This window comes from Ambystoma mexicanum, chromosome 1p (assembly GCF_040938575.1).
Source record: "Ambystoma mexicanum isolate Mex_15411 chromosome 1p, UKY_AmexF1_1, whole genome shotgun sequence".
Classification (NCBI taxonomy): Eukaryota; Metazoa; Chordata; class Amphibia; order Caudata; family Ambystomatidae; genus Ambystoma; species Ambystoma mexicanum.
Genome location: NC_090921.1, coordinates 1393529347 through 1393601435, shown reverse-complemented (window position 1 = coordinate 1393601435; position 72089 = coordinate 1393529347).

Genomic DNA, 72089 nt, shown 5'->3' with positions numbered 1-72089 from the left:
TGCAATCACAAATGGGACGCCACGCCCGTCGGTGAAGTACGTTACTGTGCTGCATGAGGGTCGGCCATCGATCGAGCCCTACATACCACTGACTCTTCACAGGTATGTAAGCGGCTGCAATCATAGCATGTGTAACAATGGGAGCATAGCATGAAAATCAGTCAAAGTACATCACACTGCCATCGGGATTTGATACATGATTCCAATCCCAAGATGCCATGCGGACAAATGCAGCCTTACGTGCGGGACGTGCTCGGCCAGAAGGGATTGCATCTGCCACAGATTCATTCAATCAGCACAGGTGGAGGCCATACAGGCCGACAGCACATATATAGCAGACCCAAACCCCTCCCACTCCAAAATGCTACCGGCAGGACTAGCGATGTTGGGCCTGGGGGACCAGATAGCACTGCAAGTGCTACTACTACAAGAAGACGACGAACAACAACAGGTACAACAACCGGGCGCACAGGGGAGACGGAGGAGAAGGAGGAGGAGGAGGGCAAGGCAGGGTCAGCAAGGCCCACAAGCACTGCCACTACCAACACGCAGGCGGCCCGCAATCCCACGCCTCCGAGCTGATCCGTTCAACCTCACTGCTGAGCAGATCCACACCCTCTACCGTTTGGACCGGGACACCATAATCGCCATTGTGGACATGACACATGCTGACCTCGTGAGCATGATAGATAGCCCAACCGCCATCCCACCCCTACTGAAGGTGGTGTCTGTACTCCACTTCCTGGCCACAGGCACCTACCAGCACACAGTGGGACAGTTGCATGGCATTTCTCAGCCACTGTTCTCACGGACACTCTTCCAAGTGCACGATGCCCTCCTGAAGCACGCCGACGACCACATCACACTACCACGCACGTACCAGGAGATTACCAACGCAAAAGTGGGATTCCATGCACTTGGCGGCATCCCGGGTTGCATTGGTGCCATCGACTGCACCCATGTTGAATTGGTTGTCCCACATGCCATGGAGGTCCAGTACCGCAACCGGAAACAATTTCATTCAATCAATGTGCAAATGGTGTGTGACTCCAACAAGATCTTTACGCATTGTTGTGCCAGATTTCCAGGATCTACCCATGATTCTATGGTCCTGAGGAACACAAGAATACCACGCTACATGGAGCGACACGCAGGGCACAGATCCTGGCTACTCGGTGAGTCTCATTCCATGCATGACATCGTGGCCCATTTGATGCGTCAATGACCTTGCAGGAGGGGGGGGGGGCTACTTAGCACTATCATTCCACTGACACCCTTTATTCGTCTCATACAGGTGATGCCGGGTATCCACTGAAGAGATGGCTCCTTACACCAATCCGGAACCCACAGAACGAGCATGAGGAGGACTACAACCATGCCCACTCACGTACCCGTGTGGTCATTGAACAGGCATTCGGCCTACTGAAGGCTCGTTTCCGCAGCCTCAGCAGGTCTGGCGGGGCACTCATGTACAGCCATGAGAAGGTTTCTAAGATGGTCATGGCATGTGTCATGCTGCACAACATGTGCATACGTAGGAATGTGCCCATGCCCCCTGACGCTGTACTGCATGCACCTGAAGATGATGATGATGATGAGGGTGGGGATGTGGAGGCACCTCAAGGAGTCCATGAGGCACAGGATGCACGTGCAATCCGACAGAGCATCATAGATGCATGCTTCTAGCAACCACGCATGGTGCCTATTACACGGAAAGGGGACCTGTGGCACTGTGTGTGTGTAGTACAGGCACATTGTGGACTGTACGCCTATGAAGGCCTCGTACGCAAATATCAATGTCCACACATGTCATTGGATGATAATGAGGTGCTGTATTGTTAATGTGATTTGATTTATACACCCTATGGACCCGCCAACCAGTGAAGGCCAACACACCCCCTCCACCCTACTACCTCCCCCCCCAACACCAGTGTCCAAATATGCATGCTGTCCGTGGGTAGACGCTATTGCAAGCCCCCTCTACGGGTATCAGGGGCACCCCTGCCCGTGGAGCGCAGGTTCCTGCCAGATCTGCGTTGGGGGCTGCCCTGGACGGAACTTGCCACGGATGATGTCTCTGCCTGCTCGCGTCCATGCATGTCTCTGAGGGTTTGTGAGAGCTCCGAGAGCACACGGCGCACAGCAGCAAGTTCAGCACAAACGTCTTTGGACGTCGCATGCAGTTCCCCCCTCAGGCTCTCGGTGCTTTTCTCCATTTGTGCTCTCAGGCTCTCGGTGCTTTTCTCCATTTGTGCTCTCAGGCTCTCGGTGCTTTTCTCCATTTGTGCTCTCAGGCTCTCGGTGCTTCTCTCCATTTCTCCCCTGAGGCTCTCACTACTTTTCTCTATTTGTGCCCTGAGTGTCTCGGTGGATGTTTCCATGGCTGCCCTGGAACCCCCGCATTCATTTGCATGGTCCTTGAGTAGCGTGGACACTTCCTGCTGTTGCTCGATCAGCAGGTCGAGGGACTGTTGCCTCTGCTGGGCCATGGACATTTGCGGTGGTGTGACAGGGGGGCTGCTCAACACATGTTGCCTTGGCACAGGACTTGTGGGGGTTGGCCAGTCGTCGTCTTCAGGGTGCCCCTGCGTGGTTTCGTCATGGTGTAGGGGATGGAACATGCAGGGGGATTGGGAAAGGTCATGGATGGTACCTACGTCGCCAGCACTGTTTTCCGTGTCGGAGCATGCTGGCATGACAGCTGTGTCACCTATGGTGCTGCTACCACCAGAGGCAGTGCCATCAGATACGTTCTTTGGGGGGACCTGTGGTGCTGGGGTTGTGGACTTGCTGGCTGCTGGGGTACCTGTTGCAGTCCCCTCCAGTGTGCTGCCACTTGATTCCTGCTGCTGCCGTGTCTTGATCCTTGCACCTGAGGTGGAGGCTCTTGGGACGTTGGTCCTGGCCCTCTTTGCAGGCGTGCTGGTAGGGGTGTCCTGCAGCTCGTCGTTGGTATCGGACCCTGTGGTGGAGTAAAGAGGGGCGAGCGTTAGTTATGGGTCTGTCGGATTTGGAATGGCAACGTATCAAATGCATTGGGGTGGTACATGAGGCTGATTTGGGACTGGGCCTTGGAGGTGGTCTCATTTTCGTGTGGATTGAGGATGCATTCATTTGGCTGCCTGCAGTTAGGGGGTGCATGCTGCACATGTAGGGGTTGTTTATGGCATCTTGATTGATTTGTTTATTCATTCTGACTTTTAGAGGGCGCTGTCAGGGCAGAGTATGTATTGCACTATGGGGTCACATGGTACTGCACATGTTCGTGTTTTGTGGATTTCGCATTGTTTCTCTTGGCCAACCTACCTGATTCTCCGGATGTCGGCACTCCTTTCTCCATCCCTCCGACTCCCTCTATGCTCTCCATTCCTATGGTGGAGGCGCAGATATCCTCCCAGGGGGTCAACTTGATGGGCGACTCTGAACCCCCCCCGGTAGCTGTGGCGATGTTCCTGTTCGCAGAAAGTATGCTGCGTACGCGGATCCGCAGGTCGTCCCACCGCTTGCGACATTGCTGTGGCGTGCGGGGTGTTGTCCCCACCGCACTTACGCGCTGTGCCACCAGGGCCCATATGGCCTTCTTGTTGGCAAGGGCCGTCCTGGTCATTTGACTGGAGAAGACGACGGCGGCATTTTCCTGGAGGGTCTCGGTGAGCACGGTCAGTTCCTCTCGGGAGAAGTGTACCTGCCGCTTGCGATCACACGCTTTCTTGGCTACCTTTCCCATATTTATTTTTTTAACTGGGGTTGCTAACGGGTTGGGATGTGTGTCAGGGTCGGATTTTTAATGGTTGTGTTGGGATTCGGATTTTATAGTTGTGCGGCGTGCTGTTTCCCGTTCCGGCCACATGCTTTTACTTCCGTTTCCGTATATTTACGGTGCCCGTAATTTGCGGTGCCCGCTCGTTACGGTGACCGCTCATTACGGTGACCGCTAAGATGGGTGGCGGTATTGCACCTGGTGCAGCGTACGGCGGCGGTAAGGGCCGTTTTGGGGTCATTTCCGCCATCGCAGCCTTTCGGATTCCGCCATGGCGTAATGCTCGTGCCCGATGGGTCGTAATTAGCCGCACTTTGCTCCTTCGTGCAATGGCGGAAACGCTATTTACGCTGTTGCGGTCCGGTCAGTCACTTTCCGCCAGGGTCGTAATGAGGCCCACTGTTTTGTAACAGCAGCTGTACTTTTGCGAAGGTACGTTTTTTTCTTAAATTTGCCATATTGTTTTTACCTTAATAGAACTTAGCACCCTTGATCTAAATGTCTTAACTTTTCGCCTGTAGATCTAAACTGGTACTACTAAGCATGGATACACAGACTACCCTCCACTAAATGAAATCCCTGAATACCCATAGGGTAAGAATGACATAATCCTCTTTCCTCAATTAAGTTAGGGTGTTCTGAATATCTCATTCTTTGAATTGTTTGAATTGCTGTGTACTCAATATGGTTTAGTGGACCCCTTACCAAATAACAATCTGTAATATTAGGAGGACTCCCATAATATATATTTTTGGATGTTTTCTGTTGCATTAACAAATGTTAAATCAATGGGGAATGAAACAATGTGCCTTGTATTAAGCTATTGATGAATACTGAAATTGTACATTCTTGAAATTAATTACTTCTAATTACAAAACATGTTTTGACTGTTTTTCTAATTGGATTGAAAAGTCTGAAACCCAATTAGGCCCCTGAAGAAGATAGCATATGTCGAAACGCGTTGGGCAAACTACCCCTATTGTACAATAAAAATGTTGTGTTTGAAATCATACAATTTGTTCCTACTACTCATTGCTTTTCTCTAAATGTGAGTTATACAAACTATCTTCAAAAAAACCTTTTTGCGATGTTAAAAATTATGACCTAAAATGTTGGCTAGCCAAGCCTTTGATAGTGTGCAGGGGACGGGAGTTCCCAGATTGGGAACTTGTCTTCTTTCAATACATATCATAGTAACAACTGCAATCTCATATTGGTCTGAGAAATCTCCACATGGTCATCTTATGCTAGCTGGGGATCTCAACAGGAGATCTCCGGCCTACTTGAATCTAGCAGGGCTGGGAGCAACAGCTCCTGGTCAAAATTAATTGACTTTCACAACCTGGAATTCCTCAAAACTGCTCCAAAGAGCGACACTAAACCTCAATGCACTTGGTCCAATGGGTTGTGTCTTCATATATAGACTATGTCATAGCTGACGCAGAATTGAGCACTGAGTGTAGCCCAATTACAATAGTGCAAAACAATATGAGTGACCACAGTGCACTGGTCTACTAAGGTTAAAAACAAGAGAAAATCGGAAGTGAAATGCGCAAAAACAACAACAAACTTTGCTGGCAATAGAATTCAATGGGATAACAAGAATATGAAAAAACTCACTGGGTCCTTAAACCTGAACTTCCATGACTTAAAGCTTTTGTTAAGGGCAACTGATTGGGACTTGAATAAAATATGAAACGGCTGTATCCCTGTCTCCATAAACAACAAGAAAGGGCACAGAAACAATGCTCCAAACCCTGTGACTATGCTATTTTGGAAAAAAAGAAGCAATACCGTAAGGACAAGACAGCGATAAAAAAGAATCCTACGTCGTCTCCATGTACCAGACAGAAAAGTATAACAAACCTGGCAACAGGATATAGGAACTGGCAAAAAATGCACCAGTCCTCAATGTGATGCACTGCTTGCCATAACCTATTTGTAACCTATTCTTGTGGCAAAGCATGAACAATATATCCAGTTTCTGGTGCAACTTCAACACTTTTTGTAAATCTTTCTTCTTAATGGAAATTCATCTGTTTCAAAGGCGAGTTGGATACTACATATCCAACACCTTTACTCCTTCCCAGTAAATCTAATACCACAATGTGACAGCCCTGAGTGTGTGGAGGGTGTATTCGAGGAGAAGCCCTAGGTGGGTACCTTAGAGGCGGAGATAAACAAGGCTAATCTGGAGCGATTAATTGTGCAATCTAAAGCATCACGAGCTCCCGGGCCCGACTGTATCCCCAACCTGGTATTAAATTATAACCCTAATGTGTGGGCAAGGCTGCTAGAAATTTATTTTACCCATATAATCAATACTGGCAAAATTCCAAACAGCTGGCGCCAATCGATACTAGGCCCGATTTTGTAAAAGGGAGATAGATGAATACCGTTGAATTATCGTCTATTTGCGATGATGGATTCAACCCTGAAATTGTTCACTAATATTCTATTGGAATGCCTAAATACCTGGTTGAAAGGGAATAACATCCTAAGCACATTTCAAATAGGCTTTATAAAGAAATATAGCACCACAACTAACATCATGACAGTACAATTTTTAAGGGAGGTAAGATATAAGGGGGAAAATAGATTATACTGTTGTTTTGTTGATTTTTCCAAAGCCTTCGACCTTTTGTGCACAGTAAGACTTTGGAGGAAGCTGGAAAGCTGGGGCATTAATCCCGAATTCCTGTTTTACACTCATTCCTTTTACACGTATACATCTATGGCAGTACGTTTAAGCTCAGAAGGCTATCTTTCAGACTACACCCCCACCAGCCAGGGCTTAAAACAGGGATGTGTTCTGGGTCCAGTACTATATAACCTGTACACAGCAGATATGGAATCATCCTTCAAGCATATTACAAGTTTCCCCCAAATATAAACAGGGTCAAAATCACATGCATGACATACGCTGATGACATTATAATATTTGATCAGACAGAAATTGGTCTACTGCGCTCGTTGGATGCACTAACCATACATGCAAAATAAAACTTGATGGTTATAAATAAAATGAAAACAAAAACGATGTGTTTGGGGGGTTCACAGGTAGCATCCAGAAAACCTAAATGGTACATGGATAATACTGCTCTCAAAAACGTAAAGGAAGTGGCTTACCTGGGATTCTCTTTATGGGTAAAACCCTTGGCATCCCATTATGAGGCCTTTATATATACAAAAATTTGGAAAAGATGGTCAGCAATAAAAGCTTAGATTGATCATTGTAGTGCACGAAAACGTGGAAGGGTTCATCCATATCTATAAAGCCAGCATATTTCCCGCAATTCTCTACACATTAGAGGCTCTTCCATCTGCGCACATGAGATTGTTGGATAAGCTTGAGGGCAGGCTACTCTGCTACATTATTAATCTACCTCAGGGAGTCCCAGGGAGTCCCAGTGAAAGCCCTGAGATTAGAATACGGGTTGCAATCACTATCCTCAGTGTGGTTGGTAAAGAAGGTGCTGTTGCACTTTAAATTAGGTAAAACAAGCAGTATATATCATTTGATTGGTTATTTATAACACGCTTAATATCCAGAGGTTTCTTAGTGCAGACCCGGGGATCGAACCTGTGTTTCTCTGTGTCGTCTTGCTTCCAAAGTGAGCATGTTGCCCCAGAGCTATCCTCCCGAGACTAATAAACTAGTACAACTGCTTGGAAAGAACAGCAGACGATCCCCCTGAACCGCACTGTTAAGGACCTCCATCGTTCACTACATAATTTGACCAAATTGGGCCTCCAATGGGAAGTGATGGAAGGACGTCCCGATCTGGAAATAGTACTAAAGAGAAAGGCACATGAACTGGATCTGGTCACGTGTATCGACAAATGATTTGCCCTCAAGAGATATAGGGAATTTGCTTCTCAGGGTTTTAAGGATGGCCAACTGCGTGGTTACCTAAGTAAATGGTCTAATTCAGAGTTTTGGAAATTCATAATGCAGATGAGTATGAATATATTGCAAACTAAGGAAGTCACTAGCAGATCTAGGAATGCCAAAAAACAGGATATGATTTGCTGACATTGCTCAGCTGCAGTTGAGACAAGTAGGCATATAGTGACCTCCTGCATAATGTTGACAGAGCTCTATATAAGAGGGTATGGAGTCTTTGTTAGCCATCCTGACAACATAAGAGGCAACCAATTCTGTACTAGTTTAATGGGGGCAGAATCTGTTGTTATGAATACAGCGGCTTTCTATATGTGGAAGCGAGCCATGAGAGATGAAGCAGAGCCCTTTGCTTTCTAATAGATAGGTATTATGTCTTTGATAAGAAATGGATTTCAAGAGAAGTGACAAGCTAGGTTAATTGTTATTTTAATGATTTAGTTCACTTGGTATTATTTTGTTCTAATCATTGTATTGTTTTTATTGATTACATGATTTGTAATTTTATATACTCTAAAATGTGATGATTACTTTCTCTTGTTTCTTTTGTAAATGGGCAAAACAGTTTAAAATAAACTATGTGCACAATAAAATAATTTTAAAAAATCTAACTTCTAAATAACATCTTTTCCAGTTTCAGCTTAATGTAAATCTTATGTTTTTAATATAGCCCAATTATACATTAAAATCAGACTATAATTCTCTTAAGAAATAGTCTATATTTATTGTACTCTCAAATCGTGCTCTATCCACTGTCACAATGTGACCACAGAATCAGAAAAAGGACAGGCACAACTCTTTCTCTCATACAAACAATTCTTATTTAAGAATAGACACCTAATGTTAAGCCAAGCTTTAAAAAAATACCTCTGATTTACCTTGCAAAGCTTTTAACCCCACTTTCCTCTCCTTTCTTCCCCTCCTGGGTCTTTGCGAGTTAAGAGTGGCGGGTTCAGTGTCTCTAATAATCGAAAAAGGGATGCAACAAATCCTCCACTTATTTCTGAAGCCCGGGTCTCGCACCTCTACTCTAGTCTGATACACCAATGCTCTCGTAGAGACAACAAGATGACCACACATCAAATACAATGTCCATAAACTGGAAAAGTATGTCATATATTCCCCTCTGAGTATTCTCCCAGAGCCTCTTCCTGCAATCAATGTCTTGAATAAGTGGGCTCTCGCTGAACTTCTTCCTTTCTTGAAGTGGTGTTTTGGTAACTCAGGTACAGTGGGAGGATTTCCACAGTTGGTCTTTCATCCGAAGGAGTGGTCATCAGTTGGTCTGCCTCAAGGCATATATTTCAGGTCAACTTCTTACAAGTGTTTGCATAGCATGAAGCAGGAGGCAGGGTAACTACGATATTCCTGGGGCTCTACACTAGGCCTCTCACCACGTACCTTTCCAATGTCCTAGCACTAGTGCATGCCACTGACACTTCCCCTCTGCCCCTTCATGTCACGCCACATGATTGTACCTTGGCCACCGATGAATCTACAATGAGACTCCCCTCTACCTCAACAACATCGTTTCCCAGAATTACCTTGTGCACTCATTAAGATCCAGTAGCAGCATCTCATTGCGTACTCCACGCATTAAAAACAAGAGAGCAGGATATGTCCGTTTTTGTGTCACTACACAGTTCCGTGGAACTCACTGCCACCTCCATCAGACCCAAACACTCTTACGCTACCTTCAAAAAGCGTGTAGAATTGCTGCTCTTTGATAAGAGGTATGCCTGTTTCAAATGTCCCTTTAAACTCTTACTTTGTTCCAAACGCTGTGATACCCAAGGGTCTGGGCGTTACACAAATATAAATAAATAAATAAATAAATAAATAAGGCTTCCTTCTATCTCCTTATCCTGCTTTATCCTTGCTACAAGTTTCCCCTGTTCATCCTTGACTCTTCACCACAAGCTCAGTTCTCCAGTGGGCTTCAGCCGCATTATTGGAAAACCTGCCATTCACCTTTTGGCTTAGACAGGGCAGTTCATCACACCATGTTGTTCCATTGCATTCTGTGGCTGCATTTACCACTCCACAATAAAGGCCATTTCAATATCAAACCTTTTAATAAGGAAGGGGTTTCAAGTAAGATGTTTTTGGCGCATGATCACATTAATGATCCTATTGAATTCAGTACATTTGAACATCATTTTGGAGGGTGACAATCTCTTGCTGAGCAGGAATCCCATTGCAGGTGATGTGCGTCTGCTGATATTAACTTTCTGCAGCAACATCATGAGACAGTACTCAGAAACAGGCCTCCAGATAAGTGTCATACCAGGCTTTTGTTACAAATACAGCACTTTTTATCTTTGCATGCCTATCATTTACACCAGTCGAAAGCAGGTGGGACTGCAAAGGGCAAGTGACTTGACAGTAACCAGAACACAATTTGTTATTCTTATCTGCGTGGATGAAATAGCAGTCAATAAATGAGCAGTCTGAAAACAGACATTTCTAGTTCGGGCTATTAAGTGGCAGAGCCACCTATATGCCGAAACTATTGCATCAGAGTACAGCTATGGAGAAATGGCATAGGAGGATGGTCACAAAGCTTGTAGGTGTTGTTTGGTTATTTGCCCACCCATTGACTGCCCATGGCCATGCTAATCCCTATGGCCATTCACACCGATTCCTGCCCCTCCCGCCCAAAACACCTCCTCACTGGAACTCATTAAGCTCACTTTAATCAAGCCTTACCATCGAACTTTGCACTCAAAGTGCCTGCCCGTTCTTTTTAAAAGCAGTGTTCTGCGAGTAAATGACTTAATTGGACTTGTAAATACGCTACTGATGTAATAAACCACTCAATGTATAAGCACTATGCATGTCCTTCACTGAAGTATGATTAAAAACAAGCATTGGCAAATCCAACAGTTTTGGCTTCTGTATGAGTGTCAGGCATTTTCCAGGCACTGCGATTAGATGCCCAGGTACTCATGCAATTTTGCACACAATACCATCAATTAATACCACTACGGCAGAGACTGGCAAGTGCCTTTTCCAGGCCTACCCAAAGTGTTGCATTTGCCAATGCTTGTTCTTTGAGCTGTGTGCACTGAGCCCGACAAAAACAGCATGCAGTAAGAAAGGGAATGATTTTTGCCAGTAGATGCTCACGGAGAGAAGCAGCATGAATGCATAATTATTTTTCTAGCATTTTAGAATAGCATCAGTAATAAGATGGAAAATGTAGTTACGATTGGGAAGCATCCTTTTAAAAAACAAATTATGCTTTTTCAGTCATGTTTGCTGGTATTGTACAAACATATTTTTCAGAGTTCCTGTGCCTTGTGCAATTATCGTAAATATGCATCTGTGTGGTGGGTTCATGAACAATAATGTGTAGGAGAACATTTTCTACAAATACAATACATTGTTTGGAGCCAAACATCTCTGCTTAAGAGCTGTTTTGGTTCAAATGTGATCTATTCATTTTCAAGTCTAGTAATGTTTTAGTTGCCTGTTGCATACTTTGTGTAGAATACTCCCACCTCAAAACCTTATCTGCGGCACAGAGAGTATGTAATGTCTAGTTTTAACATTGCAGTCAATGTGGTAAATGGCAAGATAAATGGTCACTGCAGCAGCGTACTTGCTCAAGGGTGAGTGATTGTCAATACACCAATCACAAATGTCACAGACTTCAAGACTACATTTAAATAATTTAAAACCTGATTCTCTCCCCATTGCAATCATTGTTACAAAACAACAATTACATAGTTGAATTGGCAAATGAAATAGAAACTTAGCAAAACAGGCCCCTTTAGTGGTAATCAAGATAGGTATTTAAATGTCTTTTTATTTAGCGCTTCCTTCACGATTCCACCAACTTCTAAGCACTATGAATATTATGACCTCTGTCGATAATCAGTTTACTGACCTCTGAAATATGTAAGGCTTACTTGGGCCAGCCAACATTTGACTATGAGATTAGAAATAGATGTTAGTATTAAGAACTTCCCTTTCTGAACTAATGGTTCTTTAGTATCATGCATGAAATGGATGGGGTTTGCAGAATAATTCTGAGTCCAAATAATCGAACCAACCCAGGAAGATGGCAAAGGTTGCTGTTTTATTCAAAATTATTTAAAACAGGGAGGTTACAACAGACGTCAACAGACATTCGTTCAGTTCTTGACAAATTTCACATAAAAACATCCTTATATGCAGAAAATACATCAGCAGTGATGTCATACTACGTGGCAAAAAGAATAACCTACGAGGGATTTTGATACGTTCAAGGGGAACATCTAAGTATCCTTTCTATAAGGGCTGGGATTGTGAATGGCTATCTACTGTCAGGTGGCCAATTTATGCCTGCCTCTGAAACATGTCATCTTCAACACTGTATATCATTGGCTCTCAAACTATAAGGCACTTCATTATAAGGCATTCTACAATTAGTGGCATGCTTGTGCCATGTCTAGAACATTTGGTTCACTTAGCAGTACGTAAACTCATAACGAGGTGCCAGTAGGTGGACTTGGCTTTGCCTCCCCAACCAATTAGCCCAACATCTCTCATCACCCATGCCTTCTGCCCTGCAGATTGTCTTTAAACTTGGCCTTGCAATGTATCCTTGTCTGTTGGAATATATGGGAGTACAGGATTTCACTATCATTGTTCTAGGACTCCAAGCTCAACTCTATTTCCATCCTCAGCTCACGTGACAAGAGACCATGATTCTGGTCTATTCTTCAGCATGTATATGTCTTAAATGAATAAAACCTGGCACTCTTGGTTTTGTGTCTTTGCCCCTCAATAAGGGTTGATTCATCCTTCTAACATTTATTGCTTTCCAGAATAGATAACTGACCTTGGCTACTTCTGTTTTGATGCCAGGCAAGACAGCCCTGCCAGTCTCATCCAGGATTTCAGCTTATTCATGCAGTGACAACATTCTCTGCCTATCTTCTTCATGGGTTTCAGCTTACGAAAATTCATGACACTGATGTCCAGCTTCTATACAATGGCGACTTCGCCTGCAGTCTATTCACTACATATAGCCAGCTAATATGATCATTTAGTATACTTGCGTTTCAGCATCTGTACAATCATTGAACGGTCGCATTTCTATAGCACTTCGCATGCGTGCAATCTTTATTTCTGCATATTAAAGTTTACTTGATTCTTAACTTCGTCATCAGTTTCTGCAAAATCCATACATTCTCTTCCGCCAGTATACTCAGTGCATCACGCTTGTCTCTTGTGACGTCATTGGCTTCTCTTTCACTCTTTTTCATATTCCTTCAGGGAGTTCCTCCCTCAGATTGTTGTCTTGTTACGCTCACCTGGTATCCACAGGGACGCCACCCAGCCGGGTTACTCGCTGGTATCCATAATGTCCTTAAGTCTTGTCTTTCATTTTATTATACAGGTTTGATAACAATGTTATGGCCTCTGTCAAGGTCTCATTCTCCTCATCATAAGAATGTGTGAATGTGCAACATGAAGACCTGATTTTGGCGCAAACTCCTCCTTCCATCACTGTAATCATGTCAAGGACATATCTGTTCTGCAGAGTCATTAGTCGTATGGCCCCTATCACCTGTTTGATAGCATTGAATCCATTTATGGTGGTATTTATCATCTGCAGGAGCTCCCATCTTGTGATCTGCAACCACTTGGTGTTGGCCATCATTTGGATCCCAGGCATGAAGATAGTTGAGAAGATTGAAGCAGTCTTGCTGAACAACCTGAGTTCATAAGGAATGGCATCAAGTGCTTCTATTGATTTGGCTGAGAAGTAATTCTCTCTCTTGGTCCGATTGAGAAACTCAAGCGATCTTCTCTTTCTCAAAGGGGCATCTGCTTTTAGAAATTCTTTAATGTTCAGGTCGCTCTGAGGAATCACTAATGCTGGAACACGAATAAGCACCAAGGAGCACATTCCTCTCCAATCCTGCCCAATATGGATCACTCAAGATGGCTGTCACTGCTCCCATCCCAGAAACGTCAACTGTAGTTTTGCAGTCCTTGCTGTCTCCTACATGCTTCTTTACATATCTTCAGAAGCACAATGTTGCATTAGCCAACGGGATCACAGTCATGGGACCTGATTCATCTTCTACCCATGTCAGAAATTTGGCATGCTTAGCCCATGACTTCAAACACCCATCATTTACTCTCTGTACCACATGTACATACTCTGGCTTTAGTAGATGAGCTGCACAGGACATCAGCCCTTCTTCCCATCCCTTCTTGGATTTCACTCATCCATAGACTAAGACTTGAGTTTGCTCCCAAAATCCAGGTGATCCAGCTTGTTCTGTCACATCAAGGCAATTCTCTTCATCTCTTCAATGGCACCTCATCCTGTCCTGTTGCAGGATACACAAGCATCTTGGTCTTCCATCCAGGTTCCTTTTCCATCTGTGTGGTCTTGATGTAGTCATCCTGGTATGCAAACAACCATTTTGATCTCCATCGCAAAGTGGCCCAACTGCCTTGAAATTGTTCTCTGGTCATACATGCTGCAAGATGGCTGAGGCACCTAGCATCGTGATCTGGAACTTCTCTGGCAATGAAAGTTTGCACTGTGTACATGGCATAGGGTATGAGAGAGCAGGCATAGCAACTCTCCTTAGATTTTCTCTCTCCCACCTTTCTCATGTGCTGAAACCACATGTTATTCCCCAAATGTGCTGCATTATCTAAATAGCTATTTATACCCTCACTATCTTCCTCTGCATTTCTCCTGTGTCCCCCAAAGGTTGTGTAATACACATGAATCAAAACAAAAGTAGATCTCATAGTGGGCATAACCATAGGGACCACTCTCTCAGATGAAGTACTGACATGATAGAGAGTGTGGAAGATGAGGATGAGAAAGACAAATAGAACAATCATGCAGGCATGTATTGTGCATAAGAGCATAGGCATCCAGCTTTCACGCCATCCAATTACTCATTGCACTTGTTCTTCACCTTGAACCATGCCACTTTCCTCTTTAATCATTTTTAATACAATTTCATCCAAATTATTTTATACTTGTAACTGCAAAATCTGCTCGATAATGGCAATAAGGAGCCAGTTTATCACTGGGCCATTTGTAAGATCCTGTAAGAAAGTGTGAACATCAACGTTTCTTCTCACAAGAGCAGGGTAAGCTTGAAGTATAAACACAAAGACAGCAAGCAAAAGTCGATGAATGTCACTGTCGGTAAGCACTATATGATTACCTGTTTAAAACAGATATTCTCCACGAAATTAATCTGGACACTGATCCCGTTTCCAATTTCTAATCAAAAACTGATGTTTAGGCATGACACTGACACTTCAATGTGTATTTCTAAAGTTCATTCTGGCCTACTGAAATTTGCTGCAAGTCTTTTCACTCACTACTAAAATATCTAGTTACCCACTGGTAGTTACTTTATTGTCCTTCTTCGTCATCATTGATCAGGTCTGCACATGCTGAAATTCTTCTTTTTGTCCTGCTTCTGAATCGGCAATGTTGGGAGGGCGGGTCTCACCTTTGTAGGCCTTTACATCCCCTAAGTGAAACCAATCTCATCTCCCTTGGACTTTCACAGCAGAAGGAGTTATATTCTCAATGCAAAAGGGACCATTAAAACGTGGCTCCTTCTAGTACAATTTTTTATTAGGACTAGGTCTCCAACATATAACTTAGGTGCTGATAATAATTGACTTGGGTTGGTTGTTGAATTGTCTTCTTCTGTGTTCTGAGACCAACCCCCCTTGTGCTTGACTTGATCTGAAATGAGAGAGATGCTAGAGGTCATATATGTCAAATAATCATGCATTTGATCACCTAAAGTTTTAGCTACACTCTGGGCATCACTTCTACTCCTAGATGGAGGTGTAAGGGGCATTCTCATACACCGCCCTGTCACTAGTTCATGAGGGGTGAGGTCATGATCTGATCCTGGCTGATTCCCGAGGGCATACAAGAGTAAAGGTAAGCAATATAGCCATCATTTTTTTAAGGTCATTTTAATCTTAGCAATCCTTTCTTTAAGGAGGCCATGGAGTCTCTCACATATCCTGTTTGGTTGCTGGTGATAAGCAGAAGAAAAGGTATGTTTAATCTTCAATAGAAACCCCATAGCTAATTAACAAAATGTGGCCCATTATCAGGTCTTAGCACTTCACACACACCCCATCTCGGGAAGACTTTCCGCACTAAAACCTTTTCTGCGCAAGTGGCATCAGGGTGTGTACATGGACCTGCCTAGATTCCACCTGGAAAAGGGACACACCACCACTAATAGATACCTATATTCATTACACACCTGCAGCATATCAACATAATCAATATGTAAATGCTGAAACGGTCCACTCGGCCCAGGTATCACCCCTCTAATCATCCTCAGTGTATGCCCAGCAGTAAACTCTTTTCACACAATCCAGTTCACCATAAATAATGCAACTTGTTCCAACAAATTCAGAATGAACCAGTCTTCCGCAATCGTAGCAGCAAGACTTTCCCTTGTTACATGCGCAGGGTAATGCTGTTCAAGCGCGACCTTCAATAACACTACTGGCATCACCAGCTTTCCAGTGCTATCTTGTCGCCATAATGCTTCTGTGGGAGAGAAAGAACACCTCCTTTGCTTCCATAATTCCAGCTCTTCCTGCTCTGCACTTCCTTGAATCTCCATTAGTTGGGTTACCGATAATTTATTAAACCCCTCTTGCACTAACAGGGTTTTAACTACTTTTTATTTAACATTCTAAGTATCAAAACTCAAAATATCTGGGGAATATGCAACCCTCTTTGCTTCTTCCTCTGCAGCTTCATTCCCGCAGTCGCTTAGTGTGTGCCGTGCATTTAATGACCACTATGGCTACTGGCAGTTGTACTGTCTTAATAAGCCTATCCAATAAGGATGCATGCTGAACTGGGGTGCTGTCTGTACAGAGGAAGCCCCTCATTTTCCAACGTGCTAAACCTGGGTGCACAGTTGACATCACATAGGCGGAGGCACTGTACACCATCACTTCCTGTCCTTCGTGTTTCTCATGCGCAACAATGAGCGCTACCAATTCTGCCACTTGCACTGAAAAGTGAAACGGTAGCCTTTCACTTGCTATAACTTCAAATTCTCCATTTAATCTATGTCTCAGTACTGCTGCGCCTGAATTCCTTTCTCCACTAGTCTGATCAATTTTCAAAAAAACATCATTAAAGAGAATCTCCCCTCCTGCTAAAGCATACTCCTTCACGTGGGGTATATCGTCATAAAATTCAACATAATTAGCACAGTCATGCACATGATTGCATTGGTTCTATTGGTTCAGCTATAAACGTGGCAGAATTCACACATTTACATCTTACAATTTTAATCGTTGTGTTAAAAAAATCATTGCTTCATATGCTGAAGCTCTTTGGGATGTCAATGTACCCTTAGGTTTCTCTAAAACGGCAAACAGAGCATGTTCTACGAAGAGAGTCATAGAGCAGCCCATAACAATACTTGTAGACTTGTCAATCGCGAACACGGCAGCTGCCAATGGCTTTTCACAGGGGAAGTGTCCTTTCATAAATGGGTATAAAATCCCACTGTAATATGCTAAAGGTTTGTACCCCAATCTAGTTCTCTGTGTAAGCACTGCTGTCATGACTGTCCCATTTGTGTGCGAAAACAAATAAAATTCCTCAGCATAATTGGGAATTCCCAAAGCAGGGGCTGTACAATTTGCTTTTTTCAGTTCCTCAAACTCTTCATTCATTTCTTCAGTCCATTATATTTTTACTTTTTCCACCTGTGCTTTCTTTAAAGCTTTCAGAAGTGGTTTAGTATAAGTGATATAATCAAACACCCAGGCTCTGACATAGTTGCATAACCCCAAGAACCTTTGCATCTGCTTCACTGTGTTTGGTTTTGGCGTTTTGTTAATTGCCTCTGCTCTTTCAGGCATCACTTTCTTTCCTTCATGCAAAATCAATTAGCCTATGTATAACACCTCTTCTTGACAATATTTCAGTTTCCCCTTGTCTACCTTTTATCCTTTGTCTGCTAGAACACTCATCAACAGAACAGAATCTTGTCTGCACTCATCTTCTGCTGTGCTGTAAATTATAATGTCATCTACGTATTGTATCAATGTACTCTTAAGATCAATATTGCATAAATCCATCTGTTGGACTTTATTAAAGATTTATGGGGACTCACAGTACCCTTGGGGCAAAACATAAATGACGTCAAGTCTTGTTAGTCCTTGTGCATAGGGATCAAGAAAATGCATTTTTCAAATCGATCACTGTGAAATATCGAGCTTCCACTGGGATTCTGCACAGTATCATTGCCAGGTTAGGAACTAAAGGAAACTCTACATCTAAATCTAGCTAATCGTCTCATATCTTGTATAAATCTTCACAACCCTCCTTTAGATTTTTTGATCCGATACCATCAGCTTCTCGAGACATGGGTTGCTGCTTTGCTGGAGGTAAAATCGCTCCTGGCTTAAGCTTTATTTTAACCTCCCCTATTCCCTGCAATAAACCTATGTCATAAGGGCCTGTGGTCCAGAGGACTCTCAGTACCTTCTCCAAGTCTTCCTGAAAATGCAGGATGTTGCTGCATTATTGCCATTCGCTATGGAACTTCCCTTTTCTCAATTCTTAACCAGTATGTGATACTCCTAAATAACACCACTTCATTGTCTGTTTGGTCGTCTCTGAACATGTCATCATCAGTGATGTCAGTCAATCTGTTCCCTTCCTAGAGAGCTATTACTGTTCTCCATGCCCTACTCTCATCGTCTACTCCTTCAAGCATGCCATTCGCTTTCATACTATGGCTGCTTCCAATTCTATGGGGATAGTCTGTCTCCCCTCTTCGTCCATAGGTACCCTCACAATTTTTCCCACTAAGCCAGGTAGCCATGAAAATAGAATGCTCACTCTATACAGATAAGTCTATGGATCTACTGGAATGCCTTGCAGAGTCATTTGCCCTGTAAATGGCAGTATACATTCTCCCACGTTTAAATAGTGTATTCCTGGAGTAAATGAAATTGTCATGTTGAGTTTGGTCATTAAATCTCTTCCCAAAATGTTAACTGGTGTCTGTCGTGAATATAACAAAGAAACAGACATGTCACCCTTTCTTATAGAGACTGGTAATTCATTAGTAAAAGGAACTTGACTCGTAGCTTCAGAGAACGCTTGAGCATTCATGGCAATTCCCGACATTGGATATTTTCTCTCTCGTATACATGAACGAGTAGCTCCAGTGTCTACTAGAAAAGAAAAAGATTTTCATCCTATTGTCACATCGACCCTTGGTTCCTCTTGAGGGTCTGGCGTTACAGATAGTACTGAACATATCTAGTCACCCTGTGAGTTGTCCTGTTGGGGGTACAGGCTTATCCCCATCCCTGTGGAAGGATCCCATCCAACAACAGTGACAACTCCTATTCTGGGTGTCAGTACTTGTCCTTTGTTTGCATACAGTTGTGTCTGCATGGGGGCTTGTTGTGACTGCCCTTGCAGTGGATTCATTTGTACTAGTTCTTGCTGTTTTACCTGCTGCACTCGCAGCACTTGTATCTGATACAATGTCTGATCTTGATCGTAACTTTCTCTAGTCTGTGTACTATATGGTGGAGAATAAGCTGTTCCCCTCTTGAACATTGCCCATTCTGTACATTCCCTTGGCACCCACATACGTGTGCATTGTGCCCTGTCATTCCACAAATCCAACATGTTGGGGGTGCACTTCTGACAAGCCCTCCTTGAGTACTCTGGTTCCCATTCTGTGTTCCTTGAACCCCACCTTGATTATTTTGAAATCCTCCTCTTCCTCTGAAGCCTTGTGGCACAAACCGATATCCACCTTGGTCCATCTGCACAAGTTACTCACCTGTGATGTACCCCCTGCTTCCTGCATTCCCAATCCTTCTACGCTTGTCAATACCGCCCCTTCTATGGCAAATGTTAACATTTTTTTCTGAAATAACTTGGTTTCCTCCATTTTCCTATTCTCCTCTTTCTTCTTATTTTTCTCTTGTAATAACCGACAATGGTGTACTATTGTCAACTCTATCTCAGCCCAAGGCTTCACTTTCATCCCCACTTGTTCCTTCATCTGCCTCTGTACTGGCTCAGGCAACCCTTGACATAAAATGTGGTAAAATAATGCCACTGTCTTTTCCCATGGCTTGCGAATTTCAAGTTGCCATTTCTCCTGAATATCCTGAATGTAAGCAATAGGGTCTTCATCTTCCTTCAAATTGCGTGTCATAATTGCACCCATATCTGATGTGTCAAGATACTGTACCCTGAGCGCTCTCCAAACATCTGCTCAACAATTATTAAATGGTGCCCTATCATGTGCTGTATTCTGGGCAGTCACACTTGAATACCCGGCTGTTCTCCATATGTCATCAGCTCTCTCCCCAAGAATAGCTGTCAGGAGACCTTTTATGTCCCCTATGACCAAGGTATTTCCTCCTGTCATTTTGTATAATTTGTACATCCATTTCCCAGCACCCAAAGTCAAACTCGGGAGCTTACACCTTAAATTATCCCTGTCCATCTGCGTCCATGAAATATACTGTGGTCTAGCTCCCCCTTTTTCCAATAAGAGAAACTGCGTAAACCCTGTCCCACAGTCAGATCCTACTATTAGTCTATCCCTGGCAGGGACGATCGTCCCTGTCTGCATCCTTGTAGGTAACATCCTTAACCTGCTCACAGACAGTGGCGACTCTCCCTTCTCACTGTACGATCATCCTCAGGGATGCTCAGGATATGCTAATGGATCTGGTGTTCTATCCTTAGGCTGATCCAGATCAGACCATCTCACTTCTTTGTCCATTCACAAGCTTTCTTCAGGGGCACACGGGGTCCCTCCTCCTACCTCAAGGGTAGACTCTTTTTCCTCATCTGACATGTCTTGTCCCCAACTAGTGTGACTATCAGCCTCTTCACTCCTCTCTTTGTGATCGAGGCATTATGGATTGATCATCGTTCTCTCGAGTTTCATACTCGCTCATTCGTCTCAACTATTGATAGACCTTATAGATCTTTTCTCCGATGCTTTCTGCATCAAACCTTTCTTTGTCTAACACAACTCTAGATGCCCCTGATGTTGCCTGCTTTATCGGAAGGAACTCTTCTATTCTATCACATCGTATTTCATGGCTTGGCCCTACTGGTTCTTTACGATAGAGACTGGTATCAACACCTTGCTGCCACCTCTTTCCTTCCACTTCTTTGTCTATCTCTCTTCGCTTTCTCACATCCATTCCAATTTTTTCTTCCTCTTGCCTTAGTTCTTCCCCTCTCCTTATTCCTCCCCTTCTTTCTTCTTCTTCCCTTCATCTCTTTTTTTTATCACTCTCCTATTGTCATACTTATTTTGTTCTTCTGCCTGTTCTTCTTTTCTCTCTTGCTATTCCTGGTATATCTGTTCTCCTTGCTCTTCCTTTTTTGCTCATCTTCTCTCAATCTCTTCTCTCGTTCTTTATCATTTCTTTCTTGTTCACCCTTGTAGTCTCTTTGCTTAACTTCCTCGATATTCTTCCCATCTATTTTAAGCAAGATCTTTCCTTGCATTGATTTGTTCTGCACAAGTGCTATCTCGTCAGCTTTATCCTTCTCTCCTTTACATCTCTTAATGTCCCTGTCTATTTCTGTCGACAACTTCGACTGCTCACTGCTTTCTTCTTTGTCTTTAATGATCTTATAGATCTCTTCTTTTCTCTTATTCTCCTCTAGACTGTCACTATTCTACCCTGCGGGTTCCTATATCGGATTACTATACCCCGTTGCTGCTTTCAATTCCTTTAAAGGGTACAACTCTATTTCTTCTCTGCTATCGCCTTTTACTTCAGGCGAGATGAGGGGAGCTTAAGGCTCAACACCTTCCTCAGTTCGCTGACTAAGTATCCACTCCTCAGGTGGAGGGTCTTCCCTTTCTTCCTGGCGCATATTCCAGAGCTCTAAAACTGCAAATCTTTTCTCTAATTTCTTTCTTTTTACTTTAATTAATGTATAATGCACAACCAATGACCTGTAGGCTTAGGAGCACACAAATAAATGAAGACAAGCACAAACAGACATAATGGATGAGCTTAAGAAAAGAAACCTACAGTGAGCATAACAGGTTGATAAGTATGGTTTAGGGGAATACCAATGTTTTTAATTTTTTCCTAAAAACATCAGTAGACTTTAGGTCCCTCAGGTCCAGCGGAAGAGCATTCCAAGCCCTTGGTGCTGCATACACAAACGCTCTTTCATGGCTTTATTGGTGTTATATCTGGGGGGCTTCAATTGATTCAAATTATTCGATCTGAGGAGTCTCGCTATTTTTGTCAATAAGAAATTCCTGCAGACAAGAAGACATTACTCCCATATGACACTGTGATCAGCAATAGGCGATAAAATAGTCTGGATTCCACTGAGAGCTAATGCAGTCTTTGTCTGGCCTTGGAGACATGATGTCTCCATCCAAGGCCTGTGACTACTCTAACTGCACTATTTTGGACCACTAAAGGGGATTGCAATGCCAATCAAAAGACTACTGTCATGATCTCTGCTTCCAAAAGGTCAGGGTTTTCCCAACTCCCTTGGAAGCAGATCCATAACCCAGGTTCCGAGTGCCAACCAGTCCCAATTGGGACCTTTTGGACCCAGTCCTGGCGCCAGTGGCACCAGGCTCATAAATATGCCCAGTCCCAGCGCTGGAAGCGCCGGGCTCATAATGCTTGGGTGGACTTACCTGCAGCAGACCATGCTGCTTACTTGCCTGCCAGTTGAGCCTCTGATCCTCTTCTGTTTGGAACTACTTTTCCTGTTGGGTGGGGCAGGAGCCACTCCCTAGGTTCAGAACACTGGAACTCTTCTGGAAAGCAGGAACTCTTTTCTTACCTAGGCGTGGCTGTGGATGGAGACACCTAAGCACTACAGGAGGCTATTTAAACCACACCCAATGGATGAATCTTGCTTTGCGTTATTCTGCATCCTCTGCAGCAGGACGCTCATCGTGTCTTCTGCATCTGATCCTGGGCCTAAGGAAAAAGGCTTACCATCCTGAATCCAGTCTTCAGCAACACCTATAAAGACAAGAAAGAACAGGTTAGCATTACGGTCTTCAGTGACAGCGCTTCACTTACCTGGTCCATCGGCTGTCACCAACGCCTCGCACTGCATTCCGGCATCTGAAAGACAAAGGCTTACCTACTCTTCGTGCGCTCCGGAGGTCTTCGCACTGCATTCCGGCATCTGAAAGACAAAACAAGGTGCGTTTAAAGACATTGGGGAACTTTAATACTCACGTGCCATTACTCCTTTCCACATCTAACCCAGTGGGTATTCCGGCACCCTGCGGCCGCTCCGAACTTGTACCTGCAAAATAAAAAGACAGTTAGAGCGCATCGTGAAGCAGGCAACAAGCGCTTACTTACATGCTTCCAGGCGCTTCTATTCATCACACGGGCTCCATCTTCAACTCACTTCAGCCCGTCATCCGCCATCGCCGGAACCCTGCAAAACAAGAGACATCATTACTAAAGACTTTTAAAGACATTAGAATTACTCGAAACTTACCGTTCGTGCAGTAAACGACGGAGAGCAGTCCTCTGAAGTCAAGAGGCCTGCTCCCCTTATCCAGTGAAGAAACTGGTTACAGCACCCTGCCCCGAGGCAGATGGAGAGCACGGCGTCACTTACCTAAGGTGAGAGCGTTAACCTTTGGGGTTCTACAGGAGAAGAGAAAGGGAAGAAGAGAGAGACATTCAATAACCCAGTTCATTAATCCCATATTTTCTATCTGCAGACATCTTACCCTTCGAGTCAGACATACAGTGCACAGAGGTCCAGCCCAAAGAGCCAGCCGTGTGTAACACATCACCTTTGAAGATACGGTATACGCCCAGTCAAGACCGGCGCCTCTACGGGAATCAGGTGAGCGTTACAGAACGCAAAGCCTACCGCAAAACTCCCGTCCAGGCGCTATGGAAACCTCGGATACCGACCAGCTAGCCCAGTTACTTGGGGAACTAAGGGCAGAAGTGCATGCAGCCCGTCAGGAAACGAACGCTCTAAGAAGGGAACTGATTATTTCCAAGGAGCGAACAGATGATCTCGCTAGACAATTGCTACAGTCACAAGCCGGATAGACCCCGTTACCCGCATCTGGGGGAAATCTTCCTTCTACATCCTCTATGAATCCAGTGCAGATCAACCTACCTGGGAATGTACCTCTGGCTCCGCCCGAACGATTTTCTGGTGACCCAAAGAGATTTGCAGTATTTATTAATCAGTGCCGGTTGCATTTCTTATGCCGGCCAGCGGCCTTTCCAACTGATCAAGCTAAAGTAGCTTTTGTGCTTTCGTACCTTAGTGGCAATGCGGCAGACTGGTCGATCCCTCTAGTAAATCAAGATGATCCGGTCCTCCATGATTTTCAAGCTTTTCAGCTCAGTATGGAAAAACTGTTCGCAAGACATTCACAGGGGCACGCCTTGGACAATGAGCTTCTTTCGTTGCGACAAGGTAATCAAGACCTTTTGGCTTATATTGCGTCTTTCAACAGACTGATAGTGGAAACTCAATGGCCTGAGGACAAAAGGATTACGCTGTTTTATAGAGGTCTACGTGGAGAGCTCAAAGATGTGTGAGCCCAAGTAGTGAATCCCCCACAAGGTTTTTCGGACTATATAGACTTAGTTGTTCAAATAGATCACAGACTGCAGAACAGGAAGGCCGATCGTTCCAAGTTTGATGCTCGAGTATTTTCCAAACCGCCAACTCCTTCCAAAGGAGTAGACTCCGGGGAACCCATGCAAATAGGGGGCCTGAAAGGTCCTCTAACACAAAAGGAGCGGGAAAGGAGAAAACAGTTGCAATTATGCCTCTATTGCGGAAACTCAGGGCACTTTCTTCGAGACTGTCCGGTGAAACCTGCCAAGAAGGCAGTAGGAGCTGCAGTTACCAAAGTTACAAACTCTGAGCAGGGAAACGACCTCGCCCGACAAGAATAGAGGTCCTCTTGCCGAGCGTGAAAACCAGTTCCGTGACCTCGCATTTCGTGATACCTATGGTCCTCATTAGCCCTGATAATCTGGATCGATTACATGCAATTGAAGCTTACGTCGACAGCGGTGCCATCGGCAATTATGTGGATCATGAAATGGTTTTGAGGATGAATCTAACTCTTTGTCCCAAGGCTGTAAAGGACGTCATTACTACGGTGGATGGAACGGAGATAGCCTCCGGACCAGTAACGCATACCACTCAAGAAGTGACGCTAGTAAGTCAAGGTGGACACCATGAGAAGATCGTGTTCGATGTGATCAAGGCTCCTCAGTTTCAGATTATTCTAGGAATACCTTGGTTAGAGAAACACAATCCTCTGATCGATTGGCGAGCAAGAACGGTCCAGTGTCCAGAATGTGTCTCTACTTGTCACCCTCCACCTGGTGTTGCACTGGCAGCAATTTCTTCAGAGACTCCCCAGTTACCTCCCGAATACCAAGAAAACCAAGATGTTTTCCGGAAGGATCAGGCTAACTCTCTACCTCCTCATAGGTCTTTTGACTGCCAGATAGACCTGATACCTGGATCTACTCCTCCTTGTAGTAGAATTTATGCCCTCACCGAGCCTGAGAACCTTCACCTTCGACAATACCTGGATCAATACCTGGCAAATGGGTTTATTCATCCTTCCAAGTCCCCTGCTTCTTCAGCTTTGTTCTTCGTTCCAAAAAAGGAAGGAGACCTTAGAACTTGTATAGATTATCGCTCCCTGAACCAGATCACCGTCAAGAATAGATATCCGTTACCTTTGATCCCTGAACTCCTGGACCAAGTCAGAAAAGCATGCATATATACAAAGCTGGATCTTAGAGGAGCCTACCACTTGGTACGAGTAAAAGAGGGCGATGAGTGGAAGACGGCCTTCCGCACCAAATATGGGCTATTTGAATATCAGGTCATGCCCTTCGGACTTTGGAATGCCCCGGCCGCCTTTCAATATATTATGAACGATGTCCTCAGAGAGCTCATAGATGTGTGTGTTGTTGTTTACATTGACGACATCCTTGTTTATTCTTCATCGGAATCTGAACATCGGAAACACGTGAAAATGGTCCTCGAAAGATTGCGTAAACACAAACTTTTCGCTAATTTGTAAAAATGTGTTTTCAACGTGGCTGAAGTTGAATTCTTGGGATTCATATTATCACCTAGCGGAGTGCGTATGGATTCAAAGAAGGTCGATGCAGTTCTCAAATGGCCATCACCATCCTCCGTAAAAGGTGTGCAAAGCATGTTAGGCTTCGCTAACTTTTACTACAGGTTTATCCCCGAATTTTCTCGAATAGTCCAGCCCATCACTGCCTTGTTAAAGAAAAACAAACGTTTTGAATGGTCTACCGAGGCGGAACAAGCTTTCCAGGATTTGAAGACTAAATTTATCTCTGCACCAATCTTAAAACACCCTCGCCCCGAACTCCCCTACATCGTGGAAACTGATGCTTCAAGCCTTGCCATGGGGGTAGTTCTATCACAAAAGGACCCGGTAACCAATCAGTTGCATCCCGTGGCATTTTGGTCCCGCAAATTCTCGCCTCCTGAAATCAATTACACGATTACTGACAAGGAACTTCTGGCTATCAAGTCTGCCTTTAAGGCTTGGCGGCATTATCTGCTGGGGGCCCGACACACGGTTACTGTGATTACGGATCACCGAAACCTGCAATATTTGAAAACCGCAAAAGCCCAATCCTCTAGACAACTCCGTTGGGCATTATTCTTTGCTGAGTTTGACTTCATAATTACCTATCGACCTGGTACAAAAAACGGTAAAGCTGATGCCCTTTCTCGGATGGGAGTGGAAGAACACTTGATCAACCCTAAACCTGTACCAATCATTCCCGAACAAAGAATTCTGGGTGTAATCGCCACACAATCCATAGAGGAAGTTAAGGATAAAGCCAGGCAACTTGTAACTCCAGCAGACATACAGAATTGGCATCTGCAGGGAAAGGACTTTGCAGTAAAGGACAACTTATTGTATTTCCAAGAACGATTATACCTGCCCAGCACAGATTTACAGAAAAAAGTAATCTCTTGTTATCACGATTCTTTAATGGAAGGACATCCCGGTATGGCCAAGACCTCAGAAAAGATCAAGCGCTACTTCTGGTGGCCGTCTTGGAAAAAAGATATCAGAGACTTTATAATGTCCTGTGGAGTATGCGCCCAAAACAAGAGTCAAAAGGAAAGACCAGCAGGCCTCTTATGCCCTATTGACATCCCACCTCGCCCTTGGCATACGCTTTCTATGGACTTCATCACCGATCTACCTCCATGCTCCGGATACAATACGATTCTAGTAATCGTGGACTTATTCTCCAAGATGGCGCATTTCATTCCGCTCAAAGGCTTGCCAACAGCAGCAACTCTGGCCCGAGAATTTCTCGAAAACATCGTCCGACTGCACGGTTTTCCTTCGGTTCTAATTTCGGATCGAGGTAGTTAATTTATTTCTCATTTTTGGCGAAGTTGCTGTCGGTCGGCTCAAATTGATGTGAGACTATCGACCAGTCACCACCCTCAGACCGACAGACAAACCGAGAGGACCAATCAAACTCTGGAACAGTATTTACGCTGCATGCTGCAACAAACTGAAAAAACTTGGAAAGACATCCTTTGGATAGCCGAATATGCCTACAATAACTCTGTCCATTCGGGAACTGGGAAAACCCTGTTTTTTCTTTTATACGGCAGTCACCCTCGAACCTCGGAGTTGGATCCCCTCCAGAATCTTGAAACACCAGCAGTAGACTACCTGCATTCTACAATCACCCAAGCCTTTAAGGAAGCTGTTTCTCACCTTCAAAGGGCTAAAGAACAATACAAGAAAGGAGCAGATCAACATCGGAAGGAAGCCCCTCAATATCAAGTAGGGGATCAAGTCTGGTTATCCACCAAATATCTACCTCTAAAAGGGCCACGCACATTCAACCCAAGATACCTTGGTCCCTATTCCATCACTACCATAGTAAACCCAGTAGCGGTCAAGTTGGACTTGCCCCCGCACATGAAGATACATCCGGTCTTCCACGTCTCTCTATTAAAACCCGTGCAACCTCAAACCCGACTAACTAAATCTCCAAAACCCATCCTAGTTGATGGAGAACTCGAGTTTGAAGTCAAAAGCATTCTGGACTCCAAGATCTCCCAATCTAAACTATTTACCTAATTGACTGGAAAGGCTACGGCCCCCAAGAGAGATCCTGGGAACCTGCTGAATATGTCCACGCTCCTCGCCTAATCAAAAGATTTCACCGAACATTTCCTGACAAGCCAAAACCCCCGGAGAAGCCCGGTTTGGGAGGGGCCTTGAGGGGGGGTACTGTCATGATCTCTGCTTCCAAAAGGTCAGGGTTTTCCCATCTCCCTTGGAAGCAGATCCATAACCCAGGTTCCGAGTGCCAACCAGTCCCAATTGGGACCTTTTGGACCCAGTCCTGGCGCCAATGGCACCAGGCTCATAAATATGCCCAGTCCCAGCGCTGGAAGCGCCGGGCTCATAATGCTTGGGTGGACTTACCTGCAGCAGACCATGCTGCTTACTTGCCTGCCAGTTGAGCCTCTGATCCTCTTCTGTTTGGAACTACTTTTCCTGTTGGGTGGGGCAGGAGCCACTCCCTAGGTTCAGAACACTGGAACTCTTCTGGAAAGCAGGAACTCTTTTCTTACCTAGGCGTGGCTGTGGAAGGAGACAACTAAGCACTACAGGAGGCTATTTAAACCACACCCGATGGATGAATCTTGCTTTGCGTTATTCTGCATCCTCTGCAGCAGGACGCTCATCGTGTCTTCTGCATCTGATCCTGGGCCTAAGGAAAAAGGCTTACCATCCTGAATCCAGTCTTCAGCAACACCTATAAAGACAAGAGAGAACAGGTTAGCATTACGGTCTTCAGTGACAGCGCTTCACTTACCTGGTCCATCGGCTGTCACCAACGCCTCGCGCTGCATTCCGGCATCTGAAAGACAAAGGCTTACCTACTCTTCGTGCGCTCCGGAGGTCTTCGCACTGCATTCCGGCATCTGAAAGACAACAGCTTACCAACTCTTTGCACGCTCCGGAGGCTTTCGGCGCTGCATCCCGCATCTGAAAGACAAAACAAGGTGCGTTTAAAGACATTGGGGAACTTTAATACTCACGTGCCATTACTCCTTTCCACATCTGACCCAGTGGGTATTCCGGCACCCTGCAGCCGCTCCGAACTTGTACCTGCAAAATAAAAAGACAGTTAGAGCGCATCGTGAAGCAGGCAACAAGCGCTTACTTACGTGCTTCCAGGCGCTTCTATTCATCACACGGGCTCCATCTTCAACTCACTTCAGCCCGTCATCCGCCATCGCCGGAACCCTGCAAAACAAGAGACATCATTACTAAAGACTTTTAAAGACATTAGAATTACTCAAAACGTACCGTTCGTGCAGTAAACGACGGACAGCAGTCCTCTGAAGTCAAGAGGCCTGCTCCCCTTATCCAGTGAAGAAACTGGTTACAGCACCCTGCCCCGAGGCAGATGGAGAGCACGGCGTTCACTTACCTAAGGTGAGAGCGTTAACCTTTGGGGTTCTACAGGAGAAGAGAAAGGGAAGAAGAGAGAGACATTCAATAACCCAGTTCATTAATCCCATATTTTCTATCTGCAGACATCTTACCCTTCGAGTCAGACATACAGTGCACAGAGGTCCAGCCCAAAGAGCCAGCCGTGTGTTACACATCACCTTTGAAGATACGGTATACGCCCAGTCAAGACCGGCGCCTCTACGGGAATCAGGTGAGCGTTACAACTACAGCAATAATCAATGTTTGATCCTGCTATGGCCCTGGCAATAGTTTCCGCATTAGTCTGAGAAATAAATGGATGAAGATGAACAAGCAGTTTTATATAATAGGCAGAGGATGAGCCTAGGCTACTCTCATGATGCCTACCCCCGGAGCACCAGGCCAGGCCCAGCACCCCCGGGAGCAGGCATCACGCCCCCGGGTAAAAGCCCAGCGGCCCTTTATAGGAGCTCTTTGGACTCTATCCTGGCGCCGTTGGTGCCAGGCTCATGTTGGACATCAGTTCTGGCGCCATAGGCACCTGGCTCATAAGGGGAAGTGTTTGGTGCACTTACCTGAAGCAGACCATGCTGCACACTCACCTGATGCAGACCATGCTGCATGAAGAACCAAGCCAAATGAGGCTTAGGAGGGACTATTTTTCTGAAGGAACTATTTTGTTACTTGGGTGGGGCTGTGGAAGAACACTCACCTGGAACTTCTTCCAAGGCTATTCAAGCCACGCCCGGACAGCCACACGTGCTTCGCGTTGTTCTGCATCCCAGCAGCTGAACGCTCACCGTGTCTGCTCCTGCACCTGGACTCTAGCCACGCCCGCCTCGAACCTGGAACACCTGTAAAGAAAGAAGAGAAGAGAAAGGTGAAAACCAAGGACTTATTCAACCTTCTTACCTGCATCCGGAATCTTCACGCCAGCATTCCTAAAGGAAGACTTCCATTTAAAAGCACTGCGTTGCCGGCTGCAGCGCCGCGCTTCACTCACCTGTTCCCGAGACGCCGCCCGGCTCCATCGCGGCTCTCCGCACCGGTCGCCACATCTCTGCACCTAGGGGAGAGAAGAAGAGACAAAAGGTGAGCAAGGGAACACAAGAGGAAAGCCGAATTTTCAGCCATATTACTTACCGGCTTTTCTTGGTGAACCATTCCACATCTCGGGTCGGCGCCGCATCTTTGGCAGGTACCGCACCCCAGCCCCTATGGGGAAAGGACAAAAGACATTACTGGGGAATTATAAAGACATTTAGAGGGGTCGCCCTCAGCACTAACTCACCTGATTTTACCACCGGCAATTTAGCCCCTCAACGCAACGCCTTTGTTCTGCACCTGAAATAAAGGACAGATCACAGGTTAGGAAAAACAACATAAAAGGAGGCTCACACTTGAACTTTTGCATCTTCATACTTACGGCGTATCGCTCAGAAAAGTCAAGTGGATTTGCCAGCGCCATTCTGAAAACCAGTGAAGTAACTGGACGAACGCGCGCCCCTGCACCAGAAGCAGGATGGAGAGTTCATCCTTCCAAACCATAAGGTGTGCTTAAACCGAGGGTTTTGGAGGAAGTCAGAGAACGAAGGGGGAAAGGGGGGAGCAAGCACACTATTCAGCAGACAGTTAATCCCCTTTCTCATCTGTAGAAGGATATTCCTACGGGCCAGACAAGCAAGATTTGGGGGTCCTGTTCAATCGGTGGTCCGAATTCTGCGCATCACGCTTGAAGAGGCCACAGCAACCCAGACCAGACCAGCGCCTCCGTGGGAGCCAGGTGAGCGTTACAGCTACTGACACGTGCCTTCATATTTAAGCGCTGATCAAGTATAGTGCCTAGAGTCTTGACTTTCTTTTTTGTGGACATTTTACTTTCAGAAATAGAGAAACAATCATAAGTGTATCTTAGTTTTTTTTATCATGTTTTGATTGCCAACCACCATGAGTTCGGTCTTATCTCCATTCAAAGCCAGTCCATTCTGCAACATCCAATTTTGAATAAGATTATAAACTCTATGGATAAGGATTTCATCATCTTCATGTGGCCCATTTAAAGGGATGACACATTATGTGTCATCCGCATAGTTTGTAAAGGCCACACCATTATGTTCCAAAAGATCAAAGAAGGGGAACGTGAAAATGTTATGAAGGGAGGGGGAAACACATGCACCCTGAGGGACACCATATTCAAGGTTGACATGGGGTGCGTCCGCCTCTCCACAATACACTCTGCATTGTCTATTACTCAGAAATGATGATATCCAGAGAGCCACAACATCCGAAAAGTTTGCAACATCCCTCAACCTGGTGACCAAGCTGCAATGGTCAACCAGGTTGAATGCCGCAGACAAGTCCAACAACATAAGAAGAGATGTGGTCATGTGTTGTAATACCGCTTTTGACAATGATCTCCCTTGTGGCCATGGCATGAACATTCTATCTGCTGTGCCTTTCAACCATTCCGCACTATACTCTTTGAGCTTGGGCATATGCTTTGGTAATGTTTTACATAAGTGCATCAGAGGTTATCTCCCATAATGACAAGTTTCAACTGACTACCAATACTTACCAGACTTGTGAAATAGCCTTTGTAGTTTTGCTTAAATCACCACTTTTTCAACACCTTTAAAACAACAAATATGAGCATGCACCATCAATCACTGCTCAAGCCTCTAATTTCTTGATTAGCTATCTCTATCTTTTGATTGGCACCAATCACTTTGCTATGCTTAATCACTATTGCTCCTCAACTTTTTCAAATACTTCACAACTTCTATCGCTCTTCAATATGTTTACTCATCAAACAACAGACTAGTCGACATTACACTGAGATCACCTTTTTCTCTCTCGCCTTCACTATATACCCTATAGAGGGTTTGAGACGTCACCTTACGTAGACCTGTTCATGTGCTATAAGTTTCTGCTCTACCCCCATTGGGATTTGAAATGTCTCCTTCTGAAACTCTCTTGAGCCAGGACTTCTAGGCGCTACCTTTTGTTCACACAATATTTCCTGATACTTAAAAAATTATCACAAGCCCATCCCCTACATTTGGCATTACCCTTAGTCTACTCACCATTCGTTCATTAACTGACTCGAGGCCTTCGGGATCGACGCCTCCTCCAATCCAACCACTTCTTCTTGCATCCGCAAAGCGTCCATGGAAACCAAGTAGGGATTTCATCAAACGGGGACCGGCCCACCATTTTTGTTCTTCTTGCAAGTTTATTTTTATTGAACACTCTGCACAGGAATCCCTGCGATCTTCTGTCTAATGGCAGAGGATACTCAATCGTCTAAAAGACTGCGAACAAACTGGTTTGGATCTTTTCCAAACATCCACACCGCTATCATTTGAATTTATGGTTCTTTAGTATCGTGCATGCAATGGATGGGGTTTGCAGAATAACTCTGAGTTCAAATAAACAAACCAACTCAGGAAGATTGAGTTGAACCGACTGCGTTCAACTCCCTAGCTCTTCTTGCACTCGTACCATGACTGTACCTGCCACCTATTGTTTGTCAGTCCTCTACGCTCTCACTGTATTTGTATTTGTATTTGCTACCTGCACTCACTCCTGCTGACTAGAATCTTGTAACACTTTTATGTGACCACCAATCTCCTGTAACTAATGTGGCAGTAATTCTGTGTATTTCCTGCATATATATACTATATTTACTGTTGTGTAACCAAGCTTAAGAATACCTGTAATGATGCGCCCAGTTACCTTAGGGTTTGGTGCGCTCTATCAAATAAATAAACAAACAAACAAACAAACAAACAAACAAACAAGATGGCAAAGGTTGCTGTTTTATCAACAATTATCAAAAACAGGGAGGTTACAAAAGACGTTTGTTCAGTTCTCGACAAATTTCACAAAAAAAGATCCTTATATGCAAAGAATACGTCAGCAGTGACATCATACTACGTGGCAAATAAGAAAAACCTATGAGGGATTGTGATACGTTCAAGGGGAAAATCAAAGTATACTTTCTATAAGGGCTGGGATTGTGCTTGGCTATCTACTGTCAGGTGGACAACTTATGCCTACCTCTGAAACATGCAATCTACAAGACTGTTAAGTACACGGTATATCATTGGCTCTCAAACTATAAGGCCCTTCATTATACGGCCTTCTACAATTAGTCGGCATACTCATGCCATGTCTGGAACATTCAGTCCACTTAGCAACACGTAAGCTCATACCCAGGTGACAGGAGGTGCACTTGACTTTGCCTCCCCACCCAATTAGTCCAACATCTCTCATCACCCATGCCTTCTTGCAAAGTATCCTTGTCTGTGGGAATATATGGGAGTACAGGCTTTCAATACCCTTGTTCTAGGACTCTATCCTCAACTCTATTTCATTCCTGAGCTCACGTGACAAGAGACCATGATTCTGGTCTATTCTTCAGCATTTAAATGGCTAAAATGAATAAAACTTAGCATTCTTGGTGTTCTTTCTTTGCCCATTGATAAGGGATGATTCATCCTTTTACCGTTTATTGCTTTCGAGAATAGATAACTGACCGTGGCTACATCTGTTTTGATACCAGGCCATACAGCCCTGCCAGGCTCCTCCAGGATTTCAGCTTATGTGTGCTGCGACACAATTCTCTGCTTTTCTTCTTCATGGGTTTCAGCCTCCTAAAATTCATGACATTGATGTCCAGCTTCTATACAATGGTGGCTGTGCCTGCAGTCTATTCACTACATATAGCCAGCTTCTATGATCACTTAGTCTACTTGCGTTTCAGCGTCTGTACAATCATTGAATGGTCAAATTTCTATAGCACTTCGCATGTGTGGAATCTTCTTTTCTTGCATATAAAATGTTACTTGATTCTTAACTTGGTCATCAGTTTCCTCAAGATCCATACATTCTCTTCAGCCAGTATTCTCAATGTGTCACGCTCGTCTCTTGTGACGTCACTGGCTTCTCTTTCACTCTTTTTCATATTTCTTCAGGGAGTTCCTCCTCAGATTGTCATCTCTTTAGGGATACATTCGATAGCGTTTTCTCAGAGGATACCTTTTCTCAAACACTTGCTGCAGAATTGGCACAACTGCGGGTGTCAAACATGGCGCAGTCTCTGACTTCCAACATATAGGAGGAAGGGGGGTGGGATTTCCTGCAGAGGCATGCAGCTGGTCCTCTACACTTGGGCGAGCCAACATTTGACTATAAGATTAGATAAAGATTTAAGCATTAAGCACTTCCCTTACTGCACAACACTGGCATACCATTAAGTGGTACTAGCTCCAGGAAATGAGGGCTTTCATTAATCATCAAGAGACAATTCTGCTGTCAAACATCAAAACACATAATACAAGTTGTGTTTGCTTTATTTTGTAATTGGCCTGGTCTGTTTGTGTCTTGAAAATTAAAATATATACAGAAGGGAAAAGATCAAATTGAATTGAATTGAATTGATATTTTATTTATATCGCGCTCGTACACAGGTGTTTCAGAGTGTGACAAGGCAAGGGACGGGAACAGGGGAGAACCAAATAAAATAAAAAATAAAAACAGCGATCTTACTACTCCCAGTGACATTGAGAACACCTAAGTGCATGGGAGAGAGGGAGGGGAAAAGTGCATGGAAGGGGGGAGAAGTGGAAAGTGCAGAGCAAAGGAGAAACAGAATAAATAATACACTAAATAAATAAGAGGCAACAGTGGTAGTGTAGCCACCAAGTGGCAAGTGCTAGGTTTAAGGCAGCAGACAGGGTAAGTCTGATAAGCGCAGGAAGAACAAAGGGGGGAATCTATGGGTACAGATACAGACCCCAGTGCAAGGGGTGGCAGAGTGAGCAGGTACCTGGGCCCAGAGGACAGAGGGTGGCCAGGTGCACAGTGCCAAGGGAGAACAAATCAGCAGGGGAGAGGGGGAGCAAAGGCAGAAGCGAAGAGGCTGGTCTTGAGGTGCTTCCGGAACCGGAGATGGTTCTCCTCGAGTTTTAGAGTGGCAGGGAGGCTGTTCCAGAGGAAGGCCCAGCCGCAGACAGAGATCTACCCCCAGCTCGTTTCTTTGAAAAACGGCTGCCCCTGAGAGAGTTTGAGATAGAGGAGCGAAGGGCTCCACAGACCTTCGCTGAAGAATAATGAAAGACACATTGAGTGATTTATGCTTGCAATATTAATTTCCCCTTCTGCAAGATGCTCTAGCAAATGAACCAACTAGTGTGGCTCGGAAATAATGCACAAATAATTTCTTGTTCCAAGGTTGAATTCCTTTGAATTACAGTTTATTCAATTGTTACTATGTGGAGCTTTTCTGATACTGGAAGCAGAGTTACCCTACGAATTTGAGGTAGTTGTTATTAATGCTATATTAGTTCTATCTGTGAGGAGCTTGCACTGCAGAGGCAACTAACTTTTCCTTTTCTATGTGGTGGGAATCGGCTTGCATATCCCCTTCTGGGAATGTTCTTTGTGATGGGAATTTGGACTGCAGACTATGCTGTTCCCATTCTATGTGCATATAGCTTGAATTGTTGAGGCCCTTAATTTACCTTTTCAGTGTGGGGGGTGCGTGCACTGCCCCATTCCATGCAGCTCCTTCTATACGAGTGCAACTTCTACTGCTTTGACCGACAATTTATCTGTGGTGATCTTGTATGATTGAGCCCCACAATGTTCCTGTTCCTTATGAGGAAGGAATGAGCTGCTTAGGTCCACGGCATCGCTTTTCTACACAAGATAGGGAGTATGTACTCTTGAAGCCTATGTCGCACCTATTTTGTGTGAAGGGAGCTTCTCCTACACAGACCCATTCCTTATCTGTTCTCTGTGTGGGTATATCTCTGGAGGATAGCTCAGGGGCAATGTGCTCACCTTGGAAGCAGGATGACGCAGAAATACACAAGTTCAATCCCCAGGTCCATGCTTAGAAACCTCTGGGTATTAAGTGAGTTATGATTTACCAATTATTATCTTCTACCTTTGCTTTACCTTGTACTAACCCACTCCACCTGTTCAGCATGATGAAAGGTTAAATTGCTGTTGCCCTAGAAGCGCTACATGGCTCCTATTGAAGTTGACCTGTGCATCATGAGTGAAGCGTAAAGCAGTCTATGCCGCTGTTGTACCTATTCACTGCATGCAGGGGATGCTAAGAGTGTTGATATTTATTGCCTTTTCTCTCATGACGTGGGCCGCTGCTGCAGGATAATGATTTCCACACAGTTTTATCGCTCTGCATACGTTGGCTGGATGTCACATAATTTTTACTCTCTTCTGAAGAAGAAGACTAGTTTTTACTCCCTTCAAATCGCAGTGTCTCTAAAAAGAAATAGGGAGTGAACAACTCCCACTTCAAAATCTTATCTGGAGCACTGCTCATGAAGCTGAGACATAAATACATGTGTGAGTCTTCAGCGCTTGCGCTGTCTGCAGGATCCTGGGAGATTGCAAAGAGACAGAAGTGTGGAAGCAGATTCACACCCCCACATTCAAAAGTTGAGAAGACAGATATTTATTTATTTTTGAATCAGAAAGAGGATTATGTTTCCCCTACCCATTCCAATTGATTGAGCCAAGTACACTTTAAACAGATTTTTAAAAGTGTAATTACATATAATATAATGAAATAGACAATTCAGGGTCTCAAAAGTTGGGAGGTATGTAGACCGATGCCACATGGGTCAACCCCAGCTAGTAGGGAATTGCTCCTGCTGAAGGCATCAGTGCATCGTCTGAAGGGCGTGGGCTGGAATCTGTTGTGAGCGCACAATGGATAATTTCACGTGATGTATAGTTGATGTAAACCCAAACAATGCAAATGTATACACCCAAACCTCCACATTCAGGGAGGATAGCTCAGGGGCCACGCGTTTGTCTTGAAAGCAAGGCAAGGCAGTGCAATACAGGTTCGAATCCTTGTCTTGTACAGTACTAAGTGCACCATAAAGGATTATCTATTTAATTCCTGGCTTCTCACCCCTCTCTGTACCTTTATAATCCCTTTGTTCATCCATTATATGGTCCCTTTTAAGGGGGACTCAAATGCACCATTCTTCATAAGACAATACAGCCATCACCAGATCCATGACAAACAGCAATAATGTAATAAAAACGTGTAGATGTGTCCCTGGAAAAGGCGTTCAAATGTATGTAAGGTGTGAGAAACTGCAGCCAGAACAGGCTGCAGGGTGAAGGCTTCAGTCAGACATGTCATTGGGAAACATTGATTCAAGTAACATCCTTTCTGAAACAGAAGTGTATGGGCTGATTTGCAACGTGTTTTCAATGGGAAAGTCCTACTGACCCAAGCTTTGTGAATGAGGCCTACTTCTCACATCTAAACAGCACCAGAATTTCATTCTTTCCCTGATTCCGTCTTTCATTTGCTCTTTCTTGTGATACATTTTGCTTTTCGTTTATGTTAATTTGTCGTCTGCTCTTTACTTTTGCTCTTTGCTTGTGTTCTTCCAAAATAACACAACACACTTATTAAAATATATTAGATTCACTTTGATGAAACAATAAATCCCCCCTCGTGGTATTCTATCCAACATGAACAGAAGGATATAAAAGCCTGTTGAACTTTGAGGGCGGGGGACTTACTCTTTTAGGATACAGAGATCTCTCTGTTCAAAGATTTTCCTGGATGTGATCTGACCCCAAACGATCTGTGCAGTGATGTAGTATGTGATGTCAGCCATGATGTCATCGATGAAGTCATCAATGTTTTCATAGGCTGCACACATGGGTGGTTAGGGTGGCCTACCTTCTAACAACTGCTGAATTTCTGGGGTTTCGTTGAGTTAAACCGCTCCTTACCATAACTTCATAAACACTCACATTATGGAGTCGCTGCCCTATAGTTACTGTCACTTCATACTTTACACAGGAAAAGGGAAACATGAATTTTTTGTATCTGTGGCTTCCCTGGAGGCGCTTGGAGAAATGTCATTTAATGTGCTATATTTCGCCAATTGGCAGAAATGCCAACAAATGTACATCAGAAAAAGAAGAAAAGATTCATTCATGATAACCAACCTTAGATTCCAATAACACAATCATCCAGTCCAGATCCAATTTAGGCTGGCATAAATCCGTCATTCCTGGCCCTCATCATCATTTACATGACATATATGTGGCCATTCAAGTGAAAATGCCCCACCTGAAGCTGCCGTCCACTGACCATGATAGAAACAGTAGGATGTATCCGCCAACCGAAGCGCACGTGCCTTTCCTTAAGCTGCCAGTTAACCGAAACAAGACCACCCTCCAGTCTTTACCCCTGAGACATCTGCGTTAAGTGTATTACCACGTTCTTTCCTTTTTACAATTATACTATGAAAACCTCTTAAAAGTTGTCATTATGCCTTAAATCTTAATCTTAAATCTGCACTCCCCCCCCCGTCCCCCTTCCCCTTGCACTTTTTCCCTTCCCCCTACCCCTGCACTTGCGCGGTCTGAATGACACCTGGCCTAGTAGGATCATTGTCTGTCTTCCCCTTGTTCCCCCCTCCCTGCCTCGTCGCGCCTTGAAACACTTGTGTATAGGCGCGTTAGAAATGCCATATCATATCATATCATATCAAATTCAAACCTGCAATGTATGGTACCAGATAATACAGCTTATTATGCGGTCATCCTATGACCTCAATACTGCATCACTGGTGGGAATTTAGCAAAGTAGGCGGGTTATAGAATATCCTCAGTTGTGACGTTATGCGCCCCATTTTATCAGACCACGCATGTTTATTTCTTCTGAAAGCTTTTTCTTTTCTAGGGCCTAAGCGCATCCCAAGTAGCGCGCAATCATCAATGTAACAAACGGTCAATGAGTTGACCTGCAAAGCCTCTTTGCCTCAACCCCCTCACTCCTGATGCTTATACCATTGGCTTGAAATTTCCTCTGCATATATATTTATATATGCAGAGGCATGGCCGGCCTTAGGGCGGCGGGGTGCTTTTAATAACAATAGGATGCTATTCACATGATTACCTCCTCGCTCTGACGCGGGAGCGAAGCGGATTGTATTGGAATAGGGCACTCCTTCATTAGCATGAGCATCCTATTCCAGTGAAAAACTCCCTGAGAGGTGCAGGAGCGAGGAGGTAGAAAATAAATGTGGTGCATCCTGTCCCCTCCACCTCCTGTTGACCATGGTGCGAGGGGATGGGGGGTGTCAATTTGACCAGGGTGCAGAGGATCAGAAAGTGCTGCATAAAACACTAGCTTGTCTTGACAAAAAGGGCAGTTTGGAGAATTCCTGAGTTTCCATGTATCCATAACATTTCTCTGACGGATACTGATCTATGGCCTATTGGATAGATAGCATCTAAATAGGCCCTGGTGATGTTACAATTCAATATAGTCGCTCATGTGCACTATCGGATGCAGGACTCGAGGCATTCTGACCAGCTCATTGCCTTAAGACCCTCCTGGGCTTGAGATGTAGGTCCTTTCAACACAAGGAACCAAAGGGCAGCAAAGCGCCATATTCTTTCCATCATCTCCACATGTGGGCAATGCAAACCATCTTACACTCTCTGTATTGCGGATCTACATCAGTCATGAGTCTGCAATAGTGGAGACGTCCAAAGACGCATCCAGTATAGTAATGGCTTTATGCTGATTTATTATCCGTATCTATATGGTCCTGCTCTAAATGTATCCGTGCCTTTGGGGAGTGCTAGAACTCTTTTTACAGACATATTTTCCACTCTCTCTAATTTTCACAAAACGTGTTGACCCACAATTCTGCCGTAGATACAACACTAATTACTGCCAGCTTATTTTAGGCCACAAAATCTCTAAAGAGTCCCCTCACATGTATCAACAAGAAAGGACTACTGCTCTAAAGCAGAGGGGAATCCTCAAACATCTCACAATCGCCAGAGAGTAGCCCTGACCTCAGTACCTTTACATGAAAGGCACTCCTCAGGTCAGTTTCCTCACATATGCACCATGATCAATTCCATGGGCCTTTCTAAAATACATACTATGGAATCATTCGCATTATTATGCAAAGGGCTCAACAGGATCTCTTAATGCATCCTATAAAAACACATCATACTGCAGTCAACATGTTTTATTTCAAATACCAAATCACTGCATGATCTATACAAATACATAAATGCTTTAATGCAATAGAAATATGTTCAACAACAATTCAGAGATAATGTTCGCTCAGTGCAAAAAATGCAGTAGCAGAAAGTGCATAATGCATGAAGGTGCAGGAAAAGGTCAGGTGCATCAGTCATACACGATAGGGCTACTTTCTGGCGTTTGTGAGATGCTTATTATAGGCCTCCATAGTCAATGTTATGGGCCAATTACCTTCTCTGACTCCAAAGCTGGCTACCACTTGAGGAGAACCATCTCAGGTTACGGTGGCACCTCAAAACCTTTCTCTTCGCTTCTGCTTTCTCTCCTCCTCTCCCCTGCTGATTTCCTGGCTGATATTGAAATTGCACTGTTTTACCTGGCCACCCTCTGATCCCGTGCCCAGGCCCCCTTCTCCGCCAGTCGCACACCTGCACTGCCCTCCTGGCAACCCGTGCACTTGGGGCTGTTTCTGTATCCCTACAGTCCCACCACCAGCACGTGACACCTGATGCCTGCACTTACCCTTTTACCCTTGCACTTGCTACCTGCTGCCCGCACTTTTCTATTGTTAGTTATTCTATTATCCCATGTACTGCACTGTCCCCTCCCACTTCACCCCCTGCACTTTCCACTCCCCCTTTCCATGCACTTGCGCGATCTCAATGACACCTGGCCTAGTAGGATCGTTGTCTGTCGTCCCTCTGCTCCCCCTCCCTTGCCTCGTCGCGCCTTGAAACACTTGTGTATAGGCGCGTTATAAATGCCATATCATATCATATCATATAATTTGACCTGATCTGGCAAGTAATATACTGTTTTGCACCCTCTGAGCACCCAGTCACCAGCATTATTCAGTATGTACACCAAATAAACCAAAGATTTCACTTTGTCTTTTTTCATCCCTATCAAATCAAAATTCACCTTTTTTACAATTTTATTCTGTGGTTGGCATAGCATTAATGTTGTTTTTGTTAAATGCACTTCTAGTCCCTTCTTTAAACAGGGGCCATAAACCACAGCTAATTGTTTCCTCAAACCCGATGGAGAAATCACTACAGCGTCATCCATGTATGAGGATTTTCATGCCACTCCAATTTGGGGCTTCCACCTATAATTTACTAATTTCATTTGCTAAATCACTAGTAGACAGGCAACATATAGTAGGGCCCAGTATGTAGCACTGGTGTACACCCTTAGCATCAGGGAAATAGTCATCTCCCCGTTTTGGCCATACCTAAGTGGAGCCCTGTTTTTGCAATTGAAATCAATAATCCAGCGGCTAATCCAAGAGATAACGGACAATTCCAAAGGTCGGTTCTAGAAATACTATCGAAGGCTGCATATCAAATATAGAAAGAGGAAATAGACACAGCACATATTTGCATAAACATTTTTGCGAATGATAAGCATACACCTGAAAACCTGATCAGTACAAGAGATCCCTTTTCGGACGCTTGCCTGACATGGGTTTAAGATTTTCGTTCTCACCCATTCTTCCAGTCTAGATTACAAGACTTTCCAGTGGATTGTGCAAATGGAGTCCATTAGCAAGACTGCTCAGTAATTACAAGGATTAGTCACATCCTGTTTGCCTAATAGGTCTAACAGCCTTAAATAATATGATATCATATGGTGCCAAGACAAGAGGATTTCCTTTAAAAATGTCAACGGGAATCCTGGCCGGTCCAGGAGCCAGTCTATTATTTTGAGAATCATCTGCCTTTCTTATTTCCTCCTTTAAAATGGCTCTTCATTGGCAGATACGCCAAGTCCTGAGGGTCTGTCATCAGGGCATCTGTCCTTAACTTGAGGATCATGATTGATACATTATTATTGCCATATCACTTTGTTCGCTCCTCCTTTTGCTTTGGCTCTAGACTCTCGGGATGAGCAATTAACCAGCCTTGAGAAGGTTTTAGTATCTTTGATTTGTCTCCATCTTAAATCCTCAAATTCTGCCTTTTTCTTCTCAATAAGACATTTGTAATCAATTTCCAATGATCTGCTGTTCTCACTGGTCCTCCTCTGGTTATTTTTAACTAGTGCTAAGAGATTTGTTTTAGCTCTTCAGCACTTTGGTGTGCCATCATTTGGGATCTCTTATCTTTTTATTGGAAAGATGTTGGGTTTAGTAATATGCAGATATAGGACATCAACCATGTGTTTGTACATTTTAATAATTTCATCTTACTCATACATATTGTTGCCCGTTGTTGCCTCTGGGAATGAAAGGGCTAGTTGGTATAAATTGGGAATAATGTTCCTCTCTTTCAACCTTTTTCCTTTTTATTATTTTTGAGGGGTTATGGGAAAGTGTTTTATGCATGTTTTAATGCAGAAAAATAATTTTAAAAAGAGGTGATTTTTGCATTGGTTGTTCCAAAGACCCACAAAAGCATGCGTTTGGGAGGTATCTCAAAATCAACGGCTTCCATTATTGAATGGTTTTGGCACTCATCAAGCTATTAAAGTTGTGCACACCACCACAAAATTCATGGAAAATCAAATCCACCAAACGCAAGATATTCACTTCTTAAGAAAATATAATGCATCGCTATGTTCGCTATAAGTTTGAATGCAACAAAATTCCAAAGTGCAGTATCAACGAATGAAAATATCACAAATGCAGGAAGGCATTGGGTATATAAAATTGGACAAAACATCACATAGCAGAAGGATCGGATGACAACGCCACACAGATTAAGCACAAATTTTCATATGCTCCTTTGTAGATGAGGCGTGCCCACTAACCCAGGTATCATCACCAAGAAACCACGTGAAACCGACACATGTACCTGCCTTACATGCAAACATACTGTGGAGTACTATGCGGATAGATGAACCACTGAATGAACAAACAGGTGCAGGATGAACATATGGACTGTGACAGAGGGCCTCGTGGAATGCTCAAAGGACAGGACTAGAGATGGATCTTTACTGTCTGTATTCTTACAGGATCATCTGTTCAACACGAAATAAGATTGAGTAAATGGAAAAGTATTTTTGACCAACATGCAAAGTCCCCCATACTCGGATGTCAAGTCCTAATGTCCCAGGGGTGTGCCAGACTCGTAGGCTATCTAGATGCAGTCTTTCCTTGGACCCAGACACACAGGTAACTGACATCAGGTCTCCCTCTCTGATCCATGCCCAAAGGGTGGTTCTTGGGACGTCTCCTTCATGTCCCATTGCATTGCTTCCAGTAACTGTGGTTATGAACCGAGTTTGAGGGATGGGTTACCACGTAGCCTTCTCTAATTTGCAGGCCCCCTCTTCACGAGCAGAGCTGAAACTTATGACCTCTTCTCCTACCTGATGGTAACCTTCCTGTACCTGTCTCATTCATCCTTCTATTGCCTGGTCCTGCGTAGTCCTGGTCTGGCCCACTAGAGCCTTCTTGCTGTCTCTGTTGGAACCTTCTTCTGAGGTTACCCACTACTCCACGACTTCTTCAGCTCCTCCCGATATCACCAACTCCTTGAAAGTCAGACCATATCCCCCAGATGCAATCACCTCCTCCGAACTCTGACCACTATCTCCTCCAGGTTTAACCACCTCCTACAAACTCTGACCACCTCCTCTGGATATAAGTAGCGTCTCCAAACTCTGACCATATCCTCGAAATGTAACCACCTCCCCAAACTCTGACCACCTCATCCAGATCTAACCATCAACTCTAAACTCTAACCACCTCCTCCAGATGTGACAGACTCCTCCCAACTAGGACCACCTCCCCATAGATAACCAACTACTCCAAACATTAATCACCTCCTCCTGGCACCTTTCCCCTCCATGGCCTCTTACAGCCTCCACTCTTCCAGAGTCCTCCAGAATGTGCCAGAAACCGCTTCAACCACTAGCCACAACTAGGGATGTAATGGTATTATGGTATACCATTAAAGATACGTGAACCAATTGATTGAACAATAATTACCGTCACATTGTTTATACCGGTATACCGTTCATACCGTTAAATGTGTTTTTCAATCTGATTTAGAAAGGCTGCAGTAAGCAAGTGCTGCGCAGTCTTGGTCTTGCACTGTTGGATGTGCCGTCTGCCAAGTAGTTTCAGTTTGAGCAGTTTTTAATGCCATTCCATAAACCACATGTGCCTGACACAAAATCAATATGCTAGCAATAGGAAAGTGCCAAGAAGGAAAAGGGTTTGCTTTTTTTTTATTTAAATTTTTTTTAAAGCGCTCACACAGCCTGCGGGCATCAAGGCACTGTTAAAGAAATTGTTTCTTTTTATTTAGTTGCGTAATTGTTTTTTTCTTAGTTGCATATTTATAATGTGCTTAAACACCCAGAGGTTTCTAAGCCCGGACCCGGGGATCATTCGTGTTGTCTTGCTTCCAAGCCGCACACGTTGCCGCTGAGCTATCCTCCCGGGACTTTGGGTTGGCGGCTTTGGGGTTTATATATTTATAATGGATAATGTTTTAAACATATGACAATGGGTGATTTCCCTGGTTCTATCATTGAATTTACATATAATAAGTCACACTGGGAAATTTACTCATCTCTGTGGGTATTCCCTGCTGCCATACCAAAGGGTAACATGTCCGTGATTACTGAACACCTTTTGGCCCCGAAGTAAACTAAAGGCTGTAACGTAAAGAGAGAGTGCGTGTGCATGTGTGTGTGTATGCGCACAAGCGTATACTACCATCAGACTCCATTGATCTGTGGCAAGCAGGTTATCAAGATGGCAACATGTTCATCTTCACCAGTAGCCAGTGGGGGAGCTAAAAGCCTAAATGACCACTTAAGAAAAGCTATTCAGTTTGCTTTGCCAGTCGCAGCAGGGCTCCCCCCCTCCTCCTTCTCCTCCTCCTCCTCCTCTCCACACGTGTGTTTGTGTTTGGTGGAAGCAAGGGGTGGCATTTCAGTGGAAAGTATGTTGAAAAGCCCAATTCTGGCCCTGGGTGCCTGGTTTTGTTTGTGATGATAAATCTGACAATTTATGACCTTTTAGAAAATATTTGTTAAGATTAGTTAACTCCACCTGCTATACCGCGATAACCATGATATACCGTCATTTGGCAAGAAGGTTATTGTACCGTCATAAAACTAATACCGTGACACCCCTAGCCACAACCTACTCCAAAAACCGGTTTTCATCAACTGTGTCTGAATGCATTTATATTGTGGTTCTCCATCCCCTGTCTGGGCCTTAATTTGAGGATCTGCCTCTATGAGGGATGTCTGGTTAAGGGCCAGGAGTGGTTAGCATCTTTGCAGGCAGCTGGAGCTGATCTGGGTTCAAGAGATGTGACCTTGTCTATATCTGTCTGCTTCACTATCTTGGAATGCAGCCTTATCCCTTTTGCCCTCTTTGAGGCTGCCTATATTGAGTCGTCGGATGCAGTGATTCCAGCTTGTGGAATCTGGGACTAAAATACATGGGGTGCGCTTTTCACTCTCAGCTTCATTGTCGCCGCCGCATGCGCGGTTAGCCTGAAACATTGTTCCCCCGCGTAAGATGTCGCTGCTGGAAGCCATGGGAGTTGTAATGCGGACCGGTCTGTCAGTCTCTCTGTGTTCGGGACACTGCGGATAATAGGGGGGAACTTTAAATCTGTGGCGTGCACAGATTCCCAGATATAATGTCTTTAATGTATCAAGCAAAGCAGTAACAGAAGCATTGTATGGACTAACTTTACTGGCCCCAAGGAAGGCCCCATTTTAAAGGTGAGGTTTTCGCTTTCAGTATTGGAGGCTTGCTTATGGCTACGGCAAGCCTTAGGCTCCCTCCATCTGGGAGGGAGGTCTTGTCCACTAGCCTGCAGCGTATTAGAATGGTCTGTATCAGGCCTAGCGTTGGTTTTTCCTGTGGGGCCCCGGTGGTGGCCTGAGACTGGCCCCATGTCCAGGCTGGTGGGAAGTTCATATGACTTCCAGGCTTCATGGAGTGGCCAAAGGGAACAGGGAATCCTCTACTCACCACCACCAGGCCCAACATCCACTGGCTCTGGGTGGCACTCAGCTCTCCACGTCACGCTCTTGCCGGTCCCTAGAGCCAGGCATGGGATATTCGCACATGTAGTAGTATGACAGGGAGCACAACCACCACAAACAACACCTCTAAACAACGCAGATATACCGCACACGTGGAATGTTAATGTGCAGACATTAAATTTGGAATTAAGTTTAGAAATGCTGGGAATGTTAATGTTACGGTACAAATATTTCCTTTGAATGTAACTAAATATACAGTTTGAAAACTTTGGAAATGTCAAAGGTAAAGTGTCAACCATGAGTCAAAACAAAGGAATTCGCTAAGTCCAACACACTACAAATGTGATTTTTCTCACACTGTACCACCAATTTATGCTGCGGGCTGTTCATTTGAATGTAATATTTGCACATAAGCCGATAAATACAAGGAGAAATATTAAAGTTCATCTTAAGATATTGTAATGGGGGAAATGAAAACATTACTTTCCTTAATCCAATATATAGTTCTCTGAGGACGTCTGACACTTGGGACTGGTCATGCGGATCCATTCTTAACATTAGTCCAAGTGTCCCAGCCTTTCCTCTACTATACTTCTGGCTTAATTGGGCTCTCTCGGTCAGTCTGCCATGCAGGGCATAGCCATTTTATCTTCATATCCAAATCTTGAAGCTGTCTGAGTATATATGGTTCATGGTTACAGACAAAGTGTCCCGGGAGGATAGCTCAGCGGCAACGTGCGCGCCGTGGAAACAAGACGACATGAAGCAACAGAGGTTCGATTCCAGAGTCTGTGCTTAGAAACCTCTGGGTGTTTAAGTGTGATATAAAAAACAATCACGCAACTAAAAAACAAACAATTCACGTAACAGCGCCTGCATAACCTCGGGCTGTGTGCGCACTTTAAAAATGCTAAATAAATAAATGTATTGTTAGGGCGAGTGTTGTGAAAAATAGAATGAGCACCAAGCCCAGTGTATAATGTACTAAGTCATTTAACATGCAACTCTTTTATCAACTACATTTTTGCCAAATAAAACATTCTTATGTTTCCAAAAAGTGCTACGATTTTATGAACGGTAGCCATGGAGCTACATTGGTGCTATTTGTCTCAATCCCATTACTGCAGTACTGGAGTAACTCTGACCTTTGGGGAGTCCACACGCTGTGCGGCGGACACCGCCATTGCAAGAGGGCTCATATTGCTGCCCAACTAGCACGGCCCAGGACACAGATATGCTGCCACATGACCAACACTCGCTGCCGGCATCGCACACAGCAGATGTGGCCCCCGGTGCACCTGTGTGTGACTTTGCCTGCACTTGGAGGTGTCAGCCTGCCACATCATAATGAATAAAGATGAACCTTTTGCTAGTGATGTTTTAGGTGTCTGAAGCGGTGATCCCTTAAAGGCGCTGTGCATAAAGCGGATCCAGTAAAACTGCATAGAATGGGTGCACCACCGCTTCTGTACCAATAAATTGTGCCTGCATGTACATCTGCCCCATTACCCCAAATGGACATCCTGCAGCAGATGTGGCCATGGTGTATCTGGGTATGACTTTTCCTGCCCCACCAGGATGACACCGAATTAATAAAGTAAAAGCCAAACGTATAGGTCATAAGTCCCCGAATGGACCAATGTACAATGTGCTGTGCCTGGAGCTGTTATCCTGCATGGTTCTGCATGCTTAATGTGGACACAGTGATATGTCATGTTGCCATTGTTTTGTATATCCCTGGCATTGGATGTTGTAACCACAGCCCTGTGCTCGGATTCGTGCCATGTCACATGGTGTATCACCATGTGACGAACCCAATAAAGGGCCGAGCACCTTCCCGCTTGGCAGTCATTTTACCATCAGACTACTGCATGACTTGAGGCATTTCGTTTAGCACGATGCCAACGCTGCGCGTAAGGCCGCGGGCCTGCCCAGCACAGCCCTTCATCAGTGCGGGCCGGCACCTCCGGGCCCCATACCAATGGGTGTGGTTGGGTGGAAGGTGGAGGAGGAGGGAGAAGAGGTGAACTGTTGTTTAAGGAAAGGAAAGGCTTTCCAACAGGCTGGTTCTTCTGAGAGGCCTTATAGTGAGGGGGCAGTGTCAAAGGGCAGGTCTCCAACCCACTGGTTATTTGAAAAGGTAGGGCAATCTACCACTGCATGTAAAGAGTGCGCGGACATTGAGCCAGAGCGCGCTGCATTGAGGGTGTGGAGAGTGGGTAGAGCGAAGCCCAAGTCATGAGAGGGTTCTCTCTCTGTAGAATACAAATCTGCATGCTCTTTTTTGTGTGACAAGGGACTCTTTTCTGCGTGACAAGGGACTCTTTTCTGCGTGACAAGGGACTCTTTTCGAGATTAAATGATGGTTTTAAATAAATATGATGTGCTCATGAAAATATAGAGTACTACACGAAACAGAAGTATGTTTACCAGGTTTGGGGCTTAACTTTATTTTAAAAGACAACAACTTGCCTTCATGTTCAGCCACGGCTGAATATCTGAGGATCCATTGGATGTTCAGCCGAATACTAAATCCTTATTTATTTATATATAATATACTTATAGCCAAATGGCTTTGTATATACATGACAATTAAAAACACTTATTAAAAACATTCTTTTCCTCAATTAAGACCGAGACTAAATTCTCATATTATACTAAAACATTAAAAGCCTATACAAGACATCTTAAAATGTCCACAATCTTATGATAAAAGGATACAATATAATGGATTAAACTAGTATCATCTCCTAACAAAACATTCCACCATATATCAGTTATGGCATTCAGATCTATCCTGTAACTATATGACTTTAAATAATTCGCCCAAAGGTTCCCCAAACTTTCACAGTCCACTATTAGGTGACTAAGAGATTGAATTACCTCACATCCGCACAGTCTACATTGCCTTTCATCAAATTTCAATCCATATATAACTCTCCTTGTTTCCAGTGCCTCTGAGTTGTTGAACTTCATCAACAAATATGTGCGGAATGTATTTGCACTAGGATAAGCTGTAACATATTTGGGTTTAGTGGTTCCTACAACCCTGACTTGGCAATATGAGCCACTATGTGCTTTTTTGTTGCTAAATCAGTCATCTGCTGCTCATAACTGTATTATTTTAATTTGATCTTTAACCATCTTTTCAAATCCATTTTACCCATCACATTAGTGAAACCATCTAGCCATTTTGCATGCAATTCCTTCAATGTTCCCACTGTGCCAATGACAGAGCCACCTTCTAAACTCAGATACACCTGAACAAAGGATACTAAATACTGGGTTCTATTTTCCCAATGCAAACTAATACTTAGAAGTGCGCATGTGTACATTCTTTTTAATTAGTTTTTTCCACAACGTATATGCAACCTTCCAAAAATCAGCACCCTTTTCCTACAGTGAGGCTTTCGCTATATTTGGCTTTTCTGGTCAAATCCCCCCTCAATACCCCAGGGGCTCCTATCAATATTAAAGTACAGCTACAAACCCCTTCACAGAGACGTGTAAATCCAAACGCGCACGAGCATCATTAGGAAAGAAGTCTTCCTCCCGCCAGTAAAATGAAATGCCCAAAAGATCACAGAACGCTAAGGTTGGCTGTTGCGATGAGATCACAGGAAACATGGCATAGATAGACGGGAATGTAATTACACTACACTGGTGCTTTATTCGCAGGGTCACTGGAGACGAGAGCAGACAAAAGACAAGGCCTTCAGATTACACAGGCAGACGGTTCAATCGTCCACTTCCCTTTAAAAAATTAGTTGAAAGAAGAACTGGACGTGTTCAGGGACTGTTCGAAAATGAGGCTGCGTTTGTTGACGTGGAATGCTCTGGGAGAGGTACCTGATTAGAGCAAAGTGAGAAAGAAGCTCCCGCCAGTTCGGGCATCAGATATTAATGCGCCATCAGCTTTGGAGAGGGAACCATCATCGACCGGTGGATACACTTAAGAGGTGTGAGCACAGCAGAGTATTGACTTTCCCACACCTGAAAAGGGTCTCTCCCTGGGGGGTGAAGGGCTATCAGTAACACAGAGTTTCCTCCAGTCATTGTATTCTCTGTGAGCGGAAGTTGTCATACTCCGAAGCTGTCAAATAAATGCCATGGGCGAGAAGCCGATTCGAGATAAAAGGAAGTTTTCAGTCCTCTATGTATGGTATTGTGTCATGCACTCAATATCTCAGTTGTCATGTGCGATCCATCAAGGTGATGATAGAAACAAGAGGATGAGTCCCATGTCTCCACAGACAGCCATTCATAAGGAAGGGTCTGCCGCCGGACCGCCCGTGCCGGTCTCCAGGGCCGGCCTTCGGGCAGGGCTGACTGGGCTGCCTTTAGCCTACCGCCACACCAGCCCGGGGGAGTCTTTCAAGATCAATCCTGAGTTGGCGCTGCGGCTGAAGGCGCGGCAGGCCCCCTATTTAAGCAAAATGTGCCCCGCTCTCTCGCTGAGTACAGCACAGAGCGGGGTACATTTTATCACAATAGGCCAATTTGGCAACCTCCCCCACGAAGGGTGACGGGAGAGAGTAGTGGAGGGCGCCAAATTTTGTTGACTCGCCCCGGGCGCTGGGAGTGCTAAGGCTGATCCTGCCTGTCTCTGTTTATCGGAACGGATGCAGACAGTCCCAAGGGAGCTAATGTACACCAGTGATAACAACTTGCACGTGCACTCTCTGACAGGGGCGTAGGCGGCACATAAAATCATGGGGGGCAGGGGACACCTTTATTTATCGTGTTTTAGTCAAAGAACTCGACTTTTCACAAAATTAAAATTAAAATAGCAGTACATGTTAAATTACATATATAATCACTGTATAAAACAAGAGAAAAGAAGAAAAGAAAACAAACAAATTAAGAAATAGAAAAGCGGTTCAGAGCATAAAATCCTTCAATTTGGCGTCTCACATCAGAAGGCTCAGTTCACGTAAAAAATTTACCATTTCAAGTCAAAAGGCGTTCATTGCCTGAGCATAGCAGGTCCCAAAAAGATTGGGTGTCCACCCCCCATTCCTTGTGCACAAATCTCACAAACCTTATAACCCTCTTGACGGGGACTTTGCTGCAGACACAAACCACAAAGTAAAATGATCTGCCAATTATTTTGTAGTGAGTGATGATCATGAGCATTTGTTAAAAAAAAGAATATTTTTTTTTCCGGCGTTTGGTATGCATGATACATTCTGTTGCTATTGTTTGTATGTCCACCAAATCCATTATATATTTGTGTATATTGCACACACAAACATGATTGAGTCTTTTCTCCCCTCCTCCCCTTACTTTCTTCTACGCACTTACTCTATCAGAATTGTCCCTGGACTTAGTATGATAGCAACCTCGTCTGTCGGTCCTCCATCCCCTTACTTGCACACCCCCACCCCTCCAGCACTATCTGAAATGTTGTCAGGCCTAGTACGATAGTCGCTTGTTTTGTTCCTCCCCTCCCTTTCTGTACCCCTCTCCCTCACCTTTTGTTTTCCTCCGGCTCTACCAGAAATGCCGTCAGGCCTAGTACGGTAGTCGCCTGTCTGTTTCCATTTCCTTCCCACTCTACCTTCCTTATCTATGTCTTAGCTCTTGCACTATCTGAAATGTCATCAGGCCCAGTACGATAGTTAATTTCACATCCTTACTGTTCATGACCTGTAAGAATGTTGTATTTTCCCTTGTTCCCTCCCTTGCCTTGAAGCGCTTTGAAACAAATTGTGTATAGGCGCTATATAAATAAACTATCATATCATATCATATCATAACGTGCAATGTGAATATATTGGAGAGGTGGGTCAAGACAGACACCCAATGTTACACATTTTTTTTTCAATCAGGCCCTCTGTGCTCCAAGCATGGCTTAGTGAATGCCAGAGGCCATTAACAGCATGTACTTCAGTTAGGATCAAACTATTGGTGTAGGACGGAAGGCATCCCCTCACCTGGCACAGTGTCTATTGGGTGTGGCACCAGGCCATACAGAAGCATTAAGTTAAAAAGCCCTCTCTCCTGTATAGCGGAGCAGGGCGTTGGAGTGAGATCTCTGTGTGCTTTCGATGACAGCCCAACCCAGCCAGACAGTGCATACTGTATCAATGGTCCACCGTTTCTGACTAAGGAGGTAGAAAGGATCTCGGCCAACGTTGTATAAAATACAGGAGGGCAGGCTGTACCTCCCCAAAGTTATGGGGTGGTGGAAAGTGTTAATCGCTGCCCGATTGATGCGGTGCAAATGGCGAGTCCAAGTGATGTGGACAAGAAGGAGGCGATCCATGAAAGAGTAAGTTGATTTTACCAATCTCCACACAAGGTCATGGGAGTCTGGGATTGATGGTTGCTGGGTGCTAAGGCTGAGGCTTGCCAGGCAGGGGCTTTTTGTTGATGTATATGGTGGGAAACCTTCAGAGGTGGTCAAAGTGCATGTGAGACTTCACTCACATATGTGTACAATGAGGAGGTGTGTGTTTTTGTCATTGCTTGAGCTCATATGGCTCCCTCATTCCAAGTCCTTCCTAGAAGGGTGTCAAAAGAGTCCTGACCTTTTAGGGTATTCTATGTCCACAAAATAACAAAAGGCTGTGCTCCTATATAAAAAAAAAGTTATCTTCCTCTTTGAGGTGCCTGAGCACCACCAAACTGCAGTGGTTTCAATCTTGGTTCCTGTGCTAGCGGGCTCAATCCAAACAAAATGCGTGGTCCAGGATAATGCAATTTCCTACACTCCAGGCCTCTTGTTGCCCACACCCATGAGCAGAATGCATCAGCCCACCCATTAGCCAAAACCTGATTAGCGTCACATAACGTAGGGCTGCGAGGGCGCCCCATATACAGGAACTGCCCTGTTCAGCCTCAGGTTCCCCTGTACCTGCATCCCCTATCCCACAATATATTAAGCTTCTTTTATTATAAGGATTTTTTTGCAGATGTGTATTCTACTATCAATAACTTATTTGTGAAGTACAACGTCTAAGTGCTTGCATCTTACTTTCACCAATAGAGTACATGTACTCACACATCTTCTTCTATTGATTTTATCCTAATTGATTTGAAAAAGAACAAGCATTGACAATTCCAACAGTTTTGGCTTTTGAGTCAGCAAAGTCACTTGTGGTCTGAGTACCTGGGCATCTAACAGCAGTGCTTGGCAAATGCCTAATACTTGTACACAAGCCAAAACTGCTGGCTTTGCCAATGTTTGTTTTTACCAGGACTTCATTGAAGGACACACATAGTGCTTATAAACTGAGTGGCTGAGCATGAACCTGGTTATGACATTTTGATTACACCAATACAGCATTGGCAGCTGCAACATCTATTTCTCAGCTTTGTGCCTACAATCTGTGGGAGCTGGCATAGACTGGTGTAAGCAAGCATGTTTTGCCAACATTCTGGGACATGCTGCGGCTGAATGGGACAGAACTTTAACTGAGCAAGCAGTGATTAAAGGACCTAAATACACTGGGTTCCGGATTGGTGAGGCTCCATGAGGGTGAGTAGAATTTATAATTAAGTTTGCTTTGGATACTTCTCTATTTCGAGCGTTACTGGTTGCCCAACCACGCGCATGCGCAGTTGCTTCACCGGGATATTTTAATAGAAGGAATCAGGATATGTGAATAAGGGTCAGGAGCTACTGACTTATTATCTGACTGATGTCTGACAGACAGCAGCTTCTAGCTGCTATATGGTTAACAGCAAGGCCTAGTAGGACTGTCATTGGAGTTTTCCTACCTATCCCCCATCCCCTTTATTGTCTAGTGGCGCCTTGAAACACCATTTTCTGTCTAGGTGCTTTATAAACACCCAATACATACATAAATACATAGCTATGTTCTCATGACACCATGCACCCACAAATGCAGGAGCTGAAAAGGCCCTGTTGTTGTAAATACACCAATGCAAGTGGTGTGTTGCATAGGAGCTTTCAATAAATACGAAGTTGAAATGTTGTGGCAAAGGTTTCCGTTGATTACTTCATGTAATCGGAGAATATCTAAAAATGATAAACTGATGATTCGATCTGGTTTCCATGCTGACATAGGAGTGGAGTAGAGTATGCATTGCCAATTCTGCCCTCTGCACTCGGAAAACCTGCCTGTGTGCAGCGCGTCATGCTTTGGTTGTTCCCAAATCACTTTTTTATCACGTTAATGGCTTTAGCATATACTGATACACATCCTAATCTTCAGCAGGGGTTGGTGCTGTGCCATCTGGCAGTCTTTCTGGATGGTTTAAATTCCATACAAAACAATGTAGTTTCTCACAGCTATGGCAGAAATGCGGCCGGGTTGTGCCATTTTGCACTGATAGTCATTAGAGAGTTTTGTGTCAGTGTTGCAGGGAAGTGTGTGTCGATCCCGACTCTTCGCCAATGTTATGTAAAGATACATTTTTGGGCCCGATTCATGTAAATTTATGCAAAGTGTATTTTTGCAGTCCAAAGTCATTTTGTACTGCAAAAATGGTTTTGCACTGACTTTGCACGCCAAAAATGCACTTTACACAGTTGGATCTGGTACAACTCATGGATGGCCAACTCAAAGCCGGCTGTTAACCTGCATTTTTACGGACTTTTCATGGGAGGAGGTCCCTCATACCCTGTTTCACCCCTTCTCCAACTCCCAAATACTGATAGAAATGAAAACAAAAAATACAATAACTCCTCACCCCCCAAATGAATGCTGTAACAAAATGCAGCAAAATGTCCACAATGAGTTGGACCCCAGAAGGTGGGCAGGTGCCATTAATTTCACCAAGAAAGTCAGACATTGACAAGCACTCCTCAGATATGGTGAGGGTCAGTTCTGAAATGGAACAACCAACCCAATGATTATACATCTCAACTCCTTGTCCTTGCTAACTGCCATGTTTAGCAGTGCCTTATTGCCATAACAGTGTTTGTCCTATGTTATAGTGCACATGTCTTAACCACAGAGGGACTTCGTCTTCGACCGCATAATGATGCCCGCTTCTATCGTCTTTGCTTCTGATGCTTTTCCCGTATGGCAACTTGATGTGTATTTTAGGGACTCTCCTCACTAGGCAAGGTGGTTTTAGCAGGTGGACGTAGCAATAGTAAGCAAGCCATCTTCCCTACAGCCATGTGAGAATCGTAGAAATAGCATGAACAGCAGGTATTTAATGTATCTTAAAATGTGTTCTGCCAACATCAAGATTGTGCCTTCCCAGGCATGAGAATGTTGCATCTACCGATGACGTGTATGTTGAGAGACTGAACAGCCTCCCAAAACATAGTTGCTTGCCGATCTCATGCAATGCCTGAACCACCCCTTCCATTGAATGTCATGGATACTCATCTGTATAAAAGCACTATGAGTGGATGGAGGGAAGTTGCTGTGCCGAGTCACATGGGTATACATCGGGTAATGGAGCGATCCATTAGAGTAAGAGGTGACAAAGGACCAATATCCTGGAAGCTAGATCACAATTTAAAACCTTTGGTCTCGCAGGCACCCGTGCAAGAAACACTGAATAGTCATAATTTCACTGGACATTGGAGAGATGGGCACGAGAGAGCAGACAAGACATTCATTTAGAGGAGTTTTAATGGTTAAGGTTCAAAAAGTCAGAAATCCTCCAAGACGCCATCTTCTGGAGGTAGCGCATAAAGAGATGGATGCAATGTCGGGACAATGCATGCATATCTATGACACATAAAAGGGCCAGGGGACTGTAGGAACTACATTCAGAGATTAAACAGCAGGGGAAATGATCCATTCCTTGGGCATATGTTAGGGCATGGGGAATGGCCCAATTCATCAGCACTTGCTGAAGGTGGCCTGATAGATAGTAGACAACTTAGGGCAGCGCACAACAGCCCAAGCCCACCTGATGCCTCGAGATAATCATGAGAGCCTCGTGTTACAGGCCAACGCCAGATGATCCACTTAGTGATTGCGCGCAGATTCATGGAATTGTTTGCCCATTTCAAAGTGACTTTGCACTGCTGATACAAACCCTGATTAATGGAACTGTGCAAAGTGTATTTTTGCAGTGCAAAGTCAGTGCAAAGTCATGTTTGCAGTACAAAATGACTTGCCACTGGCTTTGCACTGCAAACAAACAGTTTATCCAGTTCCATGAATTAGGGTTTGGGTTGGAAGTGCAAAGTCACTTTTCAGCAGTGCAAAGTCCCTTTCAACAGTGCACAAAAATCCATGAATCAGGCCCTTAAAGTTGAAAAGTCACCACAAAGGTTTCTGACAGCAACCTCCTCTGTGTATTGCAAACGGGTTACAGAAATCACAAGAATCGTGGGCAGTGTGCACAACACTTACATTTTCTGGGGGGGGATAAATGCCATTATATCCCCCCCACTTTAAATTGTGGGAGGGATTTGTCCCCCTTCTTCTCCCCATGTCCTACGCCAGTTTCCAAATGTGGAGGAGTGGGGAAGGGACAAGGCATGATGCATAGTCCAGATATGCTGCTTGTGGGGTTAATTTAGCATCTACCTGCTAACAGAGCTCTAGGTAGCTATCTGGTATTGTCTTCCCCTAGAACTGAACTTGCCCCAAAGTGAACACCTAATCATGAAATCATTCAGATAGTAGAAGACTGCAGAATGCTTGGTGATGTGCTGTTGAGAAAGTCATGGAGCTCTAACAAAGACAAACTATTGAAGTAGTTTTCTAGCCATAGCGGGTGGTGCATAATGGGTGTTATGCACAGGCTGTCACTGATATATCTGTCAAACGCAGCACACCCAAAGAGTGTTGTGCGTGACAAAGCGTTAAAGAAGGGCACTGTCCTACACACTGTCCTCTTGCAGCCATGAGAAGACTCAAAGGGGCCTGGATATTAAGTGGCATAGAGGGTGCCTATTTTATCTTCTCCTCGTGTCCTCCTAAAGGCCATTCGGTGGGACACAGGGGGAGAAGCTGGCAATCAATATCCCTTCATGTTGCCTGGGCAGGGCGAAGTGGACCAAGCCAAAGTGAAGCCACAGGAAAGGGCAGGAAAAAAAGTCCTGTGATCGTGTGTAAGTGTCGTGTGAATGCATGTATCCGTGTGAGTGTGAATTATTGCATGTGTTTGTGCAAATGCACTTCTGCACTGCACTTAAGTACATCATTTGGAACTAGCACACTTTTTTCCTCAATCAAAATTGCTCTTTTCTAAACACATATAACTATTATTTTTCACCTTGAAATATACACTATGCAGCTGATACAGTTGTGCGAGAGTTGTGATTTTGCCACCAGGTATCTCCTTGGCATGCAATAGGGCCTACACATGCGTGCTCTGTCCACTATGTGGGCAGGTGTCTTGGGCTGCAAGTAGGTTCATATGAGCCAAGGCACATTTCATTTACGTAACATTGGTGGACCAGAGGTTGTAACCCGCTTCTAGGATGCAAGCTGGTACAAGAGGTATGGGTGTGATCCTCCCCACCAATGGTCCCATCTTATAAATGTTTTAATCCCCCATAATAGTTATCCTGCGAGAGGCATTTAGATTTGTATTTGTATTTATTTGAAAAACTGGCATATCAATTTGGAAAATAAATGATTTACAATAATGCACGTACAGATGGCAGAGGCATTGCCACAAAGGAAACCTATACAATAGCACAAAGTTGAGAAAAATTGGTGCGCCCTTTTATGAAGGTGTAAAAAAGTGAGACATATACCAGGGACAAAACAAAACAATAGAAAAAATATAACTACGAACACAAGTGACTTACAAAGGTGATGTTAGCATAAAGTGGCACATGCTTCAAACTAAAGAGGAGTACTATTTGAATATACAAAATTACATTATTAAGCGTCACTGGAGGAAGAGGTGGGGTCAGGCAGGGAGGGTGGGGAGATGTCAGGTGGATCTCACTCCTTAGCAAGTAAGTGACGTTTAAGCCGAGCTTTGAAGAGTTATACAGTTGGGTATACTAGTGTTTTTGTTCAATAAAAAGAGCTTACACTCAAGTTCATTTATGAGGGAAAATTGGGCAAGAAAACCCCAAAACACCTGTAGTTTAGTGTGGCCACAAAAAAATTATGTAATTTGCAAGATAGACTTTTTTCTAGTTCATTCATTTAGAATGATATAAAATAAGGGCTTGGGTACAGGGAAGCACCAAATGGTAATTCTATCATTTCGTGTATTCATTTATTTATTTTACATTTCTAAAGCGCTTAAGCCCAGCGGCATCAAGGTGCTGTTTCAGGACCAGTCACATGTATGCATACATGGAGTTCATATATTCTCATGACAATGCACTTTAAAGCTTTCCAGAAGGCCCAATACGAGTCCTATGCTCTTAGGGCAAGTGGGAGTGAGTTCCAGTGATTTGCTGCCACCGTGGGGAAGCTGGAGCCTCCTCCTCTAGCTCGTTTATATTTGGGTTGGGTGAGGCAGTGTGAATGGGCTGATCTTACAGGTCTGGTAGAGTTGGCCCCACAGTAGGTACTTCAAACCTGACAAGCAGTTTCAGCCAGGTTCCTCAGAAGTCTAGGAGAACTGGCTGAAGCCTAAACTCATACATTTGTGCGGTACTCGGTTTGATTGTTTCTAGACAAATTATGCTGTTAGGAAAATCTACACAATTTTCCCAAACATAGCTCACCATCTGTCAAATTTGCGCTTTATAACTTTAGTTCCCCAGATGGCCAAGGTTCTATTACTTTGATTTGTTGAATTTATAACGGGAATTAAGAGAGACACAATATTTGTTGTTGAGAAAGCAACTGGTGAATGAAAGGTGACTCTTATGTTCTATTCTTTTTTTTGTCAAATTTGAATTTGATTGGTTTTCAGGGAACATAAGAACATAAACCACATATGCAACGTATCATTGTCCGGTAACAGCGATTTTAACGTTGTAACATTTTTGTCTGTCCGAGCAACCATGTTTGGTCCCAATGTTATTAACTTAACTACCCCCCTTGTCACCCTCCTCCCTTCAAGACAGGTGTATAACATCGGAAGATCGTTGGCAGAGATGTATTCGCATATCAGGTTGAGACCCTAGTGAATTGTATTCATGTCCGTTGTTATATTTGTGACATGCGATTGTCCAGGTGTGGTGCTTTTAGATCATTGACTGGTATCTGGTTCGGCTAGGGTTGCATTCAGTCATTGTTGCGTTGGTTCCCTCCCGGGTTGGGGACGTGTAGGGCTTCAAAATCACACCAGAGTTCTTCTTGTTGGGCAGCTCTTTCATGGAGGGTGGCTGTGATTTTTTCCATCATGTATATGTTTGCGGCTACTCCAATCCATTCCTTTTTGGTGGGGAGATTGGGGGACTTCCATTTTGAAGCTATGCATGCTCGTGCAGCCAGTAGTAGAGGGGCTGCTATTCCTTTCGTTCTAGTTACTCCTTCTTCATATTCCTCTAGCCCAAACAGAACCAGGAGAGGTGTTGCTTTTTCGGTCTATACCTTCAATCTGTTTAATCCAGCCTAACACCTCTTCCCAGTAAACACGAACTCTGGGGCAGTCCCACCACATGTGCCAGTAGTTGGCATTGTTCCCACAGCTGCGCCAGCACCTGGGGCTATTGGCTTGGAACATTTTGGATAATCTGTGGAGATCATATTGCCATCTATGTAGTAGTTTTATGGCGTGTAGCTTGTATTGTGCTGCAATCGATATTCTTGATGGTGTTTTGGTTATTGAGGCCCACATATATTGGTCAAATTCTCTCTGGAAGTCTTTCTCCCATCTATTTTTGAGTTTTGTACTGGTCCTTTGTCGAAGCAGTGTTCTATACATGGAAGTGATTAGGCCTTTCGTTTTGGAGACTGTATCGAGGATTTTTTCAAAGGGTGTAAGTTCCCTGCATATCTTTGTGTGCCATTCTCGTTTCGATAGGACTCCTTTGAGGTGTAGGTAGAGGAAGACTGGGATAGACTTTAGCTGAAGGTCATCTTCTAGTTCAGAAATTGCAATGAATTTACCGTCTCTCCACAGCTGCCCAACTCTCTCTAGGCTGGCTTTGAACCAAGATTGATACCTTGGGTGTTCTGGGATTTCTTCTCTGATACCTGGGGCCCATAGGTGACTTAGGGGGGAAGGCCACGTCGTTACTCCCGTCATTCCCTTCCCTCCATATTTCCCATATCGTGCTCAGGATGGGATGTTCGCGTAGTTTTCGTGTCAGTTTTGGTCTGGGGTCCCATAGACATTCTGAGAGCGTGACCGGGGTCAGGTTGTCGTTATCCAATTGGACCCATTGCAATTCTTTTTTGTCTCTGAGGTGGGGGATGAATACCCTCAGTTGGACGGCTTGGTAGTATAGCTGTAGGTGGGGGAGGCCCACGCCGCCTTTCTCTTTGGGGAGTATGAGAGTTTCATAGGCTATTCTTGTTTTTTCCCGCTCCATAGGAATCGTAGAGATGCTCTTTTCAATTCTCTGAAGAAGCCGTCCGGGACCCTCACGGGGAGGACTTGGAAGGGGTACAGGAAGCATGGGAGGCTCACCATTTTCATAGCGTTCAGACGCCCCATCCATGAGATCGTAAGGGGGTGCCATTTCACGAGATCTGCATGGAATGCAGTTAAAAGGTGTGGGAAATTGGCTTCGTATAGTTCTGCAATATTTCTAGTTTGGTTGATCCCAAGGTATCGGAGGGTTGGGCCTCCCATCGTTAGCCCTAATTGCGAAAATCCCAAGTGCTGATCTGGGGTCTGTTCTTTTAGTGGGAAAAGAATGGACTTAGTGCGGTTGATTTTGAAGCCAGATAGTGCTCCTTATTTCTCAATGAGTTGTATGGCGCTGGGCACAGACGTCATGGGGTTTTGGATGTGGAGCAGGAAGTCATCAGCATATAGGGCCAGTTTGTACTCTCTGCCTTGGACGTGTAGGCCCTCCACTTGTGTGACCGCTCTTAGTGCCTGGGCTAGGGGTTCTAAGGATAAGGCAAATAATATTGCGGAGAGGGGGCATCCTTGTTTTGTGCCTCTACTTAGGGAAAACCAACATGAGTATTGTGAGTTTATCATCACCAACACTCGAGGTGAGGTGTAAATTGCTTTTATTCCTCTCCTGAGTGTCGGGCCAAGGCCAATCTGGTGCGGAATTGCCTCCAAGAAGCACCATTCTACTCTGTCGAATGCTTTCTCCGCGTTGATTGACAGTAGTGCAGGGGCATTTGGCATTTTCCGGACTTCATGTATTAGGTGGAGGGTTTTACGGATGGAGTCGGCACCTTGTCTTCCAATGATGAACCCGACCTGGTCAGTATGAATTATGGAGGACATATGTGTTTCGAGTCTGGCAGTAATCACTTGGGTGTATATTTTGGCATCAATGTTAAGGGGAGAGATGGGGCGGTATGATGCGCACTGGTTGGGGTCTTTGCCTTCCTTGGGGATTACTGTGATTAGTGCATCAGAAAATGATGCGGGCTGATCCGGTCTGAAGGATATGGTTAAATAGTTCGACCATAAAAGGGAGGAGGGTGTCTGGGAAGGTTTTATAGAATCCCGCGATATAGCCATCGTCTCCTGCAGCCTTCCCAGTTGGAAGCCTTTTTATGGTGTTTTCTATTTATTTCGGAGTAATGGGGGACTCAAGTGAGTCAGCTATATCTTGTTCGATTTTCAGCATGTTGATCTCCTCCAAGTATCTGTCTAATTCCCTGTTTTCGTGTGTATTTTTGGATGTATATAGTTTTTCGTAGAAGTCCGTGAATGCCTCAGCAACATTGGTGGGGTCTGTTGGTAGGGGGTTCTTCGTGGTTTCAATGGATGCCACCCATCTCTCTGCCCGTTGCCCTGTCAATCTGGCTACCAATAGCGCGTCTGCTTTATCTCCTTTTTCACAGTGTTTTTGTTTTGGAAATTGAAGTCTACGAATCACTTGTCCTAGCTCCAGATGGTGCAGTTCTTCCCTTTTTTGGGTTGCTTTGGCTATTCTTTTGCTCCTCTCTGGGTCATTGGATTGCAACCAGAGGTCTTGTTGAGCAATCTCATTTCTGAGCTTATTTTCTATCAGGCTTCTCTCTCTCTTTTTGGATGCTCCTTCTCTTATTAGAATGCCTTTCTAAGTTGCTTTCCCCACCTCCAAAACCGTGTTTTTGGACACTTCGCCAGTGTTATTTCGTTCAAAGTATTCACCTATTTCCTTCATTAGCTGTTCATGGAATACGGGTCCTTCCAAAGTGATTCTTTGCATCACCATTTTGAATTCCTGTGGGGAAGCGCTAACATGCTAAGGGTAACCGTGACCATGCCATGGTCTGACCATGTGCTTGGGGCGATCGTTGATGTGGACATTGCATCTGTTAAGCCGGGGTTGAGATATATGTAGGCGATCCTTGTGTATGTGACATTTGGGGCCGAGTAGAATGTGAACCCCGTTTTCTGAGGGTGTGCTAGATGCCATGCGCCCTGTAGCCTGTATAAGTTCATCATTTTGGTCACTTCCGAGCGACCGGCTTCTGGCGGTTCATTTGCTAGCGGGTTGCCCACTTGTCTATCAAGCGTGGGGTCAGCCCATGAATTAAAATTGCCTCCAAGGATCACTTATCCTTCCACTTCAAGCATCATTTTTGGGATCATGTTTTGCATGAATCGGGACTGACCAGTGTTGGGTGCATAGATGGAGGCTAATGCTATAATGGTGTTATGTAGTCTTCCCACTACCACGATTGCTCTGCCGCCTACATCGGACCAGGTTTTCAGAACATCGAGTTTGAGTTCTTTCTTGACAAGGATGCCTAGGCCAGCCTTCCTCAGCGGGCTAGAGCCCCAACATTCAAGATCGGATCTGGCGTATAGGACTTTTTGCTCTTCCCCTCATATGTATCTTGTCTCTTGAACAAAGAGTATGGGCCTCATTACGAATCCGGCGGTAACCGCAGCGGTAAAACCACCTGGTTACCGCCGGACTCGTATTACCATTCCGCCTCCGTGATTCCCAGAATTACCGGGGCATTACAACCCCGGTTTTCCGGGAATCACAGAGGCGGAATGGTGTTAAACCCCATTCCCATTGAGTCCTATGGGACTCAATGGGAATGGGGATCATGGAAACACCGGGAGCATCTCGTAATGCTGCCGGTGTTTCCTCGTCCGCCTGCAGGCGGGCGGTGTTAAACCCGCCAGGTCAGACCTGGCGGGAACATCACCTCCCGCCTGCAGGAGTTGTGATCGCCCGGCATGGAAACAACAGTGGCGGCGGCTTTACCGCCAAAGTTGTTTCCATACCGGACGATTTGTAATGAGGCCCCATGTCAGGATTGGCTTGTTTGTTTTTTCTGTAGACCAAAGAACTTTTCATGGGAGAATTTAGTCCCTTAACGTTCAAAGTGCCGATTTTTATAGATCTGGGCCTGTCGATTAGATGAATGAGACATGATAGTTCATTCTGCTTTTGTTTTTTGAGTCCCTTGTGTTTCCTTTCAATGTCAATCCGTTTTGATTGTTTAGTTCCTTTTGCTTGCCTGTCAAGAACATCATTGTGTCATTGTGTTGTCCTTACTTCCCCCCTCCCTTCCCTTGACCTTTCGTGGCGTCCGATCCTTCTGAGCTATCATGAGCTTGTTCATTTCGGACCACCAAGGGAGGCCTAATCCCATTGGTCTGTGTGCTTTACACTTCGCTTTGTAGTGAGCCCTTCTTGGGTTTCACCAATTCTCTCATTGTTCTGACAGTTGTGTCTTCACTGCCGAATATGCATTCCTTTCGTTCGTTCCTCCCCCTCTTTAGTACATAGTGTTTATTACAAAAATTCCTACTTTTTTTCAGGTGTGTCAGCTCCGTGCGCTCCTCCCTTCCACAGGTCGACACACCTTCTCAGTCTTCGTTGTGGTCTTAGGGTTTCATTGTTCTGTATCGGAGGGCGCATTCATCCTCCTGAATTTCTGTGCACCCCAAATTTTTTTCCTTGTCCGTCCTTTAATCTTCCATCCAGGCTCTCTGTTTTTCCCATCGTCTGGTGCTGATCCTCCCTCCTCCCATCCCACTATGGCTTTGTTGCATCCTGCAATGTCGTTTTCAGCTCTATTGTGGATCCCTCCCATTCAAATGTTAGTGTGAAGGGGTATCCCCATCGGTATCTTACAGCTTTGTCTTTGAAGAATTTTGTTAGCGGTTGAAATGTTCTTCTCATCGCTACAGTAAGAGACGAGAGGTCCTGGTAAATGGTTATGCTCGCTCCATCCAGGGGTATGTGGGTACCTCTTCTGACTTTGTCAAGGACTCAGGCTTTGTCTGCATAGTTGTGGAATCAGGCGAGTATCGACCTTGGGCCACCTGCTGTTCTGCCTGCTCGGTGGATGCGGTCAAGTTTCGGCTCGTCTAGAGAGTCATCTCCGAAGAGTATTTTTATTAGTGTGTGGAATGTTTTTCTGAGGTCTGTGTTGGATTCTCCATCCTTTTCAGGGACTCCAAAGACACAGATGTTGTTGCGTCGCTCACGGTTTCCAAGGTCATCAACCATCATGCGTACTTCCTCTTCTCGTGTTTCTATATCTGCGATCCTGACATTCATGTGAGTTTCAAGTGTGGATAGGGAGGTCTGAATATGTTCTACTTCTTCCAGCCTCTCCTCCATTTTGTCTATTCTATGGGTTATCTTTTCTATCTTTCCAGTGATGTCTGCTCTCATGCTCTTTAATTCCATTAGGAGATCAGCCACATCTGCCTTGGTGGCAGCTGCCTCTGGACCCGAAGTTTCCATGCTCATGAAGCGAATAGGGTCTCTCTGTGTTTGGTTAGGTGAAAATTTGAAGGGTGCAAGCTTGTCATGTGCACCAGATTCTGTAGGCGTTTTGTTGTAGTCTGAGGATGTTCCCCTGCTTCTCAGTTTTTGTGACGTTTGCAGGGTTGCCTAGTGATTTTAGGCCAGTCGGGACGGTCAGGTACAGGGGTTTGGGTCTGATGGACCGACCATATGATGCCTTCAGAGTGATTCCAGGATCGTGTTTGAGCGTTCCCTCCTTCTCTGGTCCAGGTTTATTTGTATGAGGATCAGTGATTTGTAGTGGTACTTCAGTACTGCGCTGAATGGATAGATAGAGGTGAGTATGTTGGGGGAGTTCGGTGTTATCAGCGCCACACCTTTCAATTGGTGAGTGGAACGTAACTCTGGTTACTATTCAGGAGGCTGGATTCTTGCTATATCCGGTTTTGGGTGAGGTGTGTATGGTGGACACTTAAGTCCCTTCTGGCGTTAGGCCCTGTATCCTAAGGGTTCTTTTTTCATATCGAGCTTTCCCTCCGAGGGGATGACTGTGCAAGGGATCAGACAGTGTGCTGATATGGTATGTGGGCTTTTTGTCAGCTGTCTGTGTTCCTGTGTGCACTGTTCCACAGATCGGATAAGCCTCAGGTGCCTGCACTGGCTGTATCCTGGAGTGGGTGGCCTTATGGGTTTGTTAGGCGGGATCTGCGCCAAGAATGTGCTTAACAGATTCCTCTTGCTGTCTGTATGGGGGAGTTAGGATAGAACAAGCAGGTGTGCGTTTCTTCAAAGGAGCAATCCTAGCAGGTGCCGTGGGAGCGCGGTTGTGCGTTATGCAGCACTTACTTGTACAATGGAGCGGCTACCCTTGTGTGTTTCACGTGTGCTCTACTCTCGGTCAGGGCTCGGTGGTGCCGCTGATCCTGTCTTCTTCCAATGCTGTGGGGCCCCGAGGGTTCACTGCATGCTTTGTAGTTTGCCCGTGGGAGGTCGGCCCGTCTTGCGTGGCTTTGGTGTGGTCCTGTTCGAGGGGGCTTCTCAGTGTGCAGGGGTTTGTCCAGCTGGTCTGGTGCTTCACGCTGGTGCGCCAAGCGGTTACTTGGTAGTATCACAGCGTTTGCTTTCCGCGGGGGTTCCCGGAGAGCTATTACGTGGAAGCTCCGGCCCGTACCATGTATGCACTCCCCTGTTTGGTGCTGCTTCTTTTCTTTCTCTTCTCTCGTTGTTCTTGGGTGAGTGCTGAGGGACTTACTCTGGCGAGCCCTGTTTGCGCTTGGTGCTCGCCGCGGCAAATCCTCCTGGGTTGCCCACGTGTGTTGTCCTCGGTTTTGCTTTCGGGTGGCCGTCGTTCCGTGGGGCGACACTTGCCAGCGTTAATTCCCAGGCAATCCGGCTCCGATTTTTGTCTGCTGGGTGGGGGGACCTTCACGACTAGGCAGTCCGGTTTGTAGTTCTGGGGGGGGGGGTCTAGGGGTGTGGGCTCAGACCACGTCACAGACCATATATGGGAGAGCTCACACGAAAGAAGTCATTGTCCGTGCGCCCCTTGGTGGCCAGTCCCCTTATGTTCTATTCTATTATGTTATATGGAATTTTTATATAGCACCAACACGCCCGAAGGACTCATGGCACTTACAGACAAGCTACAAAAACAGAGATGTCAATTATGAAGAAATAGAATATAAAAAGTCCTTCATTGAACAGATACGTTTTAAGGCCTTTTATGAATTGAGCGATGGAGGGGATGGATCAGAGCAAACTGGGCAATGAGTTCCATGCCATAGGAGCCCAGAAATCAAAGCCATCACCTCCCATACTCTTCAAGGAGAACCTGGGTTGTGTCAATAGGCTGTCTTTATTTAAACACAGGGTGTGTCTTAAAGGGGTTCTCTTAATCCGAGAAAAGAGAGAAGATGGAGAAGCCTTGGCCATGCATTTGTACACTAAACATGAAGCCTTAAAGTGTATTCTCTTGGCGATTGGGAGCCAGTGCAGCTTCAATGTGCAGTCGAAATATGAGCACTTTGACTCAGCCCACAGACCACTCTGACTGCTCCATGTTGAATGTTTTGGAGTTTTTAACAAGTTCCAACCAAAAGGCTATTACAGTAGTTTAGCTTAGTATTGATTGTGGCTGCTGCAATTGAGGCCCTATTCCTTTCGGACAAGTAGGAGCAGATTTTCCAGAAGAGATAAGTCATATATGAACACGATGAACTCAGATGTGAGATGTGTTTTTTAAAAGTAAGTTGAGAATCCAAGTAAATTCCTAAAAAATTACATAATCAGAGCTACGAATATTGTTGCCCTGGATCAAAAAACCTTCACATCAGGGATCACGTTCTTTCAATTTAGAGACGGGACAAAGGATAATGATCTTGGTTTTGTTGTTATTTAGAGCCAGAGAATTTCTGCCTATCCATATTTTGATGGCAGTGAAGATCTCTCTGACTCTTGTGAGGTTATTGGTATATGATCCAGATAACTCTAGAATGATCTGTAAATCAACCGCATAATTTGCAAACTGAACATCTAGACCCTCCAGAAGATCACATAGAGGTCTAGAATAAATGTTGAATAACAGTGGGTACAAACAGGATCCCTGTGGAACTAAACAATTGAGGGGGACCAATTTGGAATAAAAGCCTTCCTTAGCCACTCTGGAGATCCTGCTCCAAGAAAATATTTGAACCAATTAGCAGCCTTATTGGAGCATCTTCCCAATTCAACCAAGCTTTCAATTAGCATCTCATGATTTACCAAGTCGAAGGCGGCTGATAGGTCAAAAAGTAAGATGTCAATAATTCTGACAATGTTAGATTTCAAGTCAATAAGCACTGTTTCTGTACCATAATTCCATGGGAAGCCTGATTGCCCAAAAGTCAAAACTTCATGTTGTTCCACATACTCCTGATAGTGTTGACATACTACATTGTCAATAATTTCTTGAACATAAGGAAAACATTTTATTGGTCGAAGGCTTGCAGGATCATTTGGGGACAGATTCTCCTTTTTCAATAGGGGCGTTATCCAAGCCTCCTTAGACACTCAGGTATGGAACCTTTGCATAACCCAATGAACAAATGAAGGCAGGAATTTTTTGAAGAAATTAGTCGGGAGGCCATCACCCTGACAGAAGTTAGGCTTCATGCATTTACAATTTTAAGTAGTTCAGATTCAGAGACATGTTTTGAAAGTAAAAAAGAAACAGGGGTTGGTATGTTCTGAAAGGCACACAGCTGAAGTTGTTGAAGTTGATTCAGAATGCTTACTTAGAAAGTCAGAGATTTTTGATTTGTGCAAGCAGTTATTTTGTATAAATCCATCCTGAATTTTTTGACACCAATCATTGTTAATGGTTATGGAGATATTGCAGTGTATTAAATAGTTCTCAGGAGTTTGATTTATCAGAGCTAATCTGTTAATTTAGATATATTTCTTTAGCTCTGAAAATTGCTCACTTGTAATTGTTTGCTTCCGCCTTATATACCCCCAAAATTAGAGTCATTTGGGTTTTTTCTCCAGCTTCATTCCGCCATGCTCTTAATTCTTCTGGCTTCCAGAATCTCATTAGAAAACCACTGATTATTGTTTTTTTGTTTATTTTTATTAAGGCTAATGGTGCTAATACATTAAAAGGATCCCTCATAATGGTCTGAAGGCGACCGTTAAGAACATCAAGTGGTAGATTATCCTGCAGAGTTGACAGTTTAGGTGCTAACAATGAATGAAAAGCTTCTGAAGTAACATTCCTGGTGCTCTGTGATACTACTACTACTAAAACTGGAGTCAAAGCCAAAATACCCTTTTTTAAAAGCCAACTAGTAAAAATAATATTAAAATGCAGACAAGAGTGATCAGGTCAAATACAGCTTTGAATATCAATAGGTGTAATATGCTGGTTTTTAATTAGAATCCAGTCCAGAATATTCCCTCCAGAGTGAGAAGCATTGTGTACTTGTTGTACAAATACAAAGCTGTCAAAAAGGTTTAACAAAGATGATGTGCCTTAGTTGGAAGGATTATATGCCCAGAAGCTAAATTCCCCAGAATTAGAACAGGAGATGAAGATTTAACTACCGACCCACGAATAGCCAGTAATTGTTCCTCAAATATGGGTGTTGAAATAGGAGGACGATAGATAACGACAATTCTCAGAGTGGCAGATGGATTTAACACTAATTTAACCAACATGGATTCACAATGCTCAATAATGGTAGTAATTGATACAAACAATGTAAGAGACACTCTAAATATAACTGCTAGACCCCCACCTCTTGTGTCAACACGGTCCAAGTGCAACATTTTGTAGCCTTCAGGAGTAGCAATTTGAATAACATGCAAGTTTTCTTCCTGTAAGCAGGTTTCTGTAAGTACTACTAAATCCACTCCTGATACATCTATACAATCTGCCAACTTGGCTGAATGACATACCAAAGAATGTGTTTAGAAGAACTGTTTTGTTGCAGTAGAATCTTTACTTGTAGACAAACTACCTTCATTGGAGTCTGTACGTTTGTCTGCAGGTGAGAAAGAGTTCAGGTTCTGATCATTGTCACCATGGTCAGTACTAAGATTGCTTGAAATATAACTTCCCCTCAAGGAGATGAAAGGTGATAATGAAGGCGAATTATGGGAAGAGCTACGATCCAATATAGGATCGGAAAGCGATCCTGTTAATCTTGCCCATCAATTCAGATTTTCAACACATTTGTTCCAGAAAGTCATAATTCTATTAAAGACACGGGGGTGAAGGATTATGCTTTCTCTTCAACTTTACTGATCAGCAGCAAAGAACATCACCAATAAAACATGTAACTCAAAACTAGTAAAAACTACCATAACCATGTTTTAGAGTCTTTGTAGTTCATTTCTTATTGGTCCCCAAACTGACCATGTGATATCTTTAACCAATCAACAAGTCCTTAATGCTTAAAACCTCCTGTCCTCTTTCCATTCCTCCTCTTTCTTTGTCCAGTCGAGGTTGCGTTTGGTGCATTCTTGAAATTCCGTCCATTCCATTCCAATCCTAGTTCAATTGCTTGTTGTCTGTCGCCATCCCTATAGAAGCATACATTAAAAGAGGTGACTATAAACCGAAAAGGGTGGGACAATCATAAATTCAACTACACAGTAAATAACCTTCTCTTCTTGTGCATTTACAGCATTACATCATATTGTATTCATCATGCATTGTCTTATTAATCATAATAAAATCGTCAACATTTCAGTATCTTGTAATACATTACATTTTTATGATTGGTAGGATGGGATAATCCTTCGCCTCTGTGTCTTTAATAGAATTATGACTTTCTGGAACGAATATGTTGAAATTCTGAATTGTATGTAAAGACCAGAGGCTCGGATTATGCTTGTTCAAAGCTTACTCACCACTATCGATGTTGCACTTTCCATAGGTTTGAAATAGAAAGTTTTAAAAGTCGATTCATTCGACCAATCTGCAGACCTCATAATGTCTTCTACTGTAGCTCCTATGTTAAAGGCTTTGGTAGCCATCGCTCCTCTAGTAGAATGGGCTCCATATTTCACTATATCAATGCCCGCTTGTACCATCACCCATCTAAGCCATCTGGCTATGGTAGCCGGTGTAATGGCTTACAAATTGCTATCAATAATTGTGACACTCCCGGAGGTCTTACTTTCCTTGTCGTATCCTCATACGCTGCTAAGCATCTGACCAGACATAATTTCGGTTGTCCCGGGAAGGCATTATAAGAAATGGATCTCAAACCTGTGTTGGTCCTTTTTGTTATGAGAAAAGTCACTCCGCTCGGAGATACACTCTTCCTGTTGACCACCAGTGCTCTAACGTCTGAGGATCTCTTACAGGATAAAAGACATAAGAGCATGGATAACTTGCCTGAAATCGCTTTCCTGCATAAATCTTGATTATCTGGCCATGATAGAAATAATCTCAAAACTCTGTCTACATCCCATAATTGATCATACTTTTCGCTAGGGGGTCTGATCATCTTTACTCTCTTTACCAATCTACATATCAATGGGTGTTCCCCTACCGCTAAGCCTTCTACTCTAGGGTGTCCTGCCGATATTGCGGACCTGGCCGTGTTGATAGTTCAGTATGCCATTCCTTGAGCTGCCAATTGTGCTAAGAAATTAGCTACGTGTACTACATCCGTTCCATTGGGATGAATATTCCTCTCCAGACACCAGCTAGTCCATCTAGCCCATGCTGATTTATAAGTCTTGTGTGTCCCTGGAGCCCAGGATTCGCAAAGGATGTTTTCAGCCTCATTCGATAAACCTGGCCTAACCCAAGATCTCCTGAAATCGCCCATACTATAAGGTTGAGTCTTCCTGATCTCACTAGTGGATGGCTGAGATCTCTGGGGTCTTGAATAATGAATTTGTCATTGAGTAGTGCCACTGGGTTGTGGTGTGATAATTCCAGCAGGCTGGGAAACCATACCTGCCCCCTCCAGTCCAGCGTAACTAGTACCAGGGATGCTCTCTGGCGTCTCACCTGGGCTAGCGTCCTCGTTATCATGGAGAATGAAGGGAACGCATAGTATGTCTGTTGGACCCATGCCTGCAGGAAGGCATCTATCGCCTCTGCTTCTGGGTCCGGTCTCTAGCTGAGGAACTGGGGTAACTGCTTGTTTAGTCTTGATGCAAACAAGTAGACCCGGCATGGTCTCCATCGAGTCATCAGCTCTTGAAACACCCCTTTGTCCAGTTTCCAATCACTGGCATCTCTGAGGTATCTGGAGTTCCAATCGGATACTTCGTTCTGATGGTCCGGCAGATATTCCGCCGTCACTGAGACTCTCCTCTGAAGACAGAGTTCCCAGAAGTCTTTTGCCAGTTCTGCCAGTAGTTTGGATCTTGTCCCACCCAGTCTGTTGATGTACCTGACCGCCGAGACATTGTCCATTTTTATCAGGACACAACATTGTGCTCTCTCTTGACTCCAGCTTTTCACTGCAAAGGACCCTTCTAGCAACTCCAGGCAGTTGATATGGAGAGTTGTCTCCTGATCCGACCACTTGCCCCCTGTCGACAGGTTCCCTCATCGGGCTCCGCAGCCCCATCTGCTGGCGTCGGATTCGATGCCCAGGTTTGGGGAGGAACCAAATATCGCTCTCCCGTTCCATGCATCCATGTGGATTAACCACCATTCCAACTCGTCCCTCACTTCTTGTGAA